The sequence below is a fragment of the Arachis hypogaea genome, chromosome 19 (genome assembly GCF_003086295.3).
Source record: "Arachis hypogaea cultivar Tifrunner chromosome 19, arahy.Tifrunner.gnm2.J5K5, whole genome shotgun sequence".
In the NCBI taxonomy this organism is placed as follows: domain Eukaryota; kingdom Viridiplantae; phylum Streptophyta; class Magnoliopsida; order Fabales; family Fabaceae; genus Arachis; species Arachis hypogaea.
Genome location: NC_092054.1, coordinates 134370634 through 134442722, shown reverse-complemented (window position 1 = coordinate 134442722; position 72089 = coordinate 134370634). Strand labels below are relative to the sequence as shown.

The 72089-nt window shown below is 39.4% G+C and overlaps 3 protein-coding genes and 2 non-coding genes across 8 annotated transcripts; 2 read left to right on the top strand and 3 right to left on the bottom strand.

Annotated features, from left to right (window-relative positions):
- Positions 1 to 26896: 26896 nt before the first annotated feature.
- Positions 26897 to 30814, bottom strand: LOC112776445 (biotin synthase, mitochondrial). The gene is made up of 6 exons (XM_025820611.3): positions 30086 to 30814; positions 29474 to 29653; positions 29148 to 29254; positions 28711 to 28916; positions 28211 to 28350; positions 26897 to 27859 (listed from the first exon to the last, which is right to left on the bottom strand). Exons 1-6 carry the CDS (start codon positions 30290 to 30292, stop codon positions 27557 to 27559), a joined length of 1143 nt encoding a protein of 380 aa, XP_025676396.1. The 5' UTR covers positions 30293 to 30814; the 3' UTR covers positions 26897 to 27556.
- A 2668-nt stretch (positions 30815 to 33482) lies between these two features.
- Positions 33483 to 36834, bottom strand: LOC112778634 (nuclear transcription factor Y subunit B-1). Of its 4 annotated transcripts, XM_025822934.3 has the most exons (7): positions 36628 to 36831; positions 36229 to 36488; positions 35810 to 35939; positions 35307 to 35312; positions 35124 to 35204; positions 34954 to 34992; positions 33483 to 33723 (listed from the first exon to the last, which is right to left on the bottom strand). In XM_025822934.3, the coding sequence occupies exons 2-7, from the start codon at positions 36471 to 36473 to the stop codon at positions 33676 to 33678; spliced, it is 549 nt and encodes a 182-aa protein (XP_025678719.1). In that variant the 5' UTR covers positions 36474 to 36488; positions 36628 to 36831; the 3' UTR covers positions 33483 to 33675. The 4 variants fall into 4 exon arrangements, with proteins under 4 accessions (XP_025678719.1, XP_072083978.1, XP_072083979.1 ...); XM_072227877.1 differs by lacking the exon at positions 35307 to 35312 and having other exon boundaries at positions 36628 to 36834; XM_072227878.1 differs by lacking the exon at positions 35307 to 35312 and having other exon boundaries at positions 36672 to 36831.
- Positions 36835 to 43297: 6463 nt separating this feature from the next.
- LOC112780161 (small nucleolar RNA R71) lies at positions 43298 to 43405 on the top strand. The gene has a single exon (XR_003191016.1). It is a non-coding gene; the product is annotated as a small nucleolar RNA R71 (small nucleolar RNA).
- Positions 43406 to 50397: 6992 nt separating this feature from the next.
- On the top strand, positions 50398 to 52140 carry LOC140182361 (uncharacterized). Its single transcript, XM_072228532.1, has 2 exons — positions 50398 to 51225; positions 51460 to 52140. Exons 1-2 carry the CDS (start codon positions 50398 to 50400, stop codon positions 52138 to 52140), a joined length of 1509 nt encoding a protein of 502 aa, XP_072084633.1.
- A 15281-nt stretch (positions 52141 to 67421) lies between these two features.
- On the bottom strand, positions 67422 to 67529 carry LOC112782119 (small nucleolar RNA R71). The gene has a single exon (XR_003192857.1). It is a non-coding gene; the product is annotated as a small nucleolar RNA R71 (small nucleolar RNA).
- Between the last annotated feature and the right edge of the window lie 4560 nt (positions 67530 to 72089).

Below are 72089 nucleotides of genomic sequence, written 5' to 3'. Positions count from 1 at the left end.
CACTCTCAGATGAGTGGCACGCCTCTAAAATGGACCGGAATTCTGATTGAGGCACACACCGTCTAATTACCTGGTCAGCACCACACCTCTAAATATGGGTCATCCCATATATAATATTTGGATTTACTTTTCAGCTTGTCTCTTTGATGCTTAGTAAAATTTGGAGGAAAAGTGTGGCTAACTAGATAATTAGCTACAGGTGCATACCAAGGAACTACTTCGGATACTGCATGTAAGCTATCGAATGGGAAAGTATCATTTATAGGAGTGGAGTCATCCTTAATGTGCTCAAGGCGACTCAAGTGGTCTGCCACTAAATTCTGGTTACCACTCCTATCCTTAATTTCTAAATTAAATTCTTGCAGCAACAGTATCCAACGTATTAGCCTTGGTTTGGACTCCTTTTTAGCTAATAATTATTTTAGAGCTGCATGATCTGAGTACACTACTACCTTAGTACCAAGTAAATAGGCTCAAAATTTATCCAGAGCAAAAACAATAGTAAGAAGCTCTTTTTCAGTAGTAGTGTAATTAGATTGAGCAGCATCTAAAGTCTTTGACACATAAGCAATTACAAAAGGATCCTTACCTTCGCGCTGAGCCAGCGCCGCTCCTACTTCATGGTTGGAAGCATCACACATAATTTCGAATGGCTGGCTCCAGTCTGGTCCTCTCACAATTGGAGCTTGAGTCAGGGCGATCTTCAGCTTATCAAATGCTTACATACAATCCTCACTGAACTCGAACTCAATATCTTTCTGCAGCAATCTGGATAAAGGCAATGCTACCTTACTGAAGTTCTTAATGAATCTCCTGTAAAAACCTGCATGGCCAAGAAACGAACGGACTTCCCTCACGGAGGAGGGGTAAGGTAAACTAGAAATGACATCTACCTTTGCTGGATCTACAGAAATGCCAGTATTAGACACAACATGTCCTAGTACAATTCCTTATTTTACCATAAAGTGACATTTCTCAAAATTCAACACAAAGTTTGTACTAACACACCTATCTAATACTCTAGATAAACTATCCAGGCAAAGGCTAAATGAATCGCCATATACGTTAAAATCATCCATAAAAACTTCCATACAGTTCTCAATAAGATCTGAAAAGATACTCATCATGTATCTTTGGAAAGTAGCAGGTGCATTACACAAGCCAAAAGGCATTCTTTTATAAGCATACGTTCTAAAGGGACATGTAAAAGTGGTCTTCTGCTAATCTTCAGGAGCTATATGAATTTGAAAATATCCTGTATAACCATCTAAAAAGCAATAATGGGATTTACCTGACAGGCGATCAAGCATTTGATCAATGAATGGCAAGGGGTAATGATCCTTGCGAGTGGCTTGGTTGAGACGCCTATAGTCAATGCAAACTCTCCATGAATTTTGCACTCTAGTTGTCAGGAGTTCTCCATGCTCATTCTTTATTGTTGTGACTCCAGACTTCTTGGGTACCACTTGTACTGGACTGACCCATTCACTGTCTGAGATGGGGTAAATGATATCTGCTTCAAGTAGTCTGGTTACTTCTTTCTTGACAACTTTTAAGATGGTGGGATTCAATCTTCTTTGAGGCTGACAGACAGGCTTTGATTCCTCTTCTAAATATATTCTGTGCTCACAAACTTGGAGACTGATACCTACTATATCCGCCAAGCTCCATCCAATTGCTTTCTTATATTTTCTCAGTACACTGAGTAGTTGCTCTTCTTATTGAGAAGTAAGTTCCCTTGCAATGATAACTGAGAATTTCTGATTATCCTCAAGGTAAGCATACTTGAGGTGTGGAGGGAGGGGCTTTAATTCTGATTTAGGCTCTTCGCTAGGCTCTGGATCATTCGGGGCTAGTGATAATGGCAAAGGGTCTTCATAATGTTCAGAAGGTGTCCCCACACTTGGACCTTGCTCCATATGCTTCTCTTATATTTCTTCTTGGTGAACTTCAGCTACAGTTTCATTAATGATGTCGCACTGGAAGATAGAATGATCTTCTGGAGGGTGCTTCATAGCTTCATTTAAACTGAAACTCATTGTTCTGCCATCTATCTCAAAGGAGTAAGTTCCTGAGAATGCATCCAGCTTGAACTTTGAAGTCTTCAGGAATGGTCTTCCAAGCAGGATTGATGATGGTCTTCCTGAGTCATTAGGGGGCATTTCCAGGATATATAAGTCAATAGGAAATGTAAGCCCCTTAATGCTCACTAATACATCTTCAGCAATTCCAACTACTGTAATAATGCTTTTATCTGCTAACACAAAATGAGCTGCCAACCTTTTTAAGAGAGGGAGCCTCAAAGTATCATATATAGATAATGGCATTATACTAACACACGCTCCTAAATCACACATGCAGTCAGAAAATATTACACCTCCTATGGTACAGTTAACCATACATGGACCTAGATCACTACATTTTTCAGGTATACCTCTCATTAAAGCATATATAGAACTACCTAAAGGAATAGTTTCTAATTCATTAATTTTATCTTTATGTATGCACAAATCTTTCAAAAACTTTGCATATTTAGGTACCTGCTGAATGACATCAAAAAGGGGAACAGTTATCTCAACCTTTTTGAAAATTTCTACCATTTTGGGATCAAGTTCCATCTGCTTTCTGGGCTTCCTTGCAAGTTGTGGAAATGAGATAGAAAGGGCGTTACTTATAGCCTCTGCATCCTTTGGGGTTTCATTCTGTAGTTGAACTGCTTCTTCTTCAACTATGCCTTATACGTCATCTTCCTCTTCAGCATCTTCCACTTCCACCATATTCTCAGTTGGGGCATGTTCTGGTAGGTTTGGCTCCTCATGGTTCCTCCCTTGCAGTGTGGTTCCGGACCTCAAAGTAATTGCATTGATACCACCCTTGGGGTTAGGTAAGGGTTGAGAAGGAATTCCACTGAAGCTTAAAGGTTGATTAATAGGAGTAGGTAATGAATCTATCCTGGAGGAGAGAGCTTGTAAAGTGGCATTCAGACCATTTAAAGTAGAGTTTAGCTGTGTCTGCATATCTTGTTGTCCTTGTGCAAGAGAACGAAGCATCTCGTCATTTGATGAGGAATTAGGATAGGTGATCTGGGGAACTTGTTGTTGGTCATGCTGGAATCCTTGAGATTGTCTTAAGTGAGGTGCTCTGTAAGGTTGATTCTGATTCTGCTGCCTGTTGTTGTTATTCCACCTCTAATTTCCATTGTTATCTCTGCCTCCTCTGTTATAGCTGTCCCTCCAGCCATGGTTGGAATTATCTCTCCAACCTTGGTTGGAGTTATCCTGCCATCCTTGGTTATGGTTTCCACCTTAGTTGTAATTTTTGCCTTGTTGATTGTATCCTTGATTTGGGCGGTCATAGAAGTTATGAGTAGCTGCCACAGTGTTGTATTCTTGTTGGAGCTGCGGACATTCATCAGTATAATGACTATAATCAGCACAGATTCCGCATACTCTTTGGGAAACTAACTGTTGGCTCTGTTGTGGTGGGTGAGGCTGAGCTTGTTGTTGTTGGTTCAACTGTATTTGCTTCAGTAGGTTGGTCATTTCACATATACTCTGTGTAAGAGCAGTAGTCTCAATGCTAGAGGAAACCTCTGCAACAGCTTTTGAGTGGTTGTGCCTGTGCCTGTGATTCCTAGTGGACTCAGCTAAATCGCTAATCAGTTGCCATGCTTCATCTGCGGTCTTGTACTTTTTCATAGAACCATTACTAGCACCATCCAGTGTAGTTTTATCCTGAGGTTTCATGCCTTGTGTGAAGTAGCTGATCAACATCAGTCTGTCAATCATGTGATGGGGGCATGCGTCTAGAAGGTTCTTAAAGCGCTCCCAGTACTCATAAAGAGTTTCTGATTCTCCTTGAACAATGCAGGAGATCTCTTTCCTCAGTCTATCTGTGACTTCAGCTGGAAAATATTTTTCCAAAAATTCTCTCCTGAGCGTATCCCAGTTGGTAACAGTTGCTTCAGGTTGGGAGTAGTACCACTCCCTCGCCTTTCCCTCAAGAGAAAATGGGAAGGCAGTTAACAGAATAGAAGTTTCATCTGCACCATTACGCCTAACAGTAGAACAAGCTGTCTGGAAATCCCTTAGATGCTTAATAGGATCTTGAGCAGGTAAGCCATGAAACTTAGACATCAAGTTGATTAGTGCAGTCTTCAGTTCAAAATCTGCAGCCAGAGTTGGGTGATGCACTTGATAAGGCTGCAGTGTAAAATCTGGGGCTCCAGCTTCCTGGAGAGTAATCCTCCTAGGTTCTGCCATTCTATCTGCACGAGAATCAACTGAATTAGTAGTAAAGGAGCTTGTTTTGCTCTCAGATGGCTGTTCAGATTCGCCCTCAGATGAGACTGGTGAATTGATAACAATCACTTCACCACCCTCAGAGGCTAACCGACGTCGAGCTCGCCTAATACATGAAAGAGTTCTTTCAATTTCAGGATCAAAAGCGGCTAAGCTCGGATCAGGCAGTGAACGCGTCATTCAAGGAGAAAAATATATAGCTCATGGTAACAAAATAAAAATAAAATATGCAAATAAATAAAAATATGTACACTAATTAATAATCTAGCACACTATTGCAACTCCCCGACAACGGCGCCAAAAATTGATGGTTGCATGATATTGACCAGTTAAGAAATTAATAAATGAAATGCGTTGCAAGTACAGTTCTTAACCAGCTAAAATCCGCTTATCAATTTAAAAAGGGTTGTCACAAAAATTAGAATTAAAAATACTGGGAGTATGAATCCCAGGTCGTCTCCCAACGAGTTGCAGGAAAGAGTGCTAATTCATTAATCAGAAATTTTTTAGAAAGTTTGAGTTGGATAATTAGTAATTAAAATAATTGTAAATTAAGGCAATAAAAATAAACTAAGAATAATTATTGATATTCTAAATAAAAAGCCTTGACGGGGGAATTGATTAATTGGAAGTTCTATCCTTGTTGGAATCTTCTCAAGTGTAGTATAAAGAGGTTGTTATTTTCACTTAGTTAACCCTTACTAAATAAAGGAAAGTCAAGTGATTGAGCTAACTCTTATCCGCAATTCCTAGTCCTCTCCCTTGGGAAGATCTAGCATTAGTAGATACAGAATTAGCCAATAACATCCAATTTAACTAAGCACTTGAGCATTCCAACTCAAGTGTCTCCTCTTAATCAACCCCCATGTCAAGTAGAAAAAACTACTCCATTGACATGGATATAATACTCATACAAATATAAGAAGACATAATAAATAAAATAAAATAAAATAGAGAATTAATAATTAATTAAAAGTAAAGGTAACTCTATATATTAATAAATTCAAAATGCAACATACTTATCTGAATAGGGTCAACGAATAACGGAAAGAGTAAAGGAATAAGGAAACAAACTAAAGTAATAACTTCTACGGAGGCGATGACTCTTCAACATTCAAAATCCAAAGCAAAAGCATAAACTATCAATGTAAAGCGAATCTAGATTCAGATCTAAAAACTAAAAGTAATCCTAATATCAATGTATGTCAATGTGTATGGATGCCTCCTGAGTCTCTTCATGTTCCCTGGCTTTAATCTGTGTTTCTGGACCGAAAACTGGGTTAAAACGCGGCCCGAAATTATCCCCAGTGTATTCTGTTATTTCTGCAGATCGCCCAGGTCACGCGTACGCGTCGTCCACGCGTTTACGTCATTCCGCTATTTTCCTTATCACGCGTTCGCATCGTGCACGCATTCGCGTCATTCGTGCAGACGTCATTCCGCACGTTCGCATGAGGCACGCGCTCGCGTCATTCGTGCAGACTCCATTCCGTGCGTTTGCATGAGGCACGCGCTCGCGTCAGTGTTCGCTGATCATATCCTTAGTTTCTTGTGTTCCTTCCATTTTTGCAAGCTTCCTCTCCATTCTCTTAGCCATTCCTGCCCTATGAAGCCTGAAATACTTAACACACGAATCACAATATCGAATGGTATAAAGGAGAATTAAAATACATAATTAAAAGATCTCTAGGAAGCAATTTTTCAACCATGGAACAATTTTGGGAAGGAATTGTAATATCATGCTAATCATATGAATAAGTGGGTAAAGACTTGATAAAACCACTCAATTAAACATAATATAAGTCATAAAATAATGGTTTATCAGAGTGCGAAGAGAGTTTTCAGACTTTAAAGTAGAGATTAACTTCAACACCTATTTTAATCTTACCGGAACTGCATGAGCCGTTTGAAGTATATTGTGATGCGTCACTGAAAGGTTTGGGTTGCGTGTTGATGCAACATTGAAATGTGGGGGCTTACACATCGCGTCAGCTGAGACCGCATGAGGTGAATTACCCCACTCATGACTTGGAATTAGCGGCGATTGTGTTTGCATTGAAGATTTGGAGACACCACTTGTACGGAGTAAGGTTTAGCGTCTTTTCTGATCATAAGAGTCTCAAGTATATCTTTGATAAAAAAGAACTAAATATGCGCCAGAGAAGGTGGATGGAATTGCTTAAAGATTATGATTTTGAGTTGAGTTATCATCCTAGAAAGGCGAACGTAGTAGCAGATGCTTTGAGTCGGAAATCTCTAACAATTGCTTGGATGAGGATTAAGGAAGAGGAGCTAGTAGATAAGTTTGTGGATCTTAAGCTGGTTATTGGTGAAGTTGCCGGGAGAGCTTGTTTGAACCAGCTACAAATCTCAAGCACATTTAAATCAGAAATACAAAGGGCTCAGCAAGATGAGCAAAAGCTTCAACAATTGTTTCAGCCAGTTGGTGATAAGAGGCGCGAAAAATTCACTAAGGATGATGAAGGGTTTTGGAGGTACAAAGGAAGGATTTGCATACCAGATGTTGGGAGTTTGAGACAAGATTTATTGTCAGAAGCTCACAACAGTGGGTTTTCTATTCATCCCGAAAGCACGAAGATGTATTATGACTTAAAGAAGATGTTCTGGTGGCCGGGGATGAAAGGTGATGTAGCAACCGTAGTATCCAAGTATTTCTTGTCAGAAAGTGGAGATAGAGCATCAGAAATCATCAGGAATGCTACAACCACTTGAAATTCCTCAGTGGAAGTGGGAAGGAATTGCGATGGATTTTATGACCAGTTTACCGAGGACTAGGTCGGGATTTGATGCGATTTGGGTGGTTGTAGACCGCTTAACCAAATCTGCTCATTTTCTACCTATCCGAGTAAACTGTTCTATGGATGAGTTGGCGAGATTGTACATCAAGGAGATAGTAAGGTTGCATGGTGTGCCATCAAGCATAGTATCGGACCGTGATCCACGATTCACCTCAAGGTTTTGGGGAGCTTTCCAAAGGGCTTTCGGTACGACGCTATGTCTTAGCACCGCATATCATCCGCAAATTGATGGACAGTCGGAAAGGACTATTCAGACGTTGGAAGATATGCTAAGAGCATGTGTGTTAGATCAACCTGGGAGTTGGGATCGTTACATGCCGTTAGTGGAGTTTGCATATAACAACAGTTTTCATGCGAGCATTGGGATGGCTTCATATGAGGCTTTGTATGGATGGAAGTGCCAGTCTCTACTTTGTTGGTAGAATCTAGTGAAGCAAGTGTTTTGGGTCCAAATGTGGTATCAGAGACTACTAAGAAGATTAAGAGAATACGAGAAAGGATTTTGACTGCTCAGAGTCGACAAAAGAGTTATGCAGATCAGAGAAGGAAACCGTTAGAGTTTGAAGTAGGAGAACACGTATTCTTTAGGGTTACACCGACAAATGGGATTGGAAAAGCAACCAAGAACAAGAAGTTGAACCCAAGATACATAGGACCGTTTGAGATTCTGAAGAGATTCGGGCCGGTGGCGTATCAAGTCGCTTTGCCACCTCATCTATCTAACTTGCATGACGTATTCTACGTGTCACAACTCTGTAAGTACACGCCGGATGCAGCTCATGTGTTGGAGCCTGAATCGGTCGAGTTGGAAGAGAACTTGACTTTCTAAGTAACGCTAGTAAGGATCGATGACACTAATGTGAAGAAGCTGCGAGGAAAGGATGATCCATTAGTTAAAGTTGCTTGGGAGCGAGCAGGAGTAGAAGAGCACACTTGGGAATTGGAGTCTGAGATGTGAAAGGATTATCCCGAGCTTTCCTCAAGTAATTCAAATTTTGAGGGCAAAATTTCTTATTTGGTGGGGAGAATGTAAGAACCGCAACTAATCAACCGGTTAATTAAGTGATTAATTACCCAAATTAGATTCTAAAAAGTTAGAGAGAGAATTTAAGGATTTAAAGGTGATTTTCGGACTCAGTGGGTCTTTCTGAGTCAGAAAATGTGCTTTCTGCAAAAAAAACCGCAAAAAACTACGAACCGGCAGTTGAACCGGTTGAACCGGTTCAAGTCTGCCCGGTATCGCATGAGAAAAAGTGAAAACCGGAAAAAACATTAGAAAAATGTTAGAAATAGAAAACTGGGCGATAATTTTAAAGGTTTGGCCCGAAGTTGGGCCAAACGGGCTAAAAATGCTAATGGGTTGGACCCAGCCCAAGTTGGGCCCAAGTCCAACATATAAAAGGCTCAGTTAATGAACCAACTAGCATCACAACACACTAACAAGCACACACAATCAGAAATTGAAAGCAGGAGTGGAGAAGAGATTGAGCACTATTCATCATCAAAGCTCATATCTTAAGCTAGAGAGCTCTGATTGCCGCACCGTTTGCGGCTACGCATTTCTTGTGAAGAGCTCTACAAATTTCATGTAAGAAACTGGTAAGGAAAGCTCGAATCCCTCTCAGTTTCTCTCCTCAAAATTTCAGGTATATAGGATTTTTTATTAAATGAGTTTTTATGATTATTGTTGTTTAGGTTTGCTCTAATCCTTGCTTAGCCTTGGATTCTTGCTAGTAAATTTGTTGGAGAAGGTAAGAGCCACTAAACTCTTGTGAATTTATGTTTAATTGGAACCCTAGGTTGATTTGAGGTGAATTGTATGTATATAGTTTGATTATTGTGGCTTTGGGAGCTCTTGGAACTTATTTGTGCTTAGTGGAGTGGATGTGAAAGCTTGGTTTGTGATTTGGAGCTTGTTTGGGCTAAATTGAAGTTTTGGTGCATAAAGAGAATCGGGCCAAGGTATGGTTTCAGTTTTCTCTATGTAGTATATAATATTCGTGGACACTTAGGCTAGTGACCTATAGGATAGGGTTGGAAATTTATATGTTGTTGATGATTATTTGGGTTGATAATGTATAATGAATTAATGTTGTTGTTGTGATTGAATAATGAAGTTGAGATATGATGGATTGGATGAAAGAATATTGTTGATCCTTAATATGAATCATGGTTGAGTTGATGAGAAAAATTGATAGTGATATAATGTTGATTGTGAAATGTGATATATGTGATATTGAGGTTGAGAATAATATGTGAAGAAAAATGTGGAAAGAATGGTGCAAAATGTCATGAAGTGTAGGTGTTGATGAGAAATGGAGTTTTGGAATGGTTCTATTTGGTATTGGTTGGGTTGAGTTGTGAAAATGAGTAATTTGGTAAATTGTGAACTTTTGGTAAAATGGAATTTTTGGTGAACTTTGCTCGATCATAACTTTTGCCTCGATTTTCGAAATTGATTGAAATTTGTTTAGAATTGAAGATCTTGAAAACTCTTTAAATCGATATAAAATTTGTAAAAATTGGAATTTTGTAGAGAAAGTTATGATCCTTCAAAGTTGGTGTTAAAAATCTTTGCAGAATTTGATGATTTCTAATGTGTGCGAGCGCACACACTCGTGCGGACACACACCCTGAAAATATTTCAACCTGTGCGGACGCACACATCTGTGCGCACGCACAGGCAGGGAAGTGCATTCTGTTCGTAGTGCCAGCACAGCTTGTGCGTGCACACATCTAATGAAAAACTTCAACCTGTGCGGACGCACAGGTCTGTGCGGACGCACACGTCGGGAAGGTCAGTCTATTGGGGGCGCTGGCACAGGTTGTGCGAGTGCACAGATCCTTATAAAAATTGACACATGTGCATACGCACGCGTTTTAAAACTCTCAGGAGTGTGCGCACGCACAGACTCTTGTGTGGCTGCACACGTCCTGTTTCTCAAAATTTTAATTGTTTTCAACTATTCTACCTTCCCAACAAGGTTGCAAGCTTCTTAAATACCATTTTAAGACTTTTGGGCCTAGTTTTGATTATTAGGGCATGGGATATAACTTAGGAATACTAATACATGGTTTTATGATAACTTAGAAAATGGAGGCCTAGGTTTCTGGCATGCTGAGAATGATTTGATGATTGGGAGAGAATGATTGACGTATGAGATAAAGAAGGATAAACTTTTGACACTGGAAACTAAGTTATGAATGGACAGTGGTTAAGATGAGTCGAGGACTCGGATTGAGACGATGGATCCATGTACACTGAAAATGTTTTCTGAAAATCACTAAAATATTATTTTTACTGAGAATATGAGACGCAATGCGCCCGGCAGGGACGGCGGTTGGATCCCGCTTGTCGAGGTAGCGGCAGCGGCGTAAGGGCGGTGGTTCGTCCAACTTGCGTTGAGATGTGAGGTCTGAGGTAAGAGTATCCCGCTCGCATCCCTTCGGATCTATAGGCGAGCAGGCGTCGGTACCTGAACAGTGATCTGGGCACTATATCTCGGGGGTTCCCATATGAGAAATCCGAAGGGCGACGTCTCCATGGAGATGTGTCGGGTTGGAAGTTGAACCGTCAATGTGATATCATAGCCAGTAGGACAGGCATTCATCATATGCATTTTCTATCTGTTTGTATGCCTTATTTAATTGTAATGGCTTGCCTAATTAAATAACATGCTTATTTGCTATCTGAATTAATTGCCTTATATGCGTCTACTTGTGTTTTACTTGCATTGTATATTACCTGTGTTTTCTACTGGGATTGAGGAGGTTCGGAAGGCGATGGCGATGGGATCGCATGGAGAATAGGTTGGTGAAGGCTGTGGGGCAGCGGTGTTTGGTTAGAATAGAAATCCCTTAAGATAGATCACCCGGTTTACTTATGATAAAGTTTATATTATGCTTACTTGTTTTAGAATGCTTTAAGCTTGAATCTTGTGATGGATATGGAGCTTAAGATTGCTTTTGGCGTCCCGGGGTCTTATATCCTACATCGCTAGGCACTCTTACCATACTGAGAACCTCCGGTTCTCATACCATATCTTTGTTGTATTTTTCAGATGCAAGTCGCAACCCACCTCGGTGAGTTGCTTTGGATGGTGACAGGAGCGGAGGATCTTGGATTCTTTTGGAGTCTTTTTGTTTTATCCATACATCTCTCTTTTGTATTTTGTTTAGCCTAGAGGCTTGTATTATGAGAGAAAAACTTGTATAAGATGTTTTTTTAAACTGTCAATTTTCTATATGATTCTATATACTTGGGTATGGCTAGCCGGCTTAAACTCTGCGAGTCGAGGCTAGTTTCCTATGATATTATATACTTATATTTTGTTGTATCTTATCTGTTTCTTAAGCCTTAAGATATTAGCTTTGTTAGTACGTTTTGCGCTTTTCAAATCTATGATTTTGAACTATATCCTTCATCGGGCTTCTAGATATTATATTATTCTTCTATATATTATACGTATGAGCTTAGAACTGTCATAACCTTTGATTAACCTTTGCTTTACGATGCGAGGTAAGGCTTAGGCTAATTAGGGTGTTACAATATGCCCCTAGAATCAAACAGCAAGCAATGGCACTTTACATCTAGTGATACTGCGTCGTAGGTGATGACAAACTTGTTGAATGTGGAGTTGGAAACCTACTCTATGACTTCATATATTGTGAAACCTAGGGTGGAATGCATTGATCTTGTGATACAGTTCACTTTACATCTGAATTGAGCTTGAACTTCCTTGAACTTCTCATGGGTATAAACATGTTAAAATTGTGCCTCTATTGCTGATTTTGTTGCGCACGGTATCATAGTGTGAAAATCTGCAGCATCGAATTCTCTCTCTGCTTGCTAGGCAATTGTCGTATTGCTTCACGAATTGTCTCAGTGACCTATTCCGTGTGATGAACTTGTTGAAAAATAAATGCATGCTCTCGCTCCTTTGTGTGCTTCTCATCCCGGCCCAAAAGTGGTGATCCAAGTAAATTGGAATCCATATATGCCGATCCTCGTACAGCTCTGCAAACCAAACCGAACCCATAAGGTGTGGTGAACCAAAAACAGTGCATGCTTTGGGAAAAAAAGATACGAGCATGAAAATAATTCAAATTGAAATCTCAATTACCTAAAAGCCACTTGTTGCCTCCGAAGCCATACTTTCTGAGGAAATCGATCCAATTTCTGTTAAATGCTTCTTTTGTGTACGAGTTCCAAACAACATGGCTCATCTCTTATTCAATTTTGTTGTGTCCCTTGTAGCCATTTAATTTGCTTGGGATCTTCTTCATAATGTGCCAGATGCACCAGTGGTGAATTGTTGTTGGCATGCACAGCTCAATTGCCCTTTGAATCGATGCGCATTGATTGGTAAGAATACCTTTTGGTGCCTTCCCTCCCATGTAACGTAGCCAACACTTAAATAGCCATTTGAATGATTGGATGTCGTCATTTTTCATTAGCGCGCATCCAAGAAGTGTCGACTGGCTGTGGTGATTCACGCCCACAAAAGAACCTAAAACCAAATTGTACCTGCTTAAAAAACAAGCAGACGGTGGTGAACCGAAATATATACACGCACTGAACATCAAAAACATATATGAATGAACCGAATACCTATTTGTGTTATAGGTGGTATCAAATGAAACCACGTCTCCGAAATAATCAAATGTAGCCATGCTTCTTGCATCAGCCCAAAATGCATGTTTAATGCAGTAATCGCCTTCAAGGTTGAGCTAAAAGAAGAAATTTTGGTTCTTCTCTTTCATTCTTACTAGGTACTTCCCAAATTCTTTGGCATCGTCTTCTTCGAAAATATTCCGTACTTCCCTTGTGATGTAATTCCTCACATTCTTTTCAATAAAACTTAGTTCACGGTGGCTGCCAGCTGCTATCACAAATAATTGGTAAGTTTTGCTCGGTCTGATTCTAGCTTCCTCGTGGGTTTCGATGTTGAGACGCACAAACATGCTAAGCTCCCTGTGTTATTTGATCATCTCAGCCTGGTCTGGACAACAAGGATGTGATTGATTCAAAACAACTTTGGAAATTGTCCAAAGACCAACATCCTTCATTATGTGTATGTAAATTCTGGCCGGACAATTTAACCCAGCTGAAGGGTTTGTCTTCAAAGTTGGAGATATCTTGGATTTCGACCTCCCCTCTCTGGTGCATACAATTAGTTGATTCTTAATCTTGTCTCTGTCTCGAATCGTGTTCCTTATTTTTGTAGAAAAACTGGCAAGTTTGTAATAATGTTTGTAGAACTTTCCAGCTTCTTCTAATGTCTTAAAAATCATTCCCACCTTTGAGACAAAATTTTCATCCACAAAACAGCTGGTCTGCACGGTGAACCAAAATTTTAATTATGGTGAACGGAAATGTTAATTACGGTGAAAGAATTATATAGTGCTTAAGGAACAAAACAGAATATATTCGTCTAATTTTTTTTACTCCTTTCTGCATACCGAACCGAACACAGGCACATGGTGAATCAACTCTTTAGTACTTACCGAACCGAAAAGTTACTCACAGTTACTCATAGTTACTCACACTCACAGTTATTCACAGTTACATATTATCAATTCAATTCAGATATAGATCACCTCATTCCATTCAATTCACTTCAAATAAAATTAGCAATTTTATTTCATTGAATTAGATTCAAAATTCAATAATCCAAACCTCATCAAATTGATACGTTTCGGAAGAATTATCCAAATCGCACTCATCCAACTGATTTGAAGTTGATTCATTCATTGTTTTAATTCAGAAGTGCAGATCGAAGAAGAAAACGAAGAAAAAGATGAACGACGAAGCTAATTACGTTGAAGTAAATCCAGATCCATAATGCAGAGAAGAAAAATGCGAATAGAGGAGAACAACGAATTTAATTAGGTTGAAGAAGAAGAAGGAGAACAGGAAGAAGAAGAAGAACAAGAAGAAGAACGCGAACATAGAAGAAGAAGAAGAAGAAGAAGGTATTTGGATTACGTTATACGGAAAGGTTTACGTTGAGAAAGGTTGATCACGCAAAAGAAGGATTACATTATTTTTGTGGTATAATACTGATGACAAGTCATCATATACCCTTTTTAATAGTCTTTTTCTTTACTTTCATTTGGTTTTATGCACTTTCTTGCATCCTAAGAAAGCAATTTGGAATGAAAATGCATAACTTCTTTGAATCAAACAACCACCATATAATTGATGCTAAATCATGAGGTTTAGGCCAAATTTAATTGCAGTTTGATGATTTGTAAACCTTGTGAATTTGGTGATACTTTGATTGGTTGTTTTGATTAATTGTAGGTGAAGAAAAGAAGAAAAGAAGAAAAGCGTGACCTAAGGAGCGTGGTTCAAGGAATAGAAAGTGTGGCCATCAAAGAAGAAAGTGTAGTGCAACAAACCATGGAACTCATTCCAAGAGCACCAAGCACTAAGAGAGCGCTACACTCAATTCCAAGGGACCAAGGCACAAAGCTCAGCTCACTTTGTGAGCTGAGCACAACACAAGGCCAAGAAATAAGGAAATGAGGAACCAAGCTCAGCTCACAAAGTGAGCATTATCGAGAGCGCTAGAGGAGAAATTCAAGAAAAATGATTTCCAAATGCATGCTCCAAGACTTGAACCCATGACCAAGGGGAAAGGGTGGAGGCGCTACTCTCATGGAAAATAAGCAAAAATTGGCCAAATGCACTCCCCAAGCTTCGAACCCCACACCTTGAGGAAGCAAGGAAGCAAGGCAACCAAGAAAAGGGGTAGCGCATGCTTCCCATGGGTTTCGAACCAAGGACCCTTCCTTGGATACACCAAAGCTCAGCTCACAAAGTGAGCTGAGCGCTACTTCTTGATGCATGGGGGCACATCTTGACACGGCCAGGAAAGGAGTGGAGCGCATGACACGGTCCAAGGGGCAGCACAACAAATTGGCACTAAGGCACCAATGCTCAGCTCACAAAGTGAGCTGAGCTCTCCCCTGATGCACCCCAAGACAGCAGCACGCTATCAATGCTTCCCCACACTAAGTGTCGAAGCTCAGCTCACTTTGTGAGCTGAGCACTCCCCTGGAAGCATATTACCCATGGGCTGAAAATTCAACCAAAAGTCCAATTTAATTCAAATCTTCACCAAATCAAAAGCCCATCCAAATTCCAATATCCAAGAATAGAAAGTGTATAAATAGGAGTTAGTTTGATGTAATTAGGGAGCTGAATTTTTATTTGGAATTTTTCTTTGAACTTTCATTTTTCATTTTTGAGCTTTTGTTTTTGAGTTTAGATTTCAGAGAACTTGGAAGGAGAATTGATCTCTCTTCTTCTTGGTTCCTTGCTGGAAGCACTCTTTACTTTTCTTGCTTTGGATCTTGGGTGGAGAATTGAAGAAATTCTGTTTCAATCTCACCTTGAGATCCCTTGTTTATTTTCTTTCTGCATAATTGAATTTGAATTTCTGTTTACTGCTTCTTCATCTACTTTGCTTCTGCAATTTACTTTTCTTTACTTCTTTTGCAATTGCTCTTGTTGGATCAAGGAAGGATTTGAGATCTAGACTTGTTATCTAGTCTCTTCCACTCCTGAGATCTCAACCCCTTTTAATTTGCTGCAACTTAAGCACTGCTTTCTAGTTCTTTAAATTCTCAAGTCATTTTACTTTTCTGTTAAGATCTACTTCACTGCACTTCAATTTTCTCTTTTATGTTTAATGCCATTTACTTGTTTCTTGTTTAATTCCTGCAAGTCCACACCCCAATCCCTTTTACAATTCAAGCAATTTACATTTCTTGCACTTTAAGCTTCAGTCATTTATATTCCTTGCAAGTTAAGATTCTGCACTTTATTTTACATGCTCTTTAAGATTCAGTTTCTTTATTTTCCTGCTCTATAGTTTGTTGCAATTTTCCCTTTCCCTTTTACATTCAAAGTAATTTAGTTTCTGTTAATCACAAACACTCAACCAATACTTGATTCGCTTGACTAAATCAACCACTAAACTAAAATTGCTCAATCCTTCAATCCCTGTGGGATCGACCTCACTCATGTGAGTTATTATTACTTGATGCGACCCGGTACACTTGCCGGTTAGATTTGTGTGTTTTGGTGGAATTTCCACCAAAATACTCATCAAGTTTTTGGCGCCGTTGCCGGGGATTGAAATAGATTGACAATGATTAAGTGAGGTGGTGATCTAGATCAAGCACTTTTTCTTTAATTTTTGACTAACCTACTAACTGTTTGAAGTTTTGTCTCAACCGGCTACATCCAATTTTTCAAGAGAATCACTGTGTTTTCTATTGATTGATTTATATGTCACAGGGAAGAAGAAATTTCTGAGAAAGAAGAACATCACAACATGAAGCCACAACTCATTACATTAATAGAGAACAATTGTTCCTATGGTGGAAATCCCTTGGAGGACTCTAAACAGCACCTATCCATTTTTCTGAAAACATGTGGGGCTATCAATCTCAATGGTGTAGACCATGACACCATTAAGCTCATGTTATTTCCCTTCTCACTGAAGGATGAAGCGGCACAATGGCTTGAAACCTTTCCTCAAGGAAGTATAACTAGTTGGGATGAATTGGTTGCCAAGTTTCTAGCCAAATTTTCCTCACCCCAACAAAACATCAAGATGAAAGAAGGAGTACATCCATTCATACAAAGAGAGGAAGAACCACTGTTCAAAGCATGGGAGAGATACAAGAAATCAAATGACAAGGTAGATTTTCGAGCATTCTATGAAGGATTAACCTCCGAAACAAGAAAAGCAGTAGATTACTTCTCAGATGGCCTACTCAAGGCAACAGCAACCATCCAAGGAACTGCAGAGTTCAGTGACAAAAGAGCCAATAACCAACACTCATTTGAGACGCCACGGAATACAATTTCAGAAAAGGGAGTAATGAATTTTGAAGGAGTGAGAGCAATCATGGATCAAAACAAGCAGCTACACCAGCAAACACAGCAGCAATTGGAATCAATAGCCAGACAAATTGATTCTCTACATTCAGCCACAGTGAATACACAATTTCCACCATGGAAACCACATTCTTATTTAAGAATGAGGGAATCTCAGTATCAGGAACAAAGGGACTTCAACTATAATAACCCCAACTTCCCAAACCTGCAAAAACATCACCATACCAACAAAAATCACTACACACCACCCCAATATACACACCTCCAACCTTATCCTACCCCACCACCTGCCCAAAATGACTTCCATCAATCACCACAATTTACACAGTCACAACCAATCCTAAACTTTCAAAAACTCTATGTTCTAGAAATGATGATGGAAAGGTTTATGAAAATCCAAGAAATGACATTAATAGAGCAGGAGGACATAAGAAAAAACCAAGAGGCATATCTCAAGAGAATTGAAAGGTACATGGAACAAATGGTTCAAAACCCTGCTAAATTGGGTGAGAGAGAAGGAAATATATCCCTAAGAGCCACTGAAGATGACTCGAAGAACAATGAAAAAGCTGCTGAGTTGAAAGGGAAGACAGTTATGGAAAACAAGGAGAAGCCTACGGTAAAAGGAGGAAACCAAAGGCAACTGAGACTTCAACTTCCATAATCAGAGGATGAAGAATGTCAAGCTAGTGACAATAAAAGAGCGCTTGTTGGGAGGCAACCCAACCTGAGGTAATTTTCTTTCCATAGTTATTTTAATAAAAAGGTTAATTAACTTCATCTATAATGCAAGAAGCTAAGTTTGGTGTTGCACACCAACACAATCTAAGGGAGAATGAAGGATTCTAAGTTTGGTGTTCCACCAAAGTCTACTTAAAAGCACATTCTCACTTTCTGCATAATATAGGCTTCAAGCATACTAGATGAACTAGTTAGCTATTCTACTGCATTTCTTAGTTTCCAGTTCTATCACTTGTGAAAGAGAAAAAGAAACTATCACACATGGTTAATCTAATACATTGGCAAGGTACTAAGTTTGGTGTTCACACACCAAAGTAAGTTCAAGAGCCCACAAATAAGTCTTGCAGATTAGCTGAATACCTAAAGGAGTTGAAAAGCAAGCAACATTCGAGGAGTATGCAGGAAAATAGCCAACAAATCAGGGAACATCTGCATTATGACTTACAAGGAACAAACAGAAGGAAGAATGAAAAGCTGCAACCCAACAGGTTGTATTTATACTTGATCCTTGTTGTTGTGTAATGATTTAATTCAGAGAGTCCTTTATGTCTGGCTGGAATGATCATGTAGTTGCAAGTGGAAGTACATGTTGAAGAAAGCTATCTGCTTAAATTTTGCTTGAAAACTATCTGCATAATAATTGTCATCATCCATCAACTCGAATACTTTGTTTTGTTTCCCTTGCTGTTTGAATAAAAGAGAGATGTTTGATTTAGAAAAGTAATTGTTCAATGTTGCAGAAGTGAGAATAAAAGTTAGTGGTGGTATATGTGTTTGATTTAAGTGATAGCTCATAGAATAAATGTTGCAAAATGACTTGTTACTTAAAGCCTAAGCTAGTTTGATGCTGTGACCTCTCAATTATTGAAAGTCCCTTGAAAATAAATCAAAACAGAGAAAAGAGAAAGAAGAAAAAGCCAAAGAAAGTGGCAAAGAAACAAACAATAAGGCTAGACACCAATAGCTTGGACCCTAGGACATATGCCTGTGGTGTTTGTGTACTAGGATCTGCTTGGACAAGTAAGTTCTAAGGAGTATTTTAAAACTTGGCAACTTAGATCAACTGATTTGGGATTGCCAACTGAAAGTCCACAATAAAGAGCAACCTAGCTACAAAACATTTAGTGATCCAAAGAGATGCTGGGCATCAATGATCCTAGGAGGAAAAAGTGAGCCATGTGTCTGTGGTGAAGAAATGTTGAGTAAAATAAGGCCAAAGGTCACTGCAACATTTGACACCAAGTCTTCAATAAGAAATAAGCTCTGTAATGCAAAAGAAAGAGGAAAAACTAACAAGGGAATGAACAAGAAGTGAGGATTCATGGCAGCAATCTTAGTGAACTCTTAAAGGAACATTGTTTGTTTTGACAGCAAGTAATAAATGAGCTACTTTTGATCTGCATAAAGCCCCATAGACCAAGTTCAACTATCTGCCTAATAAGAACATATACACTTATCTATCTCATTCTATCTTCTCTTATGTTTGATGCTTGCTTGGGGACAAGCAAGTTTTAAGTTTGGTGTTGTGATGACAAGTCATCATATACCCTTTTTAATAGTCTTTTTCTTTACTTTCATTTGGTTTTATGCACTTTCTTGCATCCTAAGAAAGCAATTTGGAATGAAAATGCATAACTTCTTTGAATCAAACAACCACCATATAATTGATGCTAAATCATGAGGTTTAGGCCAAATTTAATTGCAGTTTGATGATTTGTAAACCTTGTGAATTTGGTGATACTTTGATTGGTTGTTTTGATTAATTGTAGGTGAAGAAAAGAAGAAAAGAAGAAAAGCGTGACCTAAGGAGCGTGGTTCAAGGAATAGAAAGTGTGGCCATCAAAGAAGAAAGTGTAGTGCAACAAACCATGGAACTCATTCCAAGAGCACCAAGCACTAAGAGAGCGCTACACTCAATTCCAAGGGACCAAGGCACAAAGCTCAGCTCACTTTGTGAGCTGAGCACAACACAAGGCCAAGAAATAAGGAAATGAGGAACCAAGCTCAGCTCACAAAGTGAGCATTATCGAGAGCGCTAGAGGAGAAATTCAAGAAAAATGATTTCCAAATGCATGCTCCAAGACTTGAACCCATGACCAAGGGGAAAGGGTGGAGGCGCTACTCTCATGGAAAATAAGCAAAAATTGGCCAAATGCACTCCCCAAGCTTCGAACCCCACACCTTGAGGAAGCAAGGAAGCAAGGCAACCAAGAAAAGGGGTAGCGCATGCTTCCCATGGGTTTCGAACCAAGGACCCTTCCTTGGATACACCAAAGCTCAGCTCACAAAGTGATGCTGAGCGCTACTTCTTGATGCATGGGGGCACATCTTGACACGGCCAGGAAAGGAGTGGAGCGCATGACACGGTCCAAGGGGCAGCACAACAAATTGGCACTAAGGCACCAATGCTCAGCTCACAAAGTGAGCTGAGCTCTCCCCTGATGCACCCCAAGACAGCAGCACGCTATCAATGCTTCCCCACACTAAGTGTCGAAGCTCAGCTCACTTTGTGAGCTGAGCACTCCCCTGGAAGCATATTACCCATGGGCTGAAAATTCAACCAAAAGTCCAATTTAATTCAAATCTTCACCAAATCAAAAGCCCATCCAAATTCCAATATCCAAGAATAGAAAGTGTATAAATAGGAGTTAGTTTGATGTAATTAGGGAGCTGAATTTTTATTTGGAATTTTTCTTTGAACTTTCATTTTTCATTTTTGAGCTTTTGTTTTTGAGTTTAGATTTCAGAGAACTTGGAAGGAGAATTGATCTCTCTTCTTCTTGGTTCCTTGCTGGAAGCACTCTTTACTTTTCTTGCTTTGGATCTTGGGTGGAGAATTGAAGAAATTCTGTTTCAATCTCACCTTGAGATCCCTTGTTTATTTTCTTTCTGCATAATTGAATTTGAATTTCTGTTTACTGCTTCTTCATCTACTTTGCTTCTGCAATTTACTTTTCTTTACTTCTTTTGCAATTGCTCTTGTTGGATCAAGGAAGGATTTGAGATCTAGACTTGTTATCTAGTCTCTTCCACTCCTGAGATCTCAACCCCTTTTAATTTGCTGCAACTTAAGCACTGCTTTCTAGTTCTTTAAATTCTCAAGTCATTTTACTTTTCTGTTAAGATCTACTTCACTGCACTTCAATTTTCTCTTTTATGTTTAATGCCATTTACTTGTTTCTTGTTTAATTCCTGCAAGTCCACACCCCAATCCCTTTTACAATTCAAGCAATTTACATTTCTTGCACTTTAAGCTTCAGTCATTTATATTCCTTGCAAGTTAAGATTCTGCACTTTATTTTACATGCTCTTTAAGATTCAGTTTCTTTATTTTCCTGCTCTATAGTTTGTTGCAATTTTCCCTTTCCCTTTTACATTCAAAGTAATTTAGTTTCTGTTAATCACAAACACTCAACCAATACTTGATTCGCTTGACTAAATCAACCACTAAACTAAAATTGCTCAATCCTTCAATCCCTGTGGGATCGACCTCACTCATGTGAGTTATTATTACTTGATGCGACCCGGTACACTTGCCGGTTAGATTTGTGTGTTTTGGTGGAATTTCCACCAAAATACTCATCAAATACTACTGTATAAAATCTACATCCAAAAACAATGTTATTGACAAAAAACAATGTTGATTGATAAACCACCTAGTTAACAAAATAATATTTTGGATTTGTTATGATAACAATGGATGTCTATTAATGTGGGCGGCTGAGCTTTTCAAAGCTTAACTGCTCAATATAAATTGAGAATTAATGAAGGTTGAATGTTTGAATTTTTGTATCTATAAATAGAGGGCAAATCCTCTCGTAACATACACACAACTGATAGTAATAAAACATTATTTACTCTCTTATACTATTCTCTCTCTCTTATATTCTTTACTATAATATTAGTAAATATATTAATTATATTGTGATAATAATTGTGGTGAATATTACTATTAGAGTTATATAATTATACTTTTTATTTTATATTTGTTACCTCTTCCTTATTTATTTATTCCACAACACGTTATCAGCACGAGACTCTGATCAAATTTTTAGCAAGACTCAGGTAACAAATTTGTATTATGTCGAAGCTCTCTCATCTTGAATTCAATGCTCTTGATATATCTAGAAATAACTATTTATCATGGATACTAGATGCTGAAATTCATCTTGATTCAATGGATCTTGGAGATACCATTAAGGCTGAAAATAATGCATCCCAGAAGGATAAAGCCAAAGCCATGATTTTTCTTCGTCGTCATCTTGACGAAGGATTGAAAAATGAATATCTCACATTAAAAGATCCTACAAATCTTTAGAAAGACCTTGAAGAAAGGTACAATCGTCAAAAAATGGTGATACTTCCTCAAGCCCGATATGAATGGACGCACTTGCGTCTACAGGATTTTAAATCCATAAATGAATATAATTCGGCAATGTTTTGAATCACCTCATGAATAAAATTATGTGGGGAAAAGATATCTGATAATGATATGTTAGAGAAAACTTTCTCGACCTTCCATGCCTTGAATGTGCTCCTGCAGCAGTATTATCGAGAAAAAGGATTTAAAAAATATTCTGAGTTAATTTCTTGCCTTCTTGTTGCTGAATGCAACAACGAGTTGCTCTTAAAGAATCATGAAGCACGCCCAGCTGGCGCCGCCCCATTTCTGGAAGTAAACGCGGCAAATCATTACCCCAGAAGAGGTAAATGGCAAGGTTTTAATAACAAGAAAAATTATGGAAGGAAAAGGAATTATGTTCAAAAGAGAGGATCTCACCAGAAGTGGGATAAAGAAAGAAATATTGGGCAAAATAAATCAACAGAGGATAAGTGTTTCCATTGTGGTGGAAAGGACCATTGGTCGCGTACCTGTCGTACCCCAAGGCACCTAGTCGATCTTTATCAAGCATCTTTGAAAAAAGACGACAAAGGAAAGGAAACGAATTTTGTTTCAAATGATGTTGCTGAAAATTCCACCACTCATTATGATGTATCTGATTTCTTTGAGGATCCTGAAGGAAATATTGGTCATTTGATCAATGATGAAATAGTTTAATATGTGAAATTGTTAAGTATCCATGTAAATAAATAATGTAAAGAACTTATTGTTAAGTTTTATTTTCTATGTATTTGAGTTTCAAATATGATGTATATAAATAATAAAATATTAATGTTTATGAATTTTGAAATCATTAAATGTGTCAAGTTTTAAAATAAAATTTTAGTATATGACATTATTTTTATGTACAGTGTTTCTTAAAAAAATAATTTCGATCAAGTATTCAATTTAACTGTGCATACTACTCATTTTATTATTATTTGTCTTTGAAGAAAATGGGAAGGATATATAATGAAGATGTATGCCTTGCGGATAGTGCAAGTTCGCACACCATTCTCAAAAGTGATATATATTTTACCCATCTTATGCCAAAAGAAGAATATGTTAATACTATTTTTGGCTCAGGCAATGTGATTGAAGGCTTCGGAAGAGCTATAATTTTGTTTTCCAGAGGAACAAATTTTATAATAAATAATGCACTATTGTCTACTAAGTCCCTAAGAAACTTGTTGAACTTTAAAGATATTCGCCGAAATGGATATCATATTGAGACTATGAATGAGGGAAGTCATGAGTACTTATGTATCACAACTCATGATTCAAATAAAAAGGTTATATTAGAAAAGTTGCCCTCACTTTCATCTGGGTTATATTATACCAAGATTAGTGCAATTGAATCACATGCCATTGTAAACCAGAAGTTTACTAGCCCAAATGAATTCATAACTTGGCACGATCGATTGGGTCATCCGGGAACAACCATGATGCGGAGAATTATTGAAAACTCCCATGAACATTCACTAAAGAACCAGAAGATTCTTAAATCTAGTGAATTTTATTGTGCTGCATGTTCTCAAGGGAAGTTAATTTTAAGGCCATCACCAGTAAAGATTGGATTTGAGTCCCCTGAATTCCTAGAAAGGATTCAAGGCGATATATGTGAACCTATTCATCCACCATGTGGATCTTTTAGATATTTTATGGTCCTGATAGATGCATCTTTGAGATGGTCACATGTGTGCTTATTGTCTTCTCACAACCTAGCGTTTGCAAAATTACTGGCTCAAATTATTCGATTAAAATCACAATTTCCAGAAAATCCAATCAAAGCAATTCATCTTGATAATGTTGGTGAATTTACTTCCCAAGCCTTTGATGCTTATTGTATGGCTAATGGAATAAGTGTTGAATATCCAGTAGCTTATGTTCACGCACAAAATGGGTTAGCAGAATCACTTATTAAACACCTCTAATTATTTGCTAGACCCTTGCTTATGAGAACAAATCTCCCAACCTCGGTTTGGGAATGCTATTTTACATGCTGCAGTACTTATTCGTTTGAGACCAACGAGTTACCATCAGTTCTCTCTTATACAATTAGCTTTTGGCCAGCAGCCAAATGTTTCCCATTTAAGAATATTCGGATGTGCGATATATGTTCCCATTGCACCACCTAATCGCACCAAAATAGGACCCCAAAGAAAATTGGGGATATGTGTTGGATATGATTCTCCTTCTATAGTAAGGTATCTTGAGATACAAACTGGGGATGTATTTAAAGCCCGATTTATGGATTGTCATTTTGATGAATCAAAATTTCCAACATTAAGGGGAGTGAATAAGCTTCCTAGAAAGGAACTTAATTGGAATGCATCATCGTTGATGCATTTAGATCCTCGATCAGGGCAATGTGAACTAGAAGTTCAAAAGATTATACATTTGCAAAGAATAGCAAATGAATTGCCTAATACATTTTTCGATACAAAGAGGATAACCAAATCTTATATACCAGCGGAAAATGCCCCAATTCGAATTGATGTCCCAGTTGGACAAATAGCCACTGAAGCAAATTCATGCCAGAAGCGTGGCAAGCCTGTCAGTTCCAAAGACAAAAATCCTCGAAAAAGAAAAGAGGTAAATACGATTGCTGTTGAAAAAGACATAGTAAAGACACCTGCAGTTGTCCAAAATTCTGATATAGTTTTAATGCTAGAAGATGTTCAGGTACCTAAGAGTTGTGAAAATGACGAGATCTCGATAAATTATGTCTTTACAGGAGAAAAATGGGACCGAAATAAGACAATTGTCAATGAAATATTTGCATATAATGTGGCATTAAATATCATGCATGAAAGTAAGGATCTTGAGCCAAGATCAGTCGAAAAATGTCGACAAAGGAATGATTGGCCAAAATGGAAAGAAGCCATGAAGGCTAAGTTAGACTCACTTGCAAACGTGAAGTCTTTGAACCTGTAGTCCGTACACCAGAAGATGTAAAACCTGTTGGATACCAATGGATATTTGTGAGAAAATGAAATGAGAGAAATGAAGTTGTGCGCTACAAAGCTCAACTTATAGCACAAGATTTTTCACAGAGGCCTGGTATAGATTATGAAGAAACGTATTCCCCTGTAGTGGATGCGATAACATTGCGTTATTTGTTCAGTTTATCTGCATATCATAAACTGCATATGCATTTAATGGATGTGGTAACAGCCTATTTATACGGCTCATTAGATCGGGATATCTATATGAAAGTCCCTGAAGAACTAAAGATATCTAAACCATCCAATGAATATTCACAGGGGTTATACTCAGTCAAATTGCAAAGATCTTTATATGGTCTAAAGCAATCTGGACGAATGTGGTATAATCGTCTTATTGAGTATCTGGCCAAAAATAGATTTAAGAATGATGATATCTGTCTGTGTGTTTTCATAAAAAAATCTGCATCTGGATTCATTATAATTGTTGTGTACATTGATGATTTAAATATCATTGGGACTTTTGAAGAGATTCCAACAATGATAAAAACTCTAAAAGAAGAGTTTGAGATGAAAGACCTTGGAAGGACGAAATTTTGTCTCGGCCTGCAGATCGAGCATATAAAAAATGAGATCTTTATTCATCAAACAACATACACAGAAAAGATATTGAAAAGATTTTATATAGATAAGTCACATCCCTTGAGTACCCCAATGATCGTAAGATCTTTAGATGTGGAAAAGGATCAATTCCGTCCTAAAGAAGAAAATGAAGATATCTTTGGTCCTAAAGTACCATATCTTAGTGCCATTGGAGCGCTAATGTATCTTGCCAATAATACACAACCCGATATATCATTTGCTGTGAATTTACTAGCAAGATATAGTTCCTCTCTAACCAGAAGACATTGGAGTGGAATCAAACAAATCTTTCGATATCTTCATGGAACGGTTGATATGGGATTATTTTATCCCTATGGATCCAAATCACAACTAATTGGATATGCAAATGCTGGATACTTGTCTGATCCACACAAAGGGAGATCTCAAACAGGATACTTGTTCACGTATGGTGGTACAGCTATATCATGGAAGTCTACGAAACAGACGATAGCAGCAACCTCCTCTAATCATGCTGAAATACTAGCGATACATGAAGCAAGTCGCGAGTGTTTTAGCTCAGGAGTTTGATCCAATATATTATGTCATCATGTGTACTAATTGATCATAAGATAGCTCTAACTGTCCTGTTTGAAGATAATACAGCATGCATTGCTCAACTTAAGGGTGGATATATCAAAGGCGATAGAACAAAGCATATTTCTCCCAAATTCTTCTTCACTCGTGATTTTCAAAATCAAGGGACAATTGATATCCAACAAATCCGCTCAAGTGACAACCTGGCAGATTTATTCACAAATTCACTCCCAAAATCCTCATTTGAAAGATTGGTGCATGAGATTGGGATGCGCGAATTTTGATATATTAAATGATGTCGACAAGAGGGGGAAACTGTACTCTTTTTTCCTTGGTCAGGTTTTTTCACATTGGATTTTTCTTGACAAGGTTTTTAATGAGACAGTCCCCATCACAAAGGATATTGTACTCGTTTTCCTTCACTAAGGTTTTTTCCCACAAGGTTTTCCTTTAGTAAGATTTTAATGAGGTATATTCTTAAATAGACATCCAAGGGGAAATGTTATGATAACAATGGATGTCTATTAATGTGGGCGGCTGAGCTTTTCAAAGCTTAACTTCTCAATACAAATTGAGAATTAATGAAAGTTGAATGATTAATGAAAGTTGAATGTTTGAATTTTTGTATCTATAAATAGAGGAAAAATCCTCTCGTAACATACACACAACTGATAGTAATAAAACATTCTTCACTCTCTTATACTATTCTCTCTATTATATTCTTTACTACAATATTAGTAAATATATTAATTATATTGTGATAATAATTGTGGTGAATATTACTATTAAAGTTATATAATTATACTTTTTATTTTATATATGTTACCTCTTCCTTATTTATTTATTTCACAACAGGATTTATAAATTTTAGGTTTTTCAAAAACCCTAGAAAAAAATTAGCGCGCATTTGAATTGCAATTTCATTTTCAGTTTTCATTTTTAATATTTTTCATTTTCAAATTTTTGTGAATAAAAGAGAAAATAGAATGTGAAAACAAAAAATAAGATTTTTTTAATAATTTATTTTTTTATAAAATATTGAAAATAAATAGAAAAATAAAAATGTTTTCAACTTAAAATATCTAATTGTTTGATAGTCTTAAGTTTTCAAGCCATAGAATAGGCAAATTCCATGACGCCTAATATTCAATGCACCTTTAAGTTATCCAAGGGAGAGGAGAAAAGAGAGAAAATGTGGATCAACTGCCAGTTGAAGAAGTTGAAGGACCACAGACGTTAGACAATTGTTGATCAACTCAACTAGAAGAAGCAGCAGCTTCCTTGTAATTCTCTGCATCACTGGTTTCATTCGTATCTAAGTTTGGCGCTTTTGGGAGCAGTCCCAGAAGTTTAAACATGAGTTGATCGGCATCGAAATCATTGTTGGGAGTGGTGAGGAGCTTTTCGCCGGTGAAGATAGAATTTGCACCAGCAAGAAAACATAGTGCCTGCTCAGGCATGGAGAACCGAACTCTACCGGCTGATAACCTGACCATTGCTTTAGGCATTATGATTCGCGCTGTGGCTATCATTCGAATCATCTCCCATATTTCAACAGGCTGAAAAATAGCATAGAAATGTCAGTATCTAGTTTTAGGCAGCCTTGATGTTGCCAACAATCCCAACATGGCTTAACGGCAAGCATCAACCACTTGTATTATCATTGCCAATACAAGTTTGATGAGAACTAGTAAATAGAAAAAGTAACTAGAACCAACTTTTAGTTAGTCAACATTAGCCAAACTTTGTTTTAGGCTTTATAATTTACAGTCTAGAGTAAAAATTTATGATATAGGGTCTAAAATTTAAGATAAATAAAATAATTTTTAAAAAGTTGGCTGATATTGACTAAAAAAAGTTGGCTCCCTAGCATTACTCGTTTCGCAAATCGACCAGTAAGATTAACTAACCTTCTGATCCTCGAGAGGGGTTCCCTTTACAGCAACAAGTGCATTAATAGGAACACTCTCTGGATGAGAGGGGAGTGTCGACAATGTATGTAACAAACCTACGCGGTCCTCCTCTGCTTCTCCAAGCCCAATAATTCCTCCTGTCAAGCGTAAACAATTCTCGATTGGTCAGTAAGACTATTCAGAAGTAAGTCCTTTAATTGTTAGTCACTTGTAAGGAGCTTACTTCAATATAATGTCTAATGTTCAAAATAACTTAATAATACTGTTTATCCTAGAACTAAGAGTAAAAAAGAAAAGTTCAAAATGAATAAGATCTTTATATTATGATCCTTAGCACATAGAAAAAATTAGAATGGATAAACTTCTTGCAGTATATGTGCCTATTCTACATATGAAAGAAATCGAAAAGCTATATCACATCCATCTGGGAAAATTTGATTATAAAGTTAAAGCAAATTGCAAATAAGTTCCATTGTGTTTAATGTTAACATGATTACCAGAACAAACATTAATCCCTGCATCACGAACAAATTCAAGGGTTTTTAGGCGCTCATCATATGTCCTTGTTGTAATGATGTTTGGATAATATTCCCTTGAAGTATCAAGATTGTGATTATAGGCTGTGAGACCTGCCTGCTTGAGTTCAACAGCTTGCTGTTTCTCCAGCATGCCAAGGGTGCAACACACCTCCATCCCCATATCCCTACAATAAAGAGCTCAAATGTTATCTACATTTACCTGATAGGGCGTGTGGTCAATGTTTTCACAGGAATTTTACATTAGAAATCTTATATTAGAATATTTTTTCAATGTAAATTCCCAAAAATGTGAAAACATTCCACGAATCACGCACCCCTATAAGTTAAGCGCATTTCATTTGAAATCTGATAGACCAAACTTATAGTATATTTTTCAGATGATAGTATTGTATTACCTTATTTCTTTTACATATTCAAGGATCTGGTTGAAGTTGGTCTTCCTTCCTATAGTGTCCCTCCATGCCGCACCCATACAGAAGCGAGTGCTCCCGGCCTCTTTTGCCTACAGGATAATGAACTTCCATGTTACTCAGAAACATGATACTTTTTAACTAATAAATGTTCTGGGTTCCAAATGAACATCGAACACTTCTCCATGTCATGTTAACTAATATCAGATCAATGGAGCTTTATAAAGACGAATAATGGCATCACAATGTTGCAGGCTAATATGAAGTAGAATACCCGTAATCATAGATAGCATCAGAATTACAAGTTTTACCTTCTTGGCAGCCTCAATAACAGCATCTTTGTTCATAAGTCTTTGGGACTTGAGTCCTGTGTTATACCTAGAGGATTGAGGACAATAGGAACAATCTTCACTACACCCTCCTGTCTTAATAGAGAGTAGAGTGCACTGCTGTACTTCCCTAAAGTTTTGAGCATGCCTGTGAACTTGAGCCTGATAAATCACCACACACACACACACACACACCAAACACTGAGCTTCAGTAAATTAAACCAAATTTTGATTATGCTGCTATTCCACAATAATAAACTTTCCTTGATGGGTTTTGCTTAGGCACTTCAAAATACAGAAATAAACTTGGGTTTATGTTAAAAGTATTTATGCTAACGTTCTAAGCTTTTGGCATGTTATTGGGTGCAATATTTTATTGTCAATTGTATAATTATGCATTATGGAGTTCCAAATTAAAAAACAATTATTTTTTAAACAAATTTCTGTTAAAATCTGTTAATAATTATAAATGCAAAATACCTACTAGTTTCCAATAAAAACTTTTCTTGATGGGATTTCCCTCAAGCACTTCAAAATCAAGTTTTGCATGACCCCATTAAAGCCATAAAGAGAAATAAACTTTATAATAGTTACCCCATGGAAGAGAAGATCGAGAATGGGTGAATCATAGATGGATTTGACTTCGGTTAGGGTCCAATCGTTTCTGGGGCCTTCTTTGATGGTCCTCTCGGCTTGAATGGCAGCATCTGAGGAAGAACTGTAGCCATGACAAGATTGCAGAACCCCAATGGAGGGTGTAAGATGATGAGTTCTTCTGAAAATGGGTCTCACCAGAAACATGATTTTTGAATTCAGCTGAGAAAAGAGAGAAAGTTGAAACTAGATGAGAGTAATATGAGAGATTGAGGCTAAATCACTTCCTTGAAAGTGCTTTCAGTATGCAGATTGCGGCTGCTTTTGTTTATAGAGAAGGGAAATTGAGAAAGGGAGATTTAAACACAAAATCGTATTTAATAGAACAGAGATATTGTGTTCAGACTTTAGAGATATTAAATTAGTATTTTATAAAGATACAAAAATACTAACGAGAGATGATTTATTTTTTATTTTTTTTATTTTTGTTAATTTTTTATAATTATATTTTTTTTATTATTATATATATATTTTTTAAATTTTTGAATAAAATAATAAAAATAAATTGAATTTTTATATGAAATTAGATGACAATAATATCTGCCCTGTAAAGTGAGAAGGATGCTCAGATCTGCATATATCATGTTTCCTAGAAAAACAACTTTGCCTTTTGTTGTGAACTCGATTATGATTGCGCATTGGAGCTTTCTGGTTAGCACTGTTCTACTTAAAATTCTGTCATTTTGTGTTGAAGTATAAATTCCCAAGTTAAGTGAAATTCTTACTGTGGTCCAAGTATGCAGTTCAAACATATAACAATTTCGAGTCAGATATTAAGGATTATGAAGGTTAGCCATCTTTTGCAATAATTTTATGTTAGTTTTCTTTTATATACATTTAAAGTTCTTTGGGCTTAGGCTCTTAGCTCACTTAATAGGATAATACTTGGATCTTGATTGCATTGAAAATTCTTCTGAATGCAAAGAAAAATCATAGGTGTTACCTGCTGTATTTAATGAGGTTGTATTTTTACTTTTTAGATTAACAATATACAAAACTTGAAGTGTACAGGTACGTTATATGTATATAACAACAACAATAACAAAACCTGTGGTATCATGTTTTCTCTAATTTTCACTTCTATGTTAGAGTTCATCGTTCCTATGCTAAACTTATACACCATGTACTCTATCTTAGTGTGACTTATGCATAGGCCTTATACTTTTAAATAAAAAACAACATACTGAGTTGTAAAATTTCTAGTTTAGGTTAATAGTATCAGGTTGTGTTCAAATATAGAATTCTTTTTTCTTCTTTGATTTTCTACTACCAATAATTCTTAGGTAATGACTTAAAAAACAGTTTGAATGTGAAAAACTCCTCCAAAGCAAATCAGGCAGCTCCCCTAAGAACAAAAAAGACTTTTTGATACAGGTACTTGCACCATGATTGTTTGCCTTGTCCATACGATGTTCACATGCTGATTTTTTCACTAGAAAATTTATGAGAATTACTTTGTCAAGAGCTAGTAATTAGAAGTACCTTTCTTTAGAAAATACTAATTGTTTCCATGAAGCATTAGACAAACAAAATAATGTTATTTTATTATTTTTATGAAATAATGAAAGTTTTATCGAGGGAGAATAGCTATAGCTTTAACTAGAGCATTTTTGTTTCTTGAAAGATGATACCACTCGACAATTTATTATTTTTATTTTTAGTTTTGTCTCTTCAATACCTTAGATGCATCATTTAAGGGCTTTGGTGATCTTATAGAAGGTAGCTCTAGATTGTTTACTTTGCTTATCATTGTTTAGTATCATAAGGCTAAAGCAAACTGGTCACAGCTTGACAGTTAAACTTATTATGGATAAAATTTCAACAAAGTCCAAAGGTTATGCATTAGTTGAGTACACCACAGAGGAGGCTGCAAGCATAACATTGAAAGAGATGAATGACAGGGTAAATTCATCTCTTTTTTCTTGCTATTGAATCTCACATTAGACCAAGACACAACAGAGGTAGCAATAGACAAAAGTCCTTCAAGTACCGCCTATTTGACTCAACCTTCTGATTATAAGTGAAGATAATACATCGTTTATTATATTCTCAACTTTTTTTCTCAATATCAAGATTTTTTAGCTATTTTCTTTGTTTTCTCGTCTGTTTCAGAGTCGATAGTCATACTCAATGAGTTGAATAGGACTTATACTTGACCTATATACAAGTAATTAATGGTTTTTGTGTTACATAATTCAAATGGATTCAGCCTAGTTGAAAAGTCTAGTTGAGTAGTAAAGTCTTTGTACAAGAAATGAGCCTAGTTGAAATTGTGACATGATGTTGGATGGTTGAGATAGGAGTTTAAGGAAAATACCAATTGGATTTGGAACATATATCATGTATTATATTATGAATTAGCAATGAAGCTTTTGCGAACTTTACTTTTGGACTAAATATAATTATTTTCGTCAATAATTGTTCCATCAGGCTTATGAGGATTGTAAAGCACCATGCTTTATTGGTTAATTAGTAAAATATGAGAGTTAAGAAATAAGGAGTAGAAGGGAAAACTAGGGTGATTAAACCTAGAAGGTAGGAGATGATTCAGTAATGCCTCGGGTAAGCAATTAGTCCTTGCTTTTGCTTAGAGAAGCAATCATTCTTTTATGTTTCTGAAAAGAATTCCTTTAATAAAGATTGCTTCTGCATAGGAAATGCTCGGACAATTATTCGCTTTTATGTTTCTGAAAAGAATTTTTTAACAAAGAACTCAGACGGTCCGATTTCTCCCTGTCCCATACTTGTGTCTAACACATGTATACATCATAACCAAGCACAACTCACAGTCCTGCAATATCAAAAAAAATTAGCCACAATTATTCTAATATATTGGAATTGGGATAATTGGTTCTTTAGAATTTTTCACCATGTTTTGTATGACAGTTTGATAATTCCTTGTGTAGTACTATTTGAAAGTTGTTTTTTCTTTCAACCAAAATTAGTTCTCCCAACTTATGATGTTGGCTGGAATTTAAGTTATTTATAAACTATCATATTGTGGTCAGAGTGATTTTATATAGCACTTTTTTTATTTTTTCTTGGGTTGAGAATAATATTTTTTTTGGATTATGAATTGTTCGAGATATTATTTCCAAATATGGCATCGAAATCGGATCTTTCGATTTATGAGAAGTACAAAAATTGGTCCTTTCAATTTGTGGATACAAAAATCGAACCCTCCGTTCTCTAAAACAAATATGATATTTAAATATCTCAACAAAAGAGATAGATGTATGCAATCTTTCAAACCGATAATATTAGAATATATATATATATATATATATATATATCTTTTGCTCAAGATAATAATAAAAAAAAGGTTTTGCTTGTCATGTTTTAAAAATAATGAGTACATTGATTTTATAAAATTAACAGTTTTAAACATTTAATTTTTTAAACAAAATTCTGAAGCCCGTGCCTTTTTACCCTAAACAAGAACCTAAATTTACAACCATGAAATTATTATTTCCGTCCATGCCATCATGTGCACAAGCATTCAAGTGAAAATTTGAGATTCGTTGAAGCATCTATTCATGGCTTTGCATTGAAGGAATAACCAAATGTTGTTGCTGCACCTGCAAATCCCAGCAGATTCCAACAATGTTTCATTAGTCACATGGAAGATATGATCTTTACATTAAACCATAGAACGGAGGGGATAGGACACTTGGAAAAGTGAGGAAATGAGTTAAGAAGAGATAGAACAAAATAACTTAGAACAAATCCTAAAACAGGCTTATAAACCAAAGTGCGTATACAGAAAGTAATTTAATTATAAATAAAACGACCTCACTCAATTGAATCTTATTACTTTGAATGAACCAGATAATCAAGCTTATATAATGAATCCATGACTCCACGCAAATATGATACAAATTCCTATAATCGTAATGCTCATTTTTCATTTTCCATACTCCATTTTACTTTGTATTCCATCATAGTGCATTAGCACCTTGAAAGAGCTCAAATAATTTCCACAAAAACAGGTCTAGACTAAAGTCACAAATTCCACAAAACAGGCTCTGCAAAACTGGGTTTTCTATTTTACAGCAATAAAAAATAGTTATACATTGTACTATTGATACAAGTACAAATGGCATAGCTAATGTTAGTCTAAACTGAAATAAAATTGTTGAAGTCTTGTTTCAACATCGCTTCTAAACATAACACTGATTCCTAAATAAACTATATCTATCTGTCTAAAGAAGTATACTTGTGGACGTAAAAAAGTAAAAACTATACAAGCTGTTCCTATTCGTAATTGTAGGTCTAAACAATATACCTATGAGCTTCTAATAATATACAACAAACATATAATTACATAACTCTTAAGGTTTAGGTGGACCTTGAGCGGAATTTTGTGCTTTGTCCACACTTTGATCCTGACCAGCTTATGCATAAGAAAGTATTTTGGAAATGTAAACTAAGCCTAGAGGCATCTCCACCTTAGTTTTCTGGTCAATTGGTCATCCTAAGGTTTAAAGAGGTTTGTGCTCAAGGAGGATTCCAATTGGAAGTAAAATCTAGGCTTCAAAATCTAAGTCCTGGGACCACAATGGCTAGATGGTAGAAGAGTTCTTTTAGAAAACTGTAGCATAATAAGAGGCATAATAGTAGTCATGAACCCTCTCTATTAAAATTTTACTCTTTTAAGTAAAAGGCATGTGAATGGTTATATATTGAATACTAACTCCTCCAATCCTCTTACCATTGCTTCAGAGTTCACAGAAGATAAGAATTAAAGGGTTAAAAATTGATTAAGCATGTCTTCAAGACTTGGGAGAGACAGGGAGGGCGAGCTTTACCTGGGAACTAATATAATTCAGTGAACCCTGATGAACAAGCTGCAAAATACATAAGCCAACAACACAGAAACCAATACAGATTAAATATTGAACTAAACCTTATTTACCAGAATAACAATTCTGAAACATAAAGTAGAACTCCATAAGGGTTATGCAATTGAAATATTAACCTGAGTATTTTGACCCGCTAGACCAACTTGATCTCGTCTAACAGATCCATCGCCAGTTCTAGCAGATCCTTTGGTGTCACCCTGTAAGAATCATTGTTCAACAGAAAATGGCAGTTCCATTGGTAAAATGGTTTGAGGTAAACATAAAGCAATACAACTAAACAGGGGGTGTAATTAACTTACCTCCAACTGCGATAATCAGCCATGTTTGAACATCACCAATCAAATAAGAGAGAAAAGAAACAGTCAGAAAAGTTTAACACACACATTCATTGAATAGGAACCCCCCCCCCCCCCCCCCCCAAAAGCCCCATGCTCCCATCCAACCAAAGACTTGTATGGAGAAGGAAATGGAAAGTGAAAACTAGGAAGCATAAAATTCATATTTCTCAGTTGGGTTTTAGGCTTTAGAAGAGACAAAATCTCAGTTCTAACAAATATACATGAAGTATGGAGAAATGCTGGATGTAAATACTAGTAAGACAGAAAACCACAAACAGTATGACGTGAAAGCAGTTATTACTTATTAGTGAAACTAGCATGAGTAGTCATTAGCAATTTGTTAAAACATTTATAGGGAAAAGCTGTTGTACTTAGCAATCACAATAAATTATCACCCTATTATCTATGTAGTCAGGAGAATAAAGGAAAATAGAGACAGGAGAATAAAATGTCACTAAAAATACCTCTCTGAATCTTGCTAGGTACACTTTAAGAGGTTCTATGTAGTCTTCAAATCCTAAAGTGGCCATCGCCCATAACAAATCATCTCCATTAATGGTCTTCCTCTTCTCTTTCTGGCACTTCTCACATGCCCTAAACACCCAAATAACCAGACTCCAATTAACATAAACAAACTTAGCAATGTTAACAAAACACAATTTTAACATACAATAATGTGTAAGCTAGTATTTAAGCATAAGCTACAATGGACTCAAAATAAGCTTAATCTAGATAAACACAACTTATCCTCCTACCCCTTAACAACCATCAAAGAAAAACAATTGTTCATGTGATACTCATTAGACATTTCGCAAAAAGAAAATTGAAAGCAAGAAACAATCATGCAATAATCAGTTGGTAGTAGTAACAGTGTAGTGCTCACTCGCTGGTGATGAAGCTGATGAATTCCGAAACGCATTCCTGCATTGTGTCCTTGGCGTCCTTGGCGATCTTGCCATTGGCAGGGAGCCCCTTTTTCATGATCCTGCTGATGTTGGCGATAGGGAGGAACCTGTCCTGCTCCCTTGCTCCTGCACCACATAGGCCGCCGGAAGAAGACTCCTGCGGGCTCTGCTCTCCTCCACTCTCATGGCTCCCGTTCGCTGGACTCGTCGGTGCATCCGCCATTGCCAATTAAAAATCCTATCCAATTGAAAAAAAAAAAAAAAAAACAAATAACACAAAAAAAAATTCAAATTACAAAATGCAAATGCAAAATCAATGCAATGCTGTTGATAAATATATGTATTTGGTGATTGTAGAATGAAACGCCTAGAACAACCAGAAATTAGAACTTGACTTGGTTGATGTAGTTGAATGGGTGACCTTTGTGAGAGTGAGCGAGTGAGAGGGAGAGGTTTTGTATTTGGCGGGCGAAGAAATTGTGAGAGGTGATTGGTGGCAACTGGCAATTTGTGAGGGCAATCGAAGGAGATTCCAGAATAACCTAAGAAGGGTTTTGATTTTGGCTTTTCTCACAATCCCCGCCGTTCATTTGTTTTCTATGATTATATATATATAAATTTTTAATTTTGATGCACTATATAAAATAGTCTAAAAAAATGGATATAATCGTATAACTATGTAAAATGTTTTATACTGTAAATTAGTCTATCAATTTTTTTTATCGAAAATAAAGAGACTCGAACTCACAACCTCCTAGATAAATATAAAAAAATTATGTTATTTAAACTATAACTCGTTGACTAGTCTATCAAAATTAATATATATATCTTAATTTTTTTTCTTAATCTTTAACTATTCAATATTTTTAATATATTTTTTTATTTTGTTAAATAAAATAAAATAAAAAATTATACTTTAACAAATAATTAAATATAATTAAAAAATATAATTCTCTTTATATATAAAATATTTTTTATATTAAAATTAATTATTAATGTATTTATGTATATATAATTTAATTTATTTTTAATATATATTTTATATTAATAATTAATTTTAGTATACATGCGCCATAGTTGATATATATAAATATATATGTGTGTGTGTGTGTGTTACGGCCTGGCCCAAATTCTTCACGGGTTGGCCCGACCCGAGCACCACCCGACCCAGACGGTCACAGGTGAGGCGCCCCGCAACCAACCCGGACACGCGTCCCAGACAGCTCATTTACGGCTGTGGGAGAACGTCCCAGAGAAAGTGGGCCTGTCCTTGTAGGGCCCACCCCTGACACAATATATAAGGGGAAGGATTTACCCTTCCCCCAAGGTACGTCACATATCACATCATCCCTTTTCGCCTGCACATTTACTGACAAGAGCGTCGGAGTGTCTTTGCAGGTGACACCCCTCTTTTTGACACGAAGTACTCAGGACCTCACATACACCAGCCCGACAGTCCACGACCTGGCGAGCCCCTACCACTTTAATTATGTAAAATTCATTGCTCTTTCTTTCCCTGGTAATGGCGCCAAAAACATGATGCCAAGACCATGGTTCACAACTCCGTGTAACTAACCAGCAAGTGCACTGGGTCGTCCAAGTAATACCTTACGTGAGTAAGGGTCGAATCCCACGGAGATTGTTGGTATGAAGCAAGCTATGGTCACCTTGCAAATCTCAGTTAGGCAGATATAAATTGATAATGGTGTTTTCAAATAATAATTAATAGAATAGGGATAGAAATACTTATGTAATTCATTGGTAAGAATTTCAGATAAGCGAATGGAGGTGCTTTCGTTCCTCTGAGCCTCTGCTTTCCTGCTATCTTCATCCAATCAGTCTTACTCCTTTCCATGGCTGGCTTTATGTGATACATCACCATTGTCAACGGCTACTTTCGGTCATCTATCGGGAAAATGATCCAATGCCCTGTCACGGCACGGCTAATCGTCTGGAGGCATCACCTTTGTCAATGGCTTCATCTTATCCTCTCAGTGAAAATGGTCAACGCACCCTGTCATGGCACCGCTATTCATCTGTCGGTTCTCGATCATGCTGGAATAGGATTTACTATCCTTTTGCGTCTGTCACTAACGCCCTGCAATCGCGAGTTAGGAGCTCGTCACAGTCATTCATTCATTGAATCCTACTCGGAATACCACAGACAAGGTTTAGACTTTCCGGATTCTCTTGAATGCCGCCATCATTCTAGCTTACACCACGAAGATTCTGGTTAGGAGATCTAAGAGATACTCATTCAGTCGAAGGTAGAACGGAAGTGGTTGTCAGACACGTGTTCATAGGGAATGATGATGATTGTCACGTTCATCACATTCAGATTGAAGTACGAATGAATATCTTAGAAGCGAAATAAGATGAATTGAATAGAAAACAGTAGTACTTTGCATTAATCTTTGAGGAACAGCAGAGCTCTACACCTTTATCTATGGAGTGTAGAAACTCTACCGTTAAAAATACATAAGTGAAAAGTCCAGGCATGGCCGAATGGCCAGCCCCTCTGATCTAAGAACCAGGCGTCCCAAGATGTCTAATACAATAGTAAAAAGGTCCTATTTATAATAAACTAGTCACTAGGGTTTACAGAAATAAGTAATTGATGCATAAATCCACTTCCAGGGCCCACTTGGTGTGTACTTGGGCTGAGCTTTAACTTTCCACGTGCAGAGGCCATTTGTGGAGTTGAACGCCAGGTTTGGATCCATTTCTGGCGTTCAACTCTGGTTTTTGATCCATTTCTGGCGCTGAACTCCAGAATTGGGCAGAGAGCTGGCGTTAAACGCCAGTTTGCGTCATCTAAACTTGGGCAAAGTATGGACTATTATATATTTCTGGAAATCCCTGGATGTCTACTTTCCAACACAATTGGAAGCGCGCCATTTTGAGTTCTGTAGCTCCAGAAAATCCACTTTGACTGCAGGGAGGTCAGAATCCAACAGCATCAGCAGTCCTTCTTCAACCTCTGAATCTGATTTTTGCTCAGGTCCCTCAATTTCAGCCAGAAAATACCTGAAATCATAGAAAATCACACAAACTCATAGTAAAGTCCAGAAATGTGAATTTAACATAAAATCTATTAAAAACATCCCTAAAAGTAACTAGATTCTACTAAAAACAATGCCAAAAAGCGTATAAATTATCCGCTCATCACAACACCAAACTTAAATTGTTGCTTGTCCCCAAGCAACTGAAAATCAAAATAGGATAAAAAGAATAGAATATACTATAAATTCCAAACTATCAATGAAACATAGCTCCAATCAGATGAGCGGGACTTGTAGCTTTTTGCCTCTTGAATAGTTTTGGCATCTCGCTTTATCCATTGAAGTTCAGAATGATTGGCATCTATAGGAACTCAGAGTTCAAATAGTGTTATTGATTCTCCTAGTTCAGTATGATGATTCTTGAACACAGCTATTTTATGAGTCTTGGCCGTGGCCCTAAGCACTTTGTTTTCCAGTATTACCACCGGATACATAAATGCCACAGACACATAATTGGGTGAACCTTTTCAGATTGTGACTCAGCTTTGCTAAAGTCCCTAATTAGAGGTGTCCAGGGTTCTTAAGCACACTCTTTTTTTGCTTTGGACCTTGACTTTAACCGCTCAGTCTCAAGTTTTCACTTGACACCTACACGCCACAAGCACATGGTTAGGGACAGCTTGGTTTAGCCGCTTAGACCAGGATTTTATTCCTTTAGGCCCTCCTATCCACTGATGCTCAAAGCCTTGGGATCCTTTTTATTGCCCTTGCCTTTTGGTTTTAAGGGTTATTGGCTTTTTGCTCTTGCCTCTTGGTTTTAAGAGCTTTTGGCTTTTTCTGCTTGCTTTTCTTTCTATTATTTTTTTTCGCCTATTTTTTTTCTGCAAGCTTTGTTCTTTGCTGCTTTTTCTTGCTTCAAGAATCATTTTTATGATTTTTCAGATTATCAAATAACATGTCTCCTAGTCATCATTCTTTCAAGAGCCAACATATTTAACATTCTTAAACAACAACTTCAAAAGACATATGCACTGTTCAAGCATACATTCAGAAAACAAGAAGCATTGTCACCACATCAATATAATTAAGCTAAGTTCAAGGATAAATTCAAAACTCATGTACTTCTTGTTCTTTTGATTTAAAACATTTTTCATTTAAGAGAGGTGATGGATTCATAGGACATTCATAACTTTAAGACATAGTTACTAACTACTAATGATCATGTAATGAAGACACAAACATAGATAAGCACATAACATAGAAAACAAAAAACAGAAGAAATAAGAACAAGGAATGAATCCACCTTAGTGATGGTGGCGTTTCCTTCTTGAGGAACCAATGATGTCCTTGAGCTCTTCTATGTCTCTTCCTTGTCTTTGTTGCTCCTCCCTTATTGCTTTTTGATCTTCTCTTATTTCATGAAGCATGATGGAGTGCTCTTGATGTTCCACCCTTAGTTGCTTCCAATAATTGTTTGGAAGAAAATGTATTCCCTGAGGTATCTCAGGGATCTCTTGATTTGCAGTCAAATGTTCTACCACTGAGCTATAGACCCTTGATGGAAGCTTTTATTTTCCCTTTCCTCTTTCTAGAGGTTTCTCTGGCCTTAGGTGCCATCAATGGTTATGAAAAAAAAACAAAAAAGCTATGCTTTTACCACACCAAACTTAGAATGTTGCTCGCCCTCGAGCAAAAGAAGAAAGAATAGAAGAAGAAGAAGAAGATATGGAGGAGATGGATGGATGCGTGTATTCGGCCATATGGGTGGGATTGGGTGGGAGAGATATGTTGAATTTTGAAGGTAGTGGGTGTATGGATGTGAGTGGTAAATGGAAAACAGAAGGGATGATCATGAATGGAAAGAGAGATGATGAGGTAGGTGGGGATCCTGTGGGGTCCACAGATCCTGAGATGATCCTGTGGGGTCCACAGATCCTGAGGTGTCAAGGCATTTACATCCCTGCACCAATTTAGGCATGTAAAATGCCCTTGCACACAACTCTGGGCGTTCAGCGCCAGGTTGGTGCCCATTTACTAGCCATTTCTGGCGTTGAATGCCAGAACCATGCTTGTTCTGGCATTCAGCGCCCATAAGATGCCCATTTTGGGCGTTCAGCGCCAGAACCATGCTCTGTTCTGGCACTGAACGCCAGACAGATGCTCCTCTAGGGTGTGATTTTTCTTCTGCTGTTTTTGATTCCGTTTTCAATTTTTCTATTGATTTTGTGACTCCACATGATCATGGACCTATAAAGACATATAACTAAGAAAAATATAGTTAGATAAATAAAAATTGGGTTGCCTCCCAACAAGCGCTTCTTTAATGTCAATAGCTTGACAGTGGGCTCTCATGGAGCCTCACAGATGTGCAGAGCTTTGTTGAGACTCCTCAACACCAAACTTAGAGTTTGGATATGGGAGTTCAACACCAAACTTAGAGTTTGGACATGGCCTCCCAACACCAAACTTAGAGTTTGATTGTGGGGGCTCTGGTTGACTCTGTAGTGAGAGAAGCTTTTCATGCTTCCTCTCCATGGTTGCAGAGAGAGATCCTTAAGTTGTAAACACAAGGTTGTCCTCATTCAATTGAAGGACTAGTTCTCCTCTGTCCACATCAATCACAGCTTTTGCTGTGGCTAGGAAAGGTCTTCCTAGGATGATGGATTCATCCTCTTCCTTTCTAGTATCCAAGACTATGAAATCAGTAGGGATGTAAAGGCCATCAACCTTTACTAACACGTCCTCTACTTGTCCATATGCCTGTTTTCTTGAATTTGTCTGCCATCTCTAATGAGATTTTAGCAGCTTGCACCCCATAGATTCCCAGTTTCTCTATTACAGAGAGGGGCATGAGGTTTATTCCTGAACCAAGGTCACACAGAGCCTTAAAGATCATGGTGCCTATGGTACAGGGTATTATGAACTTTCCAGGATCCTGTCTCTTCTGAGGCAATGTCAGTTGATCCAGATCACTTAGTTCATTGATGAACAAGGGAGGTTTAACTACCCAAGTATCAATGCCAAATAATTTGGCATTTAGCTTCATGATTGCACCAAAAAACTTGGCAGTTTGCTCTTCAGTAACATCCTCATTCTCTTCAGAAGAGGAATACTCATCAGAGCTCATGAAGGGCATAAGGAGGTTCAATGGAATCTCTATGGTCTCTAGATGAGCCTCAGAGTCCTTTGGTTCCTCAGAGGGAAGCTCCTTATTGACCACTGGACGTCCCAGGAGGTCTTCCTCCTTGGGATTCACGTCCTCTCCTCTCCTCACAGGTTCGGCCATGATGCTTATGTCAATGGCCTTGCACTCTCCTTTTGGATTCTCTTCTGTATTGCTTGGGAAAGTACTAGGAGGGATTTCAGTGATCCTTTTACTCAGCTGGCCCACTTGTGCTTCCAGATTTCTAATGGAAGACCTTGTTTCATTCATGAAACTTACAGTGGCCTTAGATAGATCAGAGACTAAATTTGCTAAATTAGAAGTATTTTGTTCAGAGTTCTCTGTCTGTTGCTGAGTGGATGATGGAAAAGGCTTGCTATTGCTAAACCTGTTTCTTCCACCATTATTAAAGCCTTGTTGAGGCTTTTGATCCTTCCATGAGAAATTTGGATGATTTCTCCATGATGAGTTATAGGTGTTTCCATAAGGTTCACCTAAGTAATTTACCTCTGCTATTGCAGGGTTCTCAGGATCATAAGCTTCTTCTGCATAAGAAGCCTCTTGAGTACTGTTGGATGCAGCTTGCATTCCATGCAGACTCTGAGAAATCATATTGACTTGCTGAGTCAATATTTTATTCTGAGCCAATATGGCACTCAGAGTATCAACTTCAAGAACTCCCTTCTTCATAGGCGTCCCATTACTCACAGGATTCCTTTCAGAAGTGTACATGAACTGGTTATTAGCACCCATGTCAATGAGTTCTTGAGCTTCTGCAGGCGTTTTCTTTAGGTGAATGGATCCACCTGCAGAAGTGTCCAGTGACATCTTTGATAGCTCAGATAAACCATCATAGAATATATCCAGGATGGTCCATTCTGAAAGCATGTCAGAAGGACACTTTTTGGTCAACTGTTTGTATCTTTCCCAAGCTTCATAGAGGGATTCACCTTCTTTCTGTTTGAAAGTTTGAACATCAGCTCTAAGCTTGCTCAGCTTTTGAGGAGGAAAGTACTTGGCTAAGAAAGCCGTGACCAGCTTATCCCAAGAGTTCAGGCTATCTTTAGGTTGAGAGTCCAACCAGATTCTAGCTCTGTCTCTTACAGCAAAAGGGAAAAGCATGAGCCTGTAGACTTCAGGATCTACTCCATTAGTCTTAACAGTATCACGTATCTGCAAGAATTCAGTTAAGAACTGAAAAGGATCTTCAGATGGAAGTCCATAAAACTTGCATTTCTGCTGCATCAGAGAAACTAATTGAGGTTTCAGCTCAAAGTTGTTTGCTCCAATGGCAGGAATGGAGATGCTTCTTCCATGTAAATTGGAATTAGGTGCAGTAAAGTCACCAAGCATCTTCCTTACATTATTATTATTTTCGGCTGCCATCTCCTCTTCCTGTTCGAAAATTTCTGAAAGGTTATCTCTGGATTGTTGTATTTTAGCTTCTCTTAATTTTTTCTTCAGAGTCCTTTCAGGTTCTGGATCTGTTTTAACAAGAATGTTCTTGTCCTTGCTCCTGCTCATATGACAAAGAAGAGGGCACAGAAAAAAAAATAGTAATAATAATATGGATCCTTTATACCACAGTATAGGGATCCTTGTGTTAGTAGAAGAAAAGAAGGGAAGAAAATCTGAACTCAGAGAGAGAGGGGGTTCGGATTTTTGGAGAGTTGAAGGAAAGATGTTAGTATATCAATAAACAAATAGAAGAAGATGAGAGGGGGAAGTGAATTTTCGAAAACAATTTTTGAAAAAGAGTTAGTGATTTTCGAAAATAGTTTTTGAAAAAGGTTAGTATTTTTTTTGAAAATTTTTTTTTAAAATCAAAAATAAAAATAATTAGTTAATAAAAAAGAAATTTTTGAAAAAGAGGGAAGATATTTTCGAAAATTAGAGAGAGAGAGAGTTAGTTAGGTAGTTTTGAAAAAGTTAAGAAACAAACAAAAAGTTAGTTAGTTAGTTGAAACAAATTTGAAAAGATAAGAAGTTGGGAAGTTAGAGAAGATATTTTGAAATCAAATTTTGAAAAAGATAAGACAAGAAGATATTTTTGAAAAGATATGATAGAAATTAGTTTTTGAAAAAGATTTGAATTTTTAAAATCACAATTAATGACTTTATTCACAAGAAATCACAAGATATGATTCTAGAACTTAAAGTTTGAATCTTTCTTAACAAGCAAGTAACAAACTTGAAATTTTTGAATCAAAACATTAATTGCTATTGTTATTTTCGAAAATTTGGTACAAAAATAAGAAAAATATTTTTGAAAAATATTTTTAGAATTTTCGAAAATAACTAAGAAAAATGAAAAAGATTTGATTTTTGAAAAAGATTTTTGAAAAAGATGAGATTTTTAAATTGAAAATTTGATTTGACTTATAAGAACAACTAGATTTTAAAAATTTTTGAAAAAGTCAAATCTAATTTTCGAAATTTTAAGAGAGAAAAAGGGAAAGATATTTTTTTGATTTTTGAATTTTTATGATGAGAGAGAAAAACAAGAAAAATGATGCAATGCATGAAAGTTATGGATCAAAACTATGAATGTATGCAAGAATGCTATGAATGTCAAGATGAACACCAAGAACACCGTGAATATCATGATGAACATCAAGAACATATTTTTGAAAAATTTTTAATGCAAAGAAAACATGCAAGACACCAAACTTAGAATTCTTTAATGCTTAGACACTAAGAATTCAAGAATGCATATGAAAAACAAGAAAAGACACAAAACATGCAAATGCAAAGATCAAACAAGAAGACTTACCAAGAACAACTTGAAGATCATGAAGAACACTATGAATGCATGAATTTTCGAAAAAATGCAAGATGCACATGCAATTGACACCAAACTTATAACATGACTCAAGACTCAACCAAGAAACACAAAATATTTTTGATTTTTATGATTTTATGATTTTTTTGTATTTTCTTTTAATTTTTTTTTCGAAAATTATTGTGAAAAATAAAAATAAGGATTCCAAAATTTTTAATATGAATTCCAAGAATCTTGCCATGTTAGTCTTAAAGCTCCAATCAAAGGGTCAGGCATGGCTTAATAGCCAGCCAAGCTTTAATAAAAATATGAGTGTAATTCAGACATGACAAGCCTAACATGCCCTATCGAGAAGAATTGGGCATGACTCTATTGAGGTGATTAGTTGAAGACCAATCCCAAAGCAGTTTGGGTATGGCTTTACAGCCAGATAAGCTTCAACATGCTTCATGAAACACTAGAATTCATTCTTAAAAATTCTGAAGAAAAATAATATTTTTGAAAACATTTTTTTTCGAAAACAAAAGAAAAAGTTTTGAAAGATTTTTGAAAAATTTTTGAAAACAAAACAAAAAAGAAAATTACCTAATCTGAGCAACAAGATGAACCGTCAGTTGTCCATACTCGAACAATCCCCGGCAACGGCGCCAAAAACTTGGTACGCGGAATCGTGATTACACTTTAATTATGTAAAATTCATTGCTCTTTCTTTCCCTGGTAATGGCGCCAAAAACATGATGCCAAGACCATGGTTCACAACTCCGTGTAACTAACCAGCAAGTGCACTGGGTCGTCCAAGTAATACCTTACGTGAGTAAGGGTCGAATCCCACGGAGATTGTTGGTATGAAGCAAGCTATGGTCACCTTGCAAATCTCAGTTAGGCAAATATAAATTGATAATGGTGTTTTCGAATAATAATTAATAGAATAGGGATAGAAATACTTATGTAATTCATTAGTAAGAATTTCAGATAAGCGAATGGAGGTGCTTTCGTTCCTCTGAGCCTCTGCTTTCCTGCTATCTTCATCCAATCAGTCTTACTCCTTTCCATGGCTGGCTTTATGTGATACATCACCATTGTCAACGGCTACTTTCGGTCATCTCTCGGGAAAATGATCCAATGCCCTGTCACGGCACGGCTAATCGTCTGGAGGCATCACCTTTGTCAATGGCTTCATCTTATCCTCTCAGTGAAAATGGTCAACGCACCCTGTCACGGCACGGCTATTCATCTGTCGGTTCTCGATCATGCTGGAATAAGATTTACTATCCTTTTGCGTCTGTCACTAACGCCCTGCAATCGCGAGTTAGGAGCTCGTCACAGTCATTCATTCATTGAATCCTACTCGGAATACCACAGACAAGGTTTAGACTTTCCGAATTCTCTTGAATGCCGCCATCATTCTAGCTTACACCACGAAGATTCTGGTTAGGAGATCTAAGAGATACTCATTCAGTCGAAGGTAGAACGGAAGTGGTTGTCAGACACGCATTCATAGGGAATGATGATGATTGTCACGTTCATCACATTCAAATTGAAGTACGAATGAATATCTTAGAAGCGAAATAAGATGAATTGAATAGAAAACAGTAGTACTTTGCATTAATCTTTGAGGAACAGCAGAGCTCTACACCTTTATCTATGGAGTGTAGAAACTCTACCGTTAAAAATACATAAGTGAAAGGTCCAGGCATGGCCGAATGGCCAGCCCCTCTGATCTAAGAACCAGGCGTCCCAAGATGTCTAATACAATAGTAAAAAGGTCCTATTTATAATAAACTAGTCACTAGGGTTTACAGAAATAAGTAATTGATGCATAAATCCACTTCCGGGGCCCACTTGGTGTGTACTTGGGCTGAGCTTTAACTTTCCACGTGCAGAGGCCATTTGTGGAGTTGAACGCCAGGTTTGGATCCATTTCTGGCGTTCAACTCTGGTTTTTGATCCATTTCTGGCGCTGAACTCCAGAATTGGGCAGAGAGCTGGCGTTGAACGCCAGTTTGCGTCATCTAAACTTGAGCAAAGTATGGACTATTATATATTGCTGGAAAGCCCTGGATGTCTACTTTCCAACACAATTGGAAGCGCGCCATGTTGAGTTCTGTAGCTCCAGAAAATCCACTTTGAGTGCAGGGAGGTCAGAATCCAACAGCATCAGCAGTCCTTCTTCAACCTCTGAATCTGATTTTTGCTCAGGTCCCTCAATTTCAGCCAGAAAATACCTGAAATCACAGAAAATCACACAAACTCATAGTAAAGTCCAGAAATGTGAATTTAACATAAAATCTATTAAAAACATCCCTAAAAGTAACTAGATTCTACTAAAAACATACTAAAAATAATGCCAAAAAGTGTATAAATTATCCGCTCATCACCAAGCACCCGATCAATTTGCTGGGGGGTGACCCAGAGAGCCGGGGAGCTGACCAGGAAGTACCTAGATCACTTCAACGATGAATGCTTGGAAATCGACGGGTTGACGGACTAGGTGGCGAGCTTGTGCTTGACGAACGGGCTCCTGAACGAGGACTTCAGAAAGCACCTTACCACAAAGTCAGTATGGACAATGCAGGAGATCCAATGCGTCGCTAAGGAGTATATTAACGATGAAGAAGTCAGCCGGGTCGTGGCTGCCAACAAACGGCAACCCCCCTACAACCAAGCCCGCCACTACGAGGGTGGAGAAAGAGAAAAGGAACACGCCAGGGACGACGGTCCAAGTAAGACGCCAAAGCCATTTCCCCGAGTAGGGAAATTCACCAACTACACCCCCTCACGGCACCAATCACGGAGGTTTATCAACAGATAGCCGAGAAGGGGATACTGTCGAGACCCCGACCTCTGAAGGACAGAACAGGGGGAAACAAAAGCCTTTACTGCGAATATCACAAGGGATACAGGTACAAGACCCAAGACTGTTTTGACCTGAAGGATGCCCTGGAGCAAGCAATCAGGGATGGAAAGTTTGCCGAGTTCTCCCACCTCATAAGGGAGCCGAGGAAACGGAATCGCGATCACGAGGGCGAGGACAGGCCCCGGGCGACAAGACGACGCCAAGAACCAGAGGGGGACGACCACGGTCTCACAGTGGTGAACGTGGTAACAGCGAGGAATTCCGCCCCGAGGTCGAGATCGGCACAGAAGAAAGACGCCAAAGTCCTGGCTGTCTCCTCCTCACCCGCGAGAAGTTCCCGGGGACTCCCATCCATCTCCTTCGGCCCTGAGGACCAATGGTTCGATGAGGTACCAGAAAATCCCCCCATGGTCATCACGGCCAGAGTTGGAACCAGCCTCGTCAAACGGATCCTAGTGGATACAGGGGCGGACTCAAACATCATGTTTCGCAACGTTTTTGATGCCTTGGGACTGCGTGATGCCGACCTAGCGATCCACCAGCACGGTGTGGTAGGGTTGGATGACCACTTCATCAAGCCGAATGGGATCATCTCCCTCCCGACCTCCATGGGACAAGGACAGAGGCGAAGGACAGTAATGGCCGATTTTGTAGTCTTGCGAGACTCCACAGCCTACAACATCATCCTGGGGAGAAAAACCATCAACGACCTTGGGGCAGTGATTAGTACGAAGCTGCTCGTAATGAAGTTTATTACTGATGACGGATCCGTAGGATCCATCAGAGGGGAGTTGGAAACGGCAGTCGCTTGCGACCACGCCAGTCTCTCTCTCAGGAAAAAGTCCAAAGAAGCATCAGGGGTTTTCCTTGCCGACCTGGATGCCAGAATAGACGACAAGCCCAGGCCCGAGCCAGAGGGGGACTTGGAAAAGTTTAGGGTCGGTGATGGGGAGGAGAAGTTCACATTCATAAATAGAAATCTCCCCCATGAACTAAAGGAACCTTTGATGGAGATGATCAGAGCGAATGCTGACCTCTTTGCTTGGACGCCAGCCGACATGCCAGGGATAGACCCCCAGCTCATGTCACACTATCTGGCCATCAAGCCAGAGGCTAAGCCAGTGGCCCAGAGGAGGAGGAAGATGTCGCAGGAAAGGGCAGAGGAGGTGGCCAGGTAGACGGCCAGCCTCCTTGAAGCAGGGTTCATCCGAGAACTGGACTACTCGACTTGGCTATCGAACGTGGTCTTGGTGAAAAAACACAATGGGAGGTGAAAAATGTGTGTAGACTATTCCGACCTCAACAAGGCATGTCCCAAGGACTGCTATCCCCTTCCCAACATTGACGCGCTCGTCGACGCGGCGGCGGGGTACCGATATCTGAGCTTCATGGACGCCTACTCTGGATACAATCAGATACCGATGCACCGACCCGACGAGGACAAAATAGCGTTCATAACGCCGGAAGGGATCTACTGCTACAAGGTAATGCCATTTGGTCTAAAAAACGCTAGCGTCACGTACCAGAGACTGATGAACAAGATATTCAACGAGCTCATAGGCAAGACAGTAGAAGTCTACGTGGACGACATCCTCGTGAAAACCACACGGCCCGACGATCTCCTAAACGACCTGGGGGGCGTGTTCGCGTCCCTCCGGCAATACGGCATGAGGCTCAACCCGCTCAAATGCGCCTTTGCCATGGAGGCTGGGAAGTTCTTAGGGTTCATGATCACCCAAAGAGGAATAGAAGCCAACCCTGAGAAGTGCCAAGCAATTCTCCAGATGAAGAGCCCGGGTTGTATCAAAGATGTTCAACGATGGGCAGGAAGGCTGACGGCATTATCCCGTTTCCTCGGCGCATCGGCAGCAAAAGCTCTGCCCTTCTTCAATCTGATGAAAAAGGGGATAGCATTCGAATGGACCCCAGCATGTGAGGAAGCATTCAACCACTTCAAGGAGATCCTAGCAGCACCTCCGGTGCTCGGGAAGTCCAAGGACGGAGAGCCACTCTACCTCTACCTGGCAGTAACAGAGGAAGCCCTTGCAGCAGTGCTCGTTTGAGAATAAGGGAAGACTCAGCAACCGATTTAATTCATAAGCAGAGCTCTACAAGGAGCAGAGCTGAGGTACAGCAAACTGGAAAAGCTGGCGCTGACACTCCTAACCTCCTCTCGAAGGTTGAGGCAGTACATCCAGGGCCATCGCGTAGTCGTGAGAACGGACCAAGCAATTCGCCAAGTCCAAAAACCTGATTTGGCTGGAAGGATGATGGCCTTGGGCCATCGAGCTCTCCCAATACGACTTGCAGTATGAACCCCGACATGCAATCAAGGCGCAGGTGATGGCAGATTTCTTGGTAGAGGTAACGGGTGACCCCCACGAGGAAACGGGCACACGGTGGAGGCTCCACGTAGACGGGGCCTCCAACCAGACGTCCGGGGGAGCTGGGGTCATCTTAGAGAGCCCGGCGGGAGTCATTTACGAGCAATCGACCAAGTTCAAATTTCCGGTGTCGAACAACCAAGCGGAATACGAAGCCCTCTTAGGTGGACTAACCCTAGCCCGAGAAGTCGGGGTAACAAGGCTGGAAGTGTGCAGCGATTCACAGGTCGTCACCTTGCAAGTAAACGGAAGCTATCAAGCCAGGGACCCCCTCCTGCAAAAGTATTTGGAAAAGGTTAGAGAATTGACCAGGCAGTTCCAAGAGGTCACGGTCCAACACGTTCCAAGAGAAAGGAACATACGGGCAGACCTCCTATCTAAATTAGCAAGCACGAAGCCGGGAGCTGGCAACCGGTCTCTCATCCAAGGCATGGTGAAGGAACCGACGGTTGCCCTCCATTTGACGGAGTCAAGCCCCTCCTGGCTGGACCCCATCACAAACTTCCTGGAACATGGCAAGCTGCCTGATGATGAGAAAGCGACCAAAACGTTGAGAAAGGAGGCTGCCAAATATGCAATCATACAAGGACAACTGTTCAGAAAGGGGCTCAGCCAACCCCTATTGAAGTGCTTACACCCCGACCAGACGAACTATGTACTTAGAGAAGTCCACGAGGGATGCTGCGGCCACCACATCGGGGGCAAAGCCCTAGCAAGGAAGCTCATCCGAGCTGGATATTACTGGCCATCAATGATGAGAGACTCCAAAGAATTTGTCAGAAAATGCGTAAAGTGTCAAGAAAACGCCAACTTCCATAAAGCGCTGGCTTCCGAGCTGAGCCTACTGACGTCCACACGACCTTTCGCTCAATGGGGAGTCGACCTCTTAGGGCCTTTTCCGGTTGGCCCGGGACAAGTTAAATATCTCATAGTCGCCATCGACTACTACACCAAATGGATAGAGGCTGAATCACTAGCCAGCATATCCTCATCCAATTATAGGAAGTTCATGTGGAGACAGGTGATAACCCGTTTCGGTATCCCGGAGGTCGTCATTTCGGATAATAGGACGCAGTTCACTAACAATAAGTTCACGAAATTCCTCACCGGCTTGGGGATAAAACAAAAGTTTTCCTCAGTAGAACATCCCCAGACGAACGGACAAGTGGAGTCCGCAAACAAAGTCATCCTACTAGGCCTCAAGAAGCGCTTAGACAACAAGAAAGGCGTATGGGCCGACGAGCTCGCTTCGGTCCTCTGGTCCTACCGGACAACCGAGCAAAGCTCCACCGGGGAAACCCCCTTTCGCCTAACGTACGGGGTCGACGCAGTGATACCCGTGGAAATTGGCGAACCGAGTCCACGGTTACTTCTCGCAGGAGTAGACGAAGCGGTGGAAAAGGACCTGGTGGAAGAGACTAGAGAGATGGCCCACTTGTCAGAAACAGCACTAAAACAAAGAATAGCTCTGCGCTACAACACTAAAGTCCTCAGGAGGGATTTTAAGGAAAGAGACCTCGTCCTACGACGCAACGACGTCGGTCTACCGACCCCAGGAGAAGGAAAACTGGCGGCAAATTGGAAAGGTCCCTACAGAATCAAAGAAGTGCTCGGCAAAGGCGCCTACAAGCTGGAAAGACTCGACGGCAGAGAAATCCCAAGAACATGGAACGCAGGTAACCTGAGGAGGTTCTATTCGTAGCTTGGGTGCACCGACCAAGCGGCCTGATAAGCTGGGTAGAGGTTCACTTTAATCAAATATTAATTCCCAATTGTTTACTTTTATCAAATGCCTACTGTGTTCATGAACTTGTCTAGCTAACGACTAATTCTTACTTGTCCAAATTCTTCCATCTATTATCTTCCAACGCGTACCCCACAAGATCGTGCTCGTAAACGGCAACCCGGGATTGATAACCCCGGGAAGCCAATGGAACCCTAGCCATATCGAACGGCCGCGATAATAAGACCACAACGGTTTCAAAAATAAAACCACAATGGTTTCAATCGGGTTACCAACACAAACGGCGAAACGGACACAAGCAATAGGTCCACCCCGAAAAGACGGTAACGAAAACAAAACACCAAGCAAGATAAACGATAATAATGATAAGTCGACCAAGCGACCAATTAAGCATAAAGTTAAAAAGTCACAACGAAGTGTTCAACAAATCCACACCAAACCAAAGTTACAAGAAATCATTTCCGAGGCATGTCAACAATCTTGCCGTCTTGGATCATTTTGAAGACCCCGATAGCCGACGTATCAAAGTCAGGGGCCACAACTTTCACTTGAGCCTTCAGAGCATCCTCAGTCATGAAGATTGCGTTCTTCCCTTGCTCCTTGGTCGCCTTGTGCTTCCTCTTAAGCTCTTCGACCTCGACTTTGGCAGCCTTAGCCGACGAAACGGCCTGGTTGCACTCCTTCTCTAAGGCCGCCACCCGACCTTAAGCGGCGTTCAGCTGGCTCTCCAAGGACATCTCCCGCTCGGCTAAACGGGCCACCGACTCATCGGAAGTCTTCAATTTCTCCTCGGTAGATGCCGCCTTCTCCTCGGCAGCCTTGAGCTTCTCCCCTACCTCGGACAGCTGCCCCCGGAGCGACTCAACTTGAACTTTGAAGTCGTTATTGGCCTGGGCAGAGGATTCAAGTCTTCTTCGAAGCGCCTGCATCCCCGACAACTCGAACTCGACTTTCCGAGCTATCACAGCCTCGCGGAGCAGAGTACGATACATCCACCTCGCCTGACCTGCCAAATCGGTACCATGGAAGTGGTCCTCCGTGCCAGGGATCAGCTGGGAGTCGATGAATTTCGTAGCATCAAAATTTCGTTCCATAATGGTGAGAGTTCCTTCCGGGCTGGCAGATGCCCTCCGCTTCTTAAGAGTATGAACAAGTTCCACATCATCATAGTCTTGGTGGGTAGAAGACAAGTGCCCGCCAACGGCAGCCTCTTCGGGAATGGGGGAAGCCTGCACCTCGGCCGGATTCTTTTCGAACATTGTGGTGTCTTGGGGAGAGGGCACAGCCTGATTCCCCTTCTCCCCAGAAGGGCCATCCGATTTCCCGGCGTCCTTCTCGTCGACCTTCTCGTCATCACTGTCCTCCAAGAAGGTCTTGACTAAATTTTCGAGTCCAGTCACCGAGGCAGACATCTCCACTGCAATAGAAAAACAAATACGTTAGTCGTGAAGTCGGAAAGAACAAACCAAACAACGAACAATGCAAAAACACAAAGGCAGAACAGCTCACAAATATAATTCCTGACAGACTCCCGTTCACCCATGAGGAGGTGGGGGTTCACGGGGTTCTTTCCAAAAATAGCAAACAACACATCGGCAATCCTTTTATTTACAGGGGACATTCCCTTGTAGGTCACCTTGATGAAAGAATTAGACCCCGCCCCAAAACTCTAATAAGTCGGGATGAGGCGTTCCCCCTCTAACGATAACCAAAAGGGATGGCGACCTTTAACAGGGCGTACTTTGAAGAATTTGTCCTTGAACCCATGATAAAAGTCATCGAACAGGCCAAATATCCTCCGGCCTTGGGTAGACCGGAAAGACAGAAACCCTTTCCTCGCTTTCCTTTTTTGGAGGGGTTGGTAAGGTTGAAAAAGAAGAGGAAGACATCCACTGACGCCGGCAGCTCGAGATATTCACAAACCATCTCGAAACAGCGGATAGAAGCCCAGCTGTTCGGATGGAGTTGCGACGGCGACACGGATATCCGATTAAGGAGAGACATCTGAAAATCGGAGAACGGCAAGCGGACGCCGACCTGGGTGAACATGGCTTTGTAAAACCAAATCCAGTTGGCGACCCGGGGAGAACGGAAATTAATCTCGTACAATTGCTCGTTGGGCGCAGGGACGAAGGTCTCGTAATTGGTCTCCTCATCTGTCCCCCCGCATAGATACCCGGCTTGCCGGAACTCCATCAAATCCTCCAGATCCATCTGGTTCGACGAGTCCTTTACGTCTGAAGTCACCCAGGCGTAGGGGTCATAGTTCGCCTCGGAGGTGGAAGCCCGGAAGACGATGCGAGGCATACCTACAGTGGGGGTACCACTCCATTAGTCTATGAGGTCGGGAGCCCGGAAAAACCCAAAAACTACGTTTATCCTATTCAACAATTAAGATCGAGCATGGCCAAAGCTACACCTATCCCGAAAGCCACCTAAAAACCTACTCTGGAATGGTACCCTTCCCCTAACATGCCTACCTAGCATCAAAAGATCATATAGCAACAAATTCCAAACAAGACAGCAAGAACAAGTAAATACAAACAGCAAACACACAATAACATAGCAGAAAAGAGAGAAGTCCGAGGATTACCTGAATTTGTTACGAAACCTGGAAGGATGAGAGGAAGATGTTCGAAGAAACTGCAACAACGCTCTAGAATTTCTGAGGGAAGAAGAGGGAGATAACAAGGAAATGGAAGAAACAGGAGCGTAAAAAGAAAAAAAAAAGTGGGAGGTAAACTATTTAAAACTACCACTCAGAAAGCGCAAAAGACTTGGGGGCAAAATAGTATTTACACACGGGGTTTTGCAACCCATTATGAGCATTTAATGCTCAGCGCGAGGAACGAGGTGACAAACGGTTGCCTTAGCAACCAAGAGACATGCGCGCAGGGGGCATGTCCCTTCCACGAGCGGCCGACCTAACGATGATGAATGAAACGCGAAGTAACACGCCACTGATAGCTCCCACGACTATCACTGGCGCGTGGGGACACTGTTACGGCCTGGCCCAAATCCTCCACGGGTTGGCCCGACCCGAGCGCCACCCGACCCGGACGGTCACGGGTGAGGCGCCCCGCAACCAACCCGGACACGCGTCCCAGACAGCTCATTCACGGCTGTGGGAGAACGTCCCAGAGAAAGTGGGCCTGTCCTTGCAGGGCCCACCCCTGACACAATATATAAGGGGAAGGATTTACCCTTCCCCCAAGGTACGTCACATATCACATCATCCCTTTTCGCCTGCACATTTACTGACAAGAGCGTCGGAGTGTCTTTGCAGGTGAACACCCCCCTTTTTAACACGAAGTACTCGGGACCTCGCATACACCAGCCCGGCAGTCCACGACCTGGCGAGCCCCTACCACTTCCCAGAAGTCCAAACCCGAACCATCCGGTAACCGACCAACCGAACAATATATATATATATATATATATATATATATATATATATATATATATATATATATATATATATATATATATACACGCTGGAAAGTAGCGAGTAGGAAAAAGTAGATCGGCACACTTTGACAGGTAGAATTTAATAGAATTTGTATGAGGTGTTTTTTTCTAAAAAAACACTGTTTTTCATTTATTTTATTTTTATATTTAAATAAAAAATCAATCTTGATCCGACCGTTACAAATATCAAGTCATAACTCGGCATTATGAGTAGTCATAACTCAGTAGAATGCATCATAGTTCGGCGTTACGTTATTAATCGGCAATCAACGTCATTAATCGGTAACTTACGTTACAACCAGACCCATCGGATTTTATCCTGAAACGTCCGAAGTAACGGGATGATCCATAAAAGCCTAATCATTGCTCTTCAATTCCGAAGACCAACAAAGATGTAACCGACCTTACTTCACCTATAAAGGTATAGTATTCTATCTTATAGAGACATTGAATTCTCAATACTGACTTAAGTTTCAGAGTGCCTTTGCAGGTACACTCCCCCCTTGTTCCTTACTCACGCTCTGCGCAATCAGACATCTCCTCGGAGAATAGCTCGGACTTCCACAGAAACTCGAAGGTCGGCACCGAAGATAACAGTTCGGCGTCGATTCCCCGGGACCGAGCTCTCCCTTCAGGTATCCATACAAGAACAACTGGCGTCCACCGTGGGGCCGAGAATATAATCCCTTCCATATATCCATACAAGAACAGCTTCCACCCACACCATCCGAACTCCTTCAGATGGTGACCGAGTTACGGCAAGCCAACCAGCGCATGGCCGAAGAGAACTAAAGAATGGCAAATCAAATTGCTAACTTGAACAACACCCGAATCGAAAACAACAACGATCGTCAAGAACAGATAGAAGAAGCCGAGCATCAGTCAGGGCCGACACACGTCTCTGAAACTGCTCAGCACGAAGAGGAGCAACCCGAGCATAATGAGGAAGGTTGGCCAGACAACGAGGACGACAATCAAGAAAGCTCCCCTGGGCCATTCACGGCCGAGGTGATGAATTTCGTGTTACCCAGGAGGTTCACTCTGCCGACCACCCTAACTCCCTATGATGGGTTAGGTGATCCGAAGAAATACATCAAAAAGTTTACCTCCATAATGATAGTAAATAGTGCATCTGATAAAGTTTTATGTCATTGCTTTCCATCTTACTTAGACGGTCCTGCACTTGATTTGTTTTGTTCTTTGCCTGCAGGTTCTATTTCTCGCTTTCGAGACCTATCAAAGCCCTTTGAGGAGCACTTTGCTGGATCGGCCATCTACCTACACGACTCCGATTACCTGAATACAATCAAGCAAGGCCAGTACGAAAGCCTTATGGACTATATGACGCGCTTCACAAAGATAGCCATGAGTATACCCAACCTCCACCCCGAGGTGGAACTGCACGCAATAAAAAGCGAACTTCGACTAGGGAAATTCCAGGAAACCATTGCTGTGGCCAAACGTAAAACTATGGCCGAGTTCCGTGAGAAGGCTAAAGGTCAAATCGACATCAAGGAACTCCGACAAGCTCGGAAGACAGAAAAACCACACTACAGAGACGACGACAAAACACGAGACAACAAGAAGAACTTCAAACCAACTCCGCGATATGAATCCTACACTCAATTCAACACCAAGTGCGACGACATCATCAAGGAGATCTTGAATTCAAAGTTGATCAAACCGCCAAGAAAAGCCGGCAGCTACCCAGATTCAAAAAGCGCGGACAGATCAAAATACTGCTCTTTCCACCAAAAGCACGGACACACCACCGGCGAGTGTGTCATCACCAAAGACCTTCTGGAGCGATTAGCTCAGCAAGGTCACCTGGACAAGTATATCGGCGGCCACATACAGTGACGAGCACCCCCCTCTGGTGACCAAAGCTCGACGACACAACATGGCCGAGATAAAGACCGACCGAATAACAACCATCCCGACCAACTAAGACGTATCATTAACTGTATTTTCGGAGGTTTTGCAAGTGGAGGAGCCACAAGCTCAGCAAGAAAGCGATCTAACCAAGCTATGCTTTTCATCGAAGTCGATCAAACTCAACAGCACATACTACCACACTTTCCATAGATAACATTCCAGATAGCCGACCATAACAACAATGTAGCTAATCTAGACGACCTAGTCGTGATTTCCCTGTAGCTCGGAGATCTACTAGTCAAAAAGGTTTTACTGGACTTTGGGAGCAGTGCCCATGTCCTCTTCTACTCCACATTCCAGAAGATGAAACTGAGCAGCAACATCCTCCAACCTTCCACTGGAGACCTGGTTGGTTTCTCAGGTGAGAGAGTCCCGGTTATGGGCTCTGTGTGGTTACAAACCACACTCGGTGAGTTTCCTTCATCAAAAGCCTCAGACATTCAATACTTAGTTGTGATTGCTTTAATCCATACAATTTAATACTTGGCCGACCTTTTTTAAATAGGTTCGGCACCATAGTCTCTACAATTCATCTGTGTTAAGTTTCCTTTGCAGGATAACACAATCGCAACCATTCACAGTGATTCTCGAGAAGCCAGGGAATGCTACAACAAAAGTTTTAAAAGACCTAACTCAAACACAAAAGCCTATGTTCACAACATCGGCAGCATGGACAACCTACCAGCTCTAGCCAATCATGATCTAAGAGCAGGAACCCTTGAAAGACCGACCCTAACAGAAGGCCTGCATGAAATCTATTTCACAGAAAGCTCGGAAAAATTCACTTACGTCGGCTCCACATTATCCTCAGAAGAGAAATCCTCATTTCGAGCATTTTTACAACAAAATGCCGACCTGTTTGCTTGGACTCCAGCTGATATGCCAGGTATCGATCCATCCATCATATCCCACAAGCTGGCACTAGATCCATCTGTCCGACCTGTAGTACAGAAAAAGAGAAACATCGGCCATGACCGCAACCAAGCTTCCCTAAAAGAAACCAAGAAGCTCATCAACGCCGACTTCATCCAAGAAATCAAATTCACAACATGGCTGACAAATGTCATCATGGTGAAAAAACATAACGGTAAATGGCGCATGTGTGTTGATTTCACCGATCTCAACAAAGCATGCCCCCAAAGATTCCTATCCTTTGCCCTTTATTGATTGCTTAGTTGATAATGCCTCTGGTTATGAAAAACTTAGCTTTATGGATGCATATTCTGGCTATAACCAGATCCAAATGCATCCATCCGATCAAAATAAGACAACCTTTATTACTGAATATGGAAACTATTGTTATAAAGTCATGCCATTTGGCCTTAAGAATGCATGTGCAACATATCAACGTCTAATGGACAAAGTCTTCACCAAACAAATCGGCAGGAACATTGAGGTCTACGTTGATGATATGGTCGCCGAGACAAAGTTTAGCAACAATCACCTTGATGACCTTGCAGAAATCTTCGGTCAACTAAGAAAATACAACATGCGGTTAAATCCCGAGAAATGCGCATTTGGCATCCAGAGCGGCAAATTCCTCGGCTTCATGCTCACTAGCCGAGGTATCGAGGCGAATCCAGAAAAATGTCGAGCTATTTTAGATATGACAAGCCCACAAACCATCAAAGAAGTACAATGGTTAACAGAGAAACTTGCTGCACTCTCTAGATTTTTACCTTGCCTGGCTTCTAAGTCCTTATGTTTTTTCCAAACTTTAAAAGAGAAAAAAGCTTTCGAATGGACTGATGACTGCGAACAAGCATTCACAATTATTAAAGAAACTCTTTCAAAACCACCAATCTTACAAACCCCCTTCAAGGGTGATAAACCCTGATTTTGTGATTTATCTTGTGCTTATTTTAGGGGATTTTACCATCTTTTTTCCACATTTATTCAATAAAATAGCATGGTTTTGTAATTCTCCCGTGATTTGTGCTTAAGTGTAAAAACTTGCTTTTTAGGCCCTTAAATTGGTGATTTTGATTCACTTTAATTTCATTCGATGCCTTGATGTGTTTGCTAAGTGATTTCAGGTTCATAAGGCAAGTATTAGATGGAAGAAAATAGGAGAAAAGCATACAAAGTGGAGAATGCATGAAGAAACAAAGATTCGGAATACATCAAAGGACGCGCACGCGTACAAAGCGCGCAAGCGCCGAAGTGATTTCACATAAGGACGCGCACGCGTACAAGGCGCGCACGCGTATATGACGTGTCCGCGCGGATGAAGAATCGGCCAAATCGACGCACACACGCACATGGCGTGTACGCGCCGATATTCTCACGTGACCCACTTAAAGGCAAAACGCTGGGGGCGATTTCTGAGCTGCCCAGGCCCAAATCCAACTTGTTTCTGAGTGTATTTCATGTAGAATTGAAGTCCAAGCAAGGGGGAGCAATTAGTTTAGCCAAGATGAGCCTTTAGTTAGTTTTCTAGAGAGAGAAGCTCCTTCTTCTCTCTAGAATTAGGTTAGGATTAGGTTAAATTGTCATAGATCCATGTTTAATTCCTTGATCTCATCTTGTTTTCTTTATAATTTCTCATTTCTACATCTTGATCTTCTTAGTTGTAAAGTTAATTTCTCATTTTGCTCTCTTTTGTGATGATGAACTCATGTTGGATTTAGTTTACATTTTATGCAATTTGATGTTGATGTTTCTTTTATTGATGAATTAAATTGTGATCTTACTTTCTTTGCAATTAGTAGTTGGTAGATTTTACTATTCTTGCAATTTATGATGTTTACTTCTATTGCACTCTATGTGTTTGATGAAATGTTCTCTTTAGTTTTTGAGTAGTTTTGTTGACTCGGTCTAAGCTAAGGGAATTGGGTAAACTTGAGTCATTGGGTAACCCTAAACCCTAAACCCTAAACCCTAAACCCTAAACCCTAAACCCTAAACCCCTTATAGCCAATAACTAACCACTTTATTGCTTCCTAGGGAGACGACCCGGAGTTTAAATACTTCGGTTAATTCTTATTTGGGGTTTGTTCTTTGTGACAAAACCATAAATTTAATTTGATTCGAGGATTGACTATCGGTTTAGACTATACTAACAACGTAAATATTTTGTAGAATTCCGAACCGGTGTAAATCCTTGACACACCAAATTAATGGCGCCGTTGCCGGGGACGCAATGGTGCTATGTTATTGGCTATTGTATATATTGTGAATAGCTTGAATTTTGGTTTGTTTGTTAGTTTTTGCTAGTTTAGGATTTTTTTATTTGTTTCTTATTAATACTTGTTTTTATTTCCTCTTTCACTATGAATTCTCATCCTTTTGGCGAGTGTAGTTCAAACTATGTTGTAGAAAATGGAAGCTCCAATGAGGATATACATCAAGGATTTAGAAATCGAGAATGGGAGGAACTCCAAGCTTATGGACAACCTTCTTGGCAAGAACCTCCTCCGAACTCTTATGGGTATAATCCTGATCCTAATGCGTATCAATCTAATGTGTGTGATGACCCTCATTGTGGTTGTCAACCACAATCATCATATGCATATGATCCCACTCCACAATATAGCCCTACACCATACTCACATGCCTCACACCATAATTTAACTCCATATGACCATAACCATACCCATCATACCAACCACCATATGAACCACATCTAGAACCATCACCATCCCAATACCAATACTTCCAAGAATTACAAATTCCACACATACCACCTCAAGAATTCCACCAATACGAACCACCTTCCAATTACAACAATCTTCCCTCAAAGAATGAACCCTCTCTTCCACCATCACCTCCCGATGAAGCCTTCATGTTAGAATTGAGAGACCTTGAATCTCGCATCTTAAGGCGACAAGAGGAGGATGAAAATAAGTTTAAGGAGCTAAGAGCAAGGATAGCTAGTATGGTAGAAGTCGTGAGTCACCTAACATCCCACCTAAGCTCATGCACCATAAGTACCCCCATTGTTGAATGTGGAGAAATAATCAAGGAGCCTAGTGAGGGAGTGAACTTGAAGCTCCATGGTGAGGAAGAAGAGTTAAAGCAAGAAATGCAACAAGAGGAGGAGGTAAAGATTATTGAACAAGAGGAAGTAGTGGTTGGAGCCTTAGGATATGTTGAGTACATAGAGGAATCACAAATTGAAGAGCCTTCTTCCATGGAGTTCGAAGTTGATGTTGAGGAGGAGAGTGCACAACCTCCAAGACACAATGTGATCGAAGATTTGGAAGAAGTGTTCCAATCAATAGGCCCTCCTATTTATGATGACTCCGCATCAACATATGATCCTTTTGAATTTGAGGAATCCTTTCCCATTATACTTGAAATTGATGATGAGGTAGATTTTACTCAACCTCCTATGTATGATTTGATTGATGGGGATGTGCTAGAGGACATTGGTGAAGAAGAATGTGAACTTGAGGAAGCTTGGCAAGAGGTAAAGCTTGAAGAACCTTGCCAAGTGGTGGAAGCCTCAAGGAGAGGATGGATGGGAGTAGAGCGTGCCTTGTTAAAATCATTAGAAACTCCTCCACCTAGGTTGTCATCTAATCCTTCATTTGAGTGGTAAAACTTCTAACTCTTAGCTTTATTATCCCACTTGAATATGGTTTGCTTGAGACGGATGGCCAACTTAGGGCGCTTTGTGGAATTAAGCATAAGAGGAGGATGTTTAGTGGTTGGTGTTGTAAGTCTAGGCTCATTATGGTTGGAAGCTCAAAATTGAGGAGCATAGATTGGTGTAGTGCTCAATTGAATGGGTCTAGGAGGATAGTTTGGTGCTTCCATGAGAATTCATCTCTCTTGCCACTCGGAGGAAATCACTATGATCAACTCAAGGACGGATGTGAAAACAAAGTGTGGGATCCCGGATCGCACAAGGAAGATCAACTTTGGGAGCCCATGGTTTGTGAAGAACTTCATCAAGGCTTGGAGTTATTAACTTTGAATGATGAAGCGTAATGGAAGTCCAAGCATTGGTGGATGTTCAAGGATGGATTCAAGCACAAGCCACCTTGATGGATAACTCTCCATAAGTCCAACTTAAGGACAATAAACAAAAGTGCTAGGTGGGAGACACCTCCACCATGATAATATCATTTCATTTTTCTCTTTTGTACATATTGGTAAAATAGGTTTAATTTCATGTTTTGATTGATTTGTTAAGTTTGTTTGGTAGTTTAGTGTGTTAAATAAGGTTTTGTGGTGTTTTGGTAGTTGTTTGGAGGTTTGGAATGCTTGGTTTGGTGCAAAAACATAGAAAAATTTTTGAAAAAAATAGAGCACCACCCACGCACACGCGCACTCTACGCATACGCGTGCATCAAGAAATTTCGACCATCCACGCGCACGCGTCATGTACGCGTACGCGTCATGTACGTGTATGCGTGGATTGAATTTTTCCACTTCCTATACATTCACCCAAGAGTTATGCCTGAAGTGTGCCAACTTTGTGCCCCAGGGCATGCGCAAGTGTACCTTGCGCGTACGCGTTGACTCTCTGCTTTGTCATGCACGCGTACGCGTTAGCCGTGCGTACGTGTCACTTCCATTTCATCAATCCACGCTTACGCGCACATGACGCGCACGCGTGGATTGCCATGTTTCACCCACCTTCTTTTCTTCTCTTCTTTCCATTTCTTTCCTTCTTCTCTTCTCTTTCCACCCCTCAATCATCACCCAACACTACCAAACACCATCCATAACCACTTCTTTTAGTTAGTTAGTTAGTTTAATTTTTGTTTTTCGTTATAAGTGTTGGATTACTGATGAGCGGATAATTTATACGCTTTTTAGCACTGTTTTTAGTATGTTTTTAGTAGAATCTGGTTACTTTTAGGGATGTTTTCATTAGTTTTTATGTTAAATTCACATTTCTAGACTTTACTATGAGTTTGTGTGTTTTTCTGTGATTTCAGGTATTTTATGGCTGAAATTGAGGGACTTGAGCAAAAATCAGATTCAGAGGTTGAAGAAGGACTGCTGATGCTATTGGATTCTGACCTCCCTGCACTCAAAGTGGATTTTCTGGAGCTACAAAACTTAAAATAGAGCGCTTCCAATTGCGTTGGAAAGTAGACATCCAGGGCTTTCCAGCAATATATAATAGTCCATACTTTGGCCGCGTTTAGACGACGTAAAAGGGCGTTGAACGCCATTTCTACGCTGCTGTCTGGAGTTAAACGCTAGAAACACGTCACAAACCAGAGTTGAACGCCAGAAATACGTTACAACCTGGCGTTCAACTCCAGAAAGAGCCTCTGCATGTGTAACATTCAAGCTCAGCCCAAGCACACACCAAGTGGGCCCCGGAAGTGGATTTATGCATCAATTACTTACTTCTGTAAACCCTAGTAACTAGTTTAGTATAAATAGGACTGTTTACTATTGTATTAGACATCTTGGGATGTTTCGTTCCTAGACCTCCATGGGAGGCTGGCCACTCGGCCATGTTTACCCTATATTCACTTATGTATTTTCAACGGTAGAGTTTCTGCACTCCATAGATTAAGGTGTGGAGCTCTGCTGTTCCTCAAAGATTAATGCAAAGTACTACTGTTTTTCTATTCAATTCAACTTGTTCCGCTTCTAAGATGTTCATTCACACTTCAACCTGAATGTGATGAACGTGACAATCATCATCATTCCCTATGAATGCGTGCCTGACAACCACTTCCGTTCTACTTTAGATTGAATGAGTATCTCTTGGATCTCTTAATCAGAATATTCGTGGTATAAGCTAGATTGATGGCGGCATTCATGAGAGTCCGGAAAGTCTAAACCTTGTCTGTGGTATTCCGAGTAGGACTCTGGGATTGAATGACTGTGACGAACTTCAAACTCGCGAGTGCTGGGCGTAGTGACAGACGCAAAAGGAGGGTGAATCCTATTCCAGTATGATCGAGAACCTCAGATGATTAGCCGTGCTGTGACAGAGCATTTGGACCATTTTCACAAGAGGATGGGATGCAGCCATTGACAAGGGTGATGCCTCCAGACGATTAGCCATGCAGTGACAGCGCATCGGACCATTTTCCAGAGAGGATAAAAAGTAGCCATTGACAACGATGATGTCCTTACATAAAGCCAGCCATGGAAAGGAGTAAGATTGATTGGATGAAGACAGCAGGAAAGCAGAGGTTCAGAGGAACGAAAGCATCTCTATGCGCTTATCTGAAATTCTCACCAATGATTTACATAAGTATTTCTATCCTTATTTTATTATTAAATTTCGAAAACTCCATAACTATTTTATATCCGCCTGACTGAGATCTACAAGGTGACCATAGCTTGCTTCATACCAACAATCTCCGTGGGATCGACCCTTACTCACGTAAGGTTTATTACTTGGACGACCCAGTGCACTTGCTGGTTAGTTGTATCGAAGTTGTGAATGAAAAACAATTTATTAAGACGTGCGCACAGAGTTTCTGGCGCCGTTGCCTGAGATCACAATTTCGTGCACTAAGTTTTTGGCGCCGTTGCCGGGGATTGTTCGAGTTTGGACAACTGACGGTTCATCTTGTTGCTCAGATTAGGTAATTTTCTTTTTGTTTTATTTTCAAAAAATTTTTTAAAAACCTTTCAAAAACTTCTCATCTGTTTTCAAAAAAAATATAAATCTTTTCAAAAATATATTTTTCTTCAGAATTTTTAAGAATAAATTCTAGTGTTTCATGATGATTTGTTGAATCCTGGCTGACTGTAAGCCATGTCTAATCTTTTGGACTGGGGTTTCAACTTATCATCACAAGAGCTTGTTGATTCTCACACACTTAGTTGCTCTATACATGGAAAGTATAAATATCTTCTAAAGCTTGACTGGCTATTAAACCATGTCTAACCCTCAGATTGGAGCTTTAGACTAAGATTACAAGATTCCTGGAATTCATATTAAAAATTTTGGAATCCTTATTTTTATTTTTCAAATAATTTTCGAAAAAATCCAAAAAAAATCATAAAATCATAAAAATAAAAAATATTTCATGTTTCTTGTTTGAGTCTTGAGTCAAGTTGAAAGTTTGGTGTCAATTGGATACTCATCTTGCATTTTTCGAAAAATTCATGCATTCATAGTGTTCTTCATGATCTTCAAGTTGTTCTTGGTAAGTCTTCTTATTTGATCTTGATGTTTTCATGTTTTGTGTCTTTTCTTGTTTTTCATATGCATTCTTGCATTCATAATGTCTATACATGAAAAATTTTTAAGTTTGGTGTCTTGCATGTTTTCTTTGCATTAAAAATTTTTCAAAAATAAGTTCTTGATGTTCATCTTGACATTCAAAGTGTTCTTGGTGTTCATCTTGACATTCATAGCATTCTTGCATGCATTTTGATCCAAAATTTTCATGCATTGAGTCTTTTTCATGTTTTTCCCTCTCATCATTAAAAATTCAAAAATAAAAAAAAATATCTTTCCCTTTTTCACTCATAAATTTCGAAAATTTGAGTTGACTTTTTCAAAATTTTTTAAAATCTAGTTGTTTTTATGAGTCAAATCAAATTTTCAATTTAAAAATCTTATCTTTTTCAAAATCTTTTTCAAAAATCAAATCTTTCTCATTTTTCTTATTTATTTTCGAAAATTTTAAAAATATTTTTCAAAAATCTTTTTCTTATCTTTATCTCCTAATTTTCGAAAATAACATCATCAATTAATGTTTTGATTCAAAAATTTCAAGTTTGTTACTTGCTTGTTAAGAAAGATTCAAACTTTGAGCTCTAGAATCATATCTTGTGATTTCTTGTGAATCAAGTCATTAATTGTGATTTTAAAAATCAAATCTTTTTCAAAACTAATTTCAATCATATCTTTTCAAAAATATCTCTTTATCTTATCTTTTTCAAAATTTGATTTTAAAATATCCTTTCTAACTTCTTATCTTCTTATCTTTTCAAAATTGATTTTCAAATTTGTTTCAACTAACTAACTAACTTTTTGTTTGTTTCTTATCCTTTTCAAAACTACCTAACTAACTCTCTCTCTCTAATTTTCGAAAATATCTTCCCTCTTTTTCAAAATTTCTTTTTAATTAACTAATTATTTTAATTTTTGATTTTAATTCTCGAAAATTACTAACCTTTTTCAAAAACTATTTTCGAAAATCACTAACTCTTTTTCAAAAATTATTTTCGAAAATTCTCTCTCTCTCTTATCTCCTTCTATTTTATTTATTCATCTACTAACACTTCATCTCACCCAAATTCGAACCCCCTCTTCCATCTGTGTTCGAATTTTTTCTTCTTCTTTTCTTCTACTCACACAGGGACCTCTATACTGTGGTAAAAAGGACCCCTATTATTATTATTTTTCTGTCCCTCTTTTTCATATGAGCAGGAGCAAGGACAAGAACATTCTTGTTGAAGCAGATCCAGAACCTGAAAGGACTCTGAAGAGGAAACTAAGAGAAGCTAAATTACAACAATCTAGCAAGCACCTTTCAGAAATTTCCGAACAAGAAGAGGAGATGGCAGCCGAAAATAATAATAATGCAAGGAGGATGCTCGGTGACTTTACTGCACCTAATTCCAATTTACATGGAAGAAATATCTCCATTCCTGCCATTGGAGCAAACAATTTTGAGCTGAAACCTTAATTAGTTTCTCTGATGCAGCAGAACTGCAAGTTTCATGGACTTCCATCTGAAGATCCTTTTCAGTTCTTAACTGAATTCTTGCAGATCTGTGATACTATTAAGACTAATGGAGTAGATCCTGAAGTCTACAGGCTCATGCTTTTCCCTTTTGCTGTGAGAGACAGAGCTAGAATATGGTTGGACTCTCAACCTAAGGATAGCCTGAACTCTTGGGATAAGCTGGTCAAGGCTTTCTTAGCCAAGTTCTTTCCTCCTCAAAAGCTGAGTAAGCTTAGAGTGGATGTTCAGACCTTCAGACAGAAAGAAGGTGAATCCCTCTATGAAGCTTGGGAGAGATACAAAGGACTGACCAAAAAGTGTCCTTCTGACATGCTTTCAGAATGGACCATCCTGGATATATTCTATGATGGTCTATCTGAATTGGCTAAAATGTCATTGGATACTTCTGCAGGTGGATCCATACACCTAAAGAAAACGCCTGCAGAAGCTCAAGAACTCATTGACATGGTTGCTAATAACCAGTTCATGTACACTTCTGAGAGGAATCCTGTGAGTAATGGGACGCCTATGAAGAAGGGAGTTCTTGAAATTGATATTCTGAATGCCACATTGGCTCAGAATAAAATATTGACTCAGCAAGTCAATATGATTTCTCAGAGTCTGAATGGAATGCAAGCTGCATCCAATAGTACTCAAGAGGCATCTTCTGAAGAAGAAGCTTATGATCCTGAAAATCCTGCAATAGAAGAGGTGAATTACATGGGTGAACCTTATGGAAACACCTATAACCCCTCATGGAGAAATCACCCAAATCTCTCATGGAAGGATCAACAAAAGCCTCAACAAGGCTTTAATAATGGTGGAAGAAATAGGTTTAACAATAGTAAACCTTTTCCATCATCCACTCAGCAACAGACAGAGAACTCTGAACAAAATACCTCTAATTTAGCAAACTTAGTCTCTGATCTATCTAAGGCCACTGTAAGTTTCATGAATGAAACAAGGTCCTCCATTAGAAATTTGGAGGCACAAGTGAGCCAGTTGAGTAAAAGGATCACTGAAATCCCTCCTAGTACTCTCCCAAGCAATACAGAAGAAAATCCAAAAGGAGAGTGCAAGGCCATTGACATAGTCAACACGGCCGAACCTGGAGAGGAAGGGGAGGACGTAAATCCCAGTGAGGAAGACCTCCTGGGACGTCCAGTGATCAATAAGGAGTTTCCCTTTGAGGAACCAAAGGAATCTGAGACTCATCTAGAGACCATAGAGATTCCATTGAACCTCCTTATGCCCTTCATGAGCTTTGACGAGTATTCATCTTCTGAAGAGAATGAGGATGTTATTGAAGAGCAAGTTACCAAGTACCTTGGTGCAATCATGAAGTTGAATGCCAAATTATTTGGTATTGAGACTTGGGAAGATGAACCTCCCTTGTTCACCAATGAACTAAGTGATCTTGATCAACTGACATTGCCTCAGAAGAAACAGGATCCTGGAAAGTTCTTAATACCTTGTACCATAGGCACCATGACCTTTGAGAAGGCTCTATGTGACCTTGGGTCAGGGATAAACCTCATGCCCCTCTCTGTAATAGAGAAACTGAGAATCTATAGGGTGCAAGCTGCTAAAATCTCATTAGAGATGGCAGACAATTCAAGAAAACAGGCTTATGGACAAGTAGAGGACGTATTAGTAAAGGTCGAAGGCCTTTACATCCCTGCTGATTTCATAGTACTAGATACTGGGAAGGATGAGGATGAGTTCATCATCCTTGGAAGACCCTTCCTAGCCACAGCAAGAGCTGTGATTGATGTTGACAGAGGTGAATTAGTCCTTCAATTGAATAGGGACTCCCTTGTGTTTACAATTCAAGGTTATCCTTCTGTAAACATGGAAAAGAGGCACAGTAAGCTTCTCCCTCTGTAGAGTCAACCAGAGCCCCCACAGTCAAACTCTAAGTTTGGTGTTGGGAGGCCACAACCAAACTCTAAGTTTGGTGTTGGGAAGTCTCAACAATGCTCTAAACATCTGTGAGGCTCCATGAGAGCCCACTGTCAAGCTATTGACATTAAAGAAGCGCTTGTTGGGAGGCAACCCAATTTTTATTTATCTAATTTTATTTTTTCTGTTTTTTCATGTTTTATTAGGTTCATGATCATGTGGAGTCACAAAATAAATATAAAAATTGAAAACGGAATCAAAAACAGCAGAAGAAAAATCACACCCTGGAGGAAGACCTTACTGGCGTTTAAACGCCAGTAAGAAGCATCTGGCTGGCGTTCAACGCCAGAACAGAGCATGGTTCTGGCGCTGAACGCCCAAAATGGGCAGCATCTAGGCATTTGAACGCCAGAATTGCACCCTGGAGAAGAGCTGGCGCTGAACGCCCAGAACAAGCATGGTTCTGGCGTTCAACGCCAGAAATGGGCAACAAATGGGCGTTTAACGCCCAGAACAAGCACCAATCTGGCGCTGAACGCCCAGAGTTGTGTGCAAGGGCATTTTGCATGCCTAATTTGGTACAAGGTTTTAAATCCTTGAACACCTCAGGATCTGTGGACCCCACAGGATCCCCACCTACCTCCACTCACTTCTTCTCACCCCTCTTTCACACAATCCCATAAACACTCTTCCCTAAAACTCTTCACCAATCACCTCAATCTCTCTTCCCTATAACCACTTCACCACTTACATCCAAACACTCTTCCCTATAAACCTACCTCATAAACCCCACCTACCTTCAAAATTCAAAATCAATTTCCCGCCCAAAACCCACCCTTATGGCCGAACCTTAACCCCCTCCCTTCCTTATATAAAGCCCTCCATTCTTCTTCATTTTCACACAACACAACCCTCTCTTCCCCTTCTTGGCCGAATACACCCCTCCCCCTCTCCTCCATATTTTCTTCTTCTTCTTCATCTATTCTTTCTTCTCTTGCTTGAGGGTGAGTAATATTCTAAGTTTGGTGTGGTAAAAACATAAGCTTTTTGTTTTTCCATTACCATTGATGGCACCCAAGACCAGAGAATCCTCTAGAAAAGGGAAAGGGAAGACAAAAGCTTCCACCTCCGAGTCATGGGAGATGGAAAGATTCATCTCCAAAGCTCATCAAGACCAATTCTATGATGTTGTGGCCAATAAGAATGTGATCTCCGAGGTCCCTTTCAAGCTCAAGAAGAATGAGTATCCGGAGATCTGACATGAAATCCAAAGAAGAGGTTGGGAAGTTCTAACAAACCCCATCCAACAAGTCGGCATCCTAATGGTTCAAGAGTTCTATGCCAATGCATTGATCACTAGGAACCATGATCAAAGTAAGAACCCAAATCCAAAGAATTATATTACAATGGTTCGGGGGAAATACTTAGATTTTAGTCCGGAAAATGTGAGGTTGGCGTTTAACTTGCCTATGATGCAAGGAGATGCACGCACCTACACTAGAAGGGTCAACTTTAATCAAAAGTTGGACCAAGTCCTCATGGACATATGTGTGGAAGGAGCTCAATGGAAGATTGACTCCAAAGACAAGCCGGTTCAACTAAGAAGACTGGACCTCAAGCCTGTGGCTAGAGGATGGTTGGAGTTCATCCAACGCTCCATCATCCCCACTAGCAACCAATCTGAAGTTACTGTGGATCGGGCCATCATGATTCATAGCATCATGATTGGAGAGGAAGTAGAAGTTCATGAAGTCATCTCCCTTGAATTCTACAAAATAGCCGAAAAGCCCTCTCCTGGGGCAAGGCTAGCTTTTCCTCATCTTATTTGCCATCTATGTTACTCAGCTGGAGCTTTCATAGAAGGAGACATTCCCATTGAGGAAGAGAAGCCCATCACTAAGAAAAGGATGGAGCAAGCAAGAGAGCCCATTCATGGATCTCAAGAGACGCATGAAGCTCATCACCATGAGATCCCGGAGATGCCTCAAATGCATTTTCCTCCACAAAACTATTGGGAGCAAATCAACACCTCCCTAGGAGAATTAAGTTCCAACATGGGACAATTAAGGGTGGAACATCAAGAGCACTCCATCATCCTTCATGAAATAAGAGAAGATCAAAAAGCAATGAGGGAGGAGCAACAAAGACAAGGAAGAGACATAGAAGAGTTCAAGGACATCATTGGTTCCTCAAGAAGGAAACGCCACCATCACTAAGGTGGACTCATTCCTTGTTCTTACATTCTCTGTTTTTCGTTTTCTCTATGTTAAGTGATTATCCATGTTTGTGTCTTATTACATGATCATTAGTAGTTAGTAACTTTGTCTTAAAGTTATGAATGTCCTATGAATCCATCACATCTCTTAAATGAAAAATGTTTTAATTCAAAAGAACAAGAAGTACATGAGTTTTGAATTTATCCTTGAACTTAGTTTAATTATATTGATGTGGTGACAATGCTTCTTGTTTTCTGAATGAATGCTTGAACAGTACATATGTCTTTTGAAGTTGTTGTTTAAGAATGTTAAATATGTTGGCTCTTGAAAGAATGATGATAAGGAGACATGTTATTTGATAATCTGAAAAATTATAAAAATGATTCTTGAAGCAAGAAAAAGCAGCAAAGAACAAAGCTTGCAGAAAAAAAAAAAGAAAAAAAATATAGGCGAAAAAAAAATTATAGAAAAAAAAGAGAGAAAAAGCAAGCAGAAAAAGCCAAAAGCTCTTAAAACCAAGAGGCAAGAGCAAAAAGCCAATAACCCTTAAAACCAAAAGGCAAGGGTAAATAAAAAGGATCCCAAGGCTTTGAGCATCAGTGGATAGGAGGGCCTAAAGGAATAAAATCCTGGCCTAAGCGGCTAAACCAAGCTGTCCCTAACCATGTGCTTGTGGCGTGAAGGTGTCAAGTGAAAACTTGAGACTGAGCGGTTAAAGTCAAGGTCCAAAGTAAAAGAAGAGTGTGCTTAAGAACCCTGGACACCTCTAATTGGGGAC

What these genes read in the sequence shown, in the direction of transcription:
- LOC112776445 (XM_025820611.3), bottom strand. Translation starts at nt 30,292, where the DNA reads ATGTTTCTGGTGAGACCCATTTTCAGAAGAACTCATCATCTTACACCC. An exon ending in TCGATCTTCTCTTCCATGGG is followed by an intron (nt 29,654 to 30,085) that starts GTAACTATTATA and finishes GTGATTTATCAG; the next exon opens with GCTCAAGTTCACAGGCATGC. An exon ending in TTATTGAGGCTGCCAAGAAG is followed by an intron (nt 29,255 to 29,473) that starts GTAAAACTTGTA and finishes ATTATCCTGTAG; the next exon opens with GCAAAAGAGGCCGGGAGCAC.
- LOC112778634 (XM_025822934.3), bottom strand. Translation starts at nt 36,473, where the DNA reads ATGGCGGATGCACCGACGAGTCCAGCGAACGGGAGCCATGAGAGTGGA. An exon ending in ATCAGCTTCATCACCAGCGA is followed by an intron (nt 35,940 to 36,228) that starts GTGAGCACTACA and finishes TTGGGTGTTTAG; the next exon opens with GGCATGTGAGAAGTGCCAGA. An exon ending in TGAATTATATTAGTTCCCAG is followed by an intron (nt 33,724 to 34,953) that starts GTAAAGCTCGCC and finishes TGGGATTTGCAG; the next exon opens with GTGCAGCAACAACATTTGGT.
- LOC140182361 (XM_072228532.1), top strand. Translation starts at nt 50,398, where the DNA reads ATGGCAGATTTCTTGGTAGAGGTAACGGGTGACCCCCACGAGGAAACG. An exon ending in AAGAATTTGTCAGAAAATGC is followed by an intron (nt 51,226 to 51,459) that starts GTAAAGTGTCAA and finishes ATGTGGAGACAG; the next exon opens with GTGATAACCCGTTTCGGTAT.